Source organism: Diabrotica undecimpunctata, chromosome 1 (genome assembly GCF_040954645.1).
Source record: "Diabrotica undecimpunctata isolate CICGRU chromosome 1, icDiaUnde3, whole genome shotgun sequence".
Taxonomy (NCBI): Eukaryota; Metazoa; Arthropoda; class Insecta; order Coleoptera; family Chrysomelidae; genus Diabrotica; species Diabrotica undecimpunctata.
Window position 1 is genome coordinate 32,927,844 of NC_092803.1, and position 72,089 is coordinate 32,999,932.

The 72,089-nt window shown below is 32.7% G+C and overlaps 2 protein-coding genes across 2 annotated transcripts; one reads left to right on the forward strand and one right to left on the reverse strand.

Annotated features, from left to right (window-relative positions):
- Positions 1–15,512: 15,512 nt before the first annotated feature.
- LOC140438468 (tenecin-1-like) lies at positions 15,513–16,789 on the reverse strand. The gene is made up of 2 exons (XM_072528139.1): positions 16,570–16,789; positions 15,513–15,726 (listed from the first exon to the last, which is right to left on the reverse strand). The coding sequence occupies exons 1-2, from the start codon at positions 16,700–16,702 to the stop codon at positions 15,569–15,571; spliced, it is 291 nt and encodes a 96-aa protein (XP_072384240.1). The 5' UTR covers positions 16,703–16,789; the 3' UTR covers positions 15,513–15,568.
- Positions 16,790–24,898: 8,109 nt separating this feature from the next.
- Positions 24,899–27,268, forward strand: LOC140438483 (tenecin-1-like). Its single transcript, XM_072528145.1, has 2 exons — positions 24,899–25,113; positions 27,040–27,268. Exons 1-2 carry the CDS (start codon positions 24,978–24,980, stop codon positions 27,192–27,194), a joined length of 291 nt encoding a protein of 96 aa, XP_072384246.1. The 5' UTR covers positions 24,899–24,977; the 3' UTR covers positions 27,195–27,268.
- Positions 27,269–72,089: the final 44,821 nt, after the last annotated feature.

Sequence of the window (72,089 nt, forward strand, 5' to 3'; positions counted from 1 at the left end):
ATTGTCCTGTTCAATTGTTTCTAAAAATAGTATTGCTTTGGAAATATTCATTAAATTAATTTTTCTAATGGCTATTCTTTATTATTTTATTATTATTCTTTTTAAGTTAGAGTTAATTTCATGTTATCGAATGAACCATCCTACAAAAAAGTCGTCCCAAGAATGCAACGGTATTTTTTATAAATTTTATTTCAAATACATTGTTTTCTTTTATGTGTCGTTATTTCGTTACTGAATTAATAAACAATAATGTCAAACTGTCAGTTTCTAACAAATCAATTATGGCCAACTCACAATAATTATTGGTAAACGTTAAAATATCTACCAAATTAATACTTTGATGGAAAATAAAAATATCTAGAAAACTGATAACTTTAGGTACTTTATAAAATTTGAAGTACGCGTACTTAGTATACTTAAAATATTAGTACTTTTCGATAATGATATAAAATACAGGATGTTCTATTTAAAATTACCAAGAAAATAATGTACTTGCATGTTGACTTACCCTGTGTTTGATTTAACGAATATTAACAAAACGAATATGTTTTATAATTTTTAACAATTATTAAAAAACTATGGTTGCAATAGATCAATGTTCCTCTACTTCTTTTTAATTATACAGAGAGTTAAACGTGATAAGATTTTCAGATAATATTGGTTATAACTTTTTAAATACCTAGTATAACATAATAAAATTTTACATTGTTGTGATATGGAAGTAAAGCAGATTTCAAATTTAAAATAAAACACAGGGTGTTCTATTTAAAAAAACATAAGTTTGGTCTGCCACTATCTTATGGAACACCCTGTAAGATTGTAACTAATTTTAAAATGTGGAGTTTAAAGCTGCCTACAATTTTTGTTTGTAATTTTTTTTTGTAATTTTTACAATAACAGATCTACTAAGATATCTTAATTGTTATAAACAAAGCTGCTATGAATTAAATAAAAAAGAGGCTAACTTTGTCCCAAATTATTTTAGGACACATTTTTTTTCTTGTAAATTTGAGAAAAAACTTGGGCTTTTTAAATATAAAAAATAATATTCTTACAGGCAATGGTTAAAAAGTTATTCTAATTGTTTATAAGCAAAAAATCGACATGTTTTTGCAAAATTATTTTGCAGTATTTAAAATTAATTTTCTTAATTTTTTTTAATGTTAATAATAGAACAAGTCTTCTTCTTCCAGAAACTATCATTACAATTACTAAAACTATATAATTTTCTGACTTATATTGCTGCAAAAAAATTAATTTGCGATAAACAAATAAAATAACTTTTAAACTATTTGACCGATCACTTTGAAATTTTAAAAATATTTTAAGCACTTCAAGACACATCATTTCATAAAATATAAATGTTATAAATTTATTTTCAAAAAAGTTATTAACATTTATAAAACACCGAAATTTTTGCCGTATTTTGCAATTTCCTAAGCAACAAATAAGGATACAAACATTTAGAAAACGCCATTTTGAAGGTTTTTATATGACTTAAAAGTTTTTTCTCTTGTAAAATTTGTTTAAAATGCTTCACTTTTTGCCGATAGACGAAAAAACAAAAATTTCCGTTTTTTGACCTTAATTTGTTAATATATAATTAAGTCCAAAAAATCGACTGCAGGAAACATAGGTTTTTGTTACAGAGGTTCATACTATTCAAAACAACTGTCGTTTGCCTGGCCGGACGAGTGTCAAAAACAGGGTACTTTTTGTGCTTATTTCCCTTACCTACTTCTTTAAAGTTAAATAACTTTTGATTCCTGTAGTTAGTATTTCCAATTGCGTTTTTCTCAAATAAATCCTTTCCCTTACTTCTACTTGTTAATTTGCTTGTAGAAAGTTTTCTCTGTAGAAACAAAATACTCGAAAATACTTTGTCTATATTGTGTTTGTTACCATATTTGTCATAAAGTTTGTTTTTTATATTATTTTTTTAGTTTAGATAATTGGAATATTATTTTTTAGTTTTTCTCGTTTTTATCAGACAGTACACTTTGTGATAAATAATTTTTTTTATTTCTTTTGAATTTGTTAATTTCTGCATTAGAGTAACATTTCATTCAAAAATTTGTTTTATTTTATCTTATCCACAATTTTATGGTTTCACCATTGTGGGATATTTGTCAATATTTTTGACATAACAAAGGAGCAAAGAATAAAAAAAGTATAAAATATATTTATGACATCAGTCTGTGTCTGATACAAAAAGGTGCAATAACAAACAAACTACAAAAAAAATCTAAAAAGTTATTAATATTAAAAATATTTCATCTACTTTACAATTTTTTATTTAAAAGTTCTAAATCTCTCACATATCCGTCGGCGCTTTTGAACAAAAGGGCTGTTTAAGATAATAATAACAGCGACATATTTTTAATAAAAGTTCTAAGGGGCCCTAGCGACGAAAGTTACCAACCCAACTTTATGATCAGCATACGAAGGAATATGTGTGATGTGATAAGGGTTGCTGGGAGTCAGATCTACAAGTAGGCGGTCACAAATCTGGATCCTGTGTTGCCGTCATGGAAACTAGAAAATCCAGGAGGTAAAAATGATAAGTCTTAATTTCTTATAGCATTGTGTAAAATAGACAACAAATGATTAAAACTTTTAAAAGTAAAACCTTATAGACGCGTTTGTTTTAATATTAATTTATCCGCTAACATGTTCAATAGGTCTTAAACGCTTAGGACGAAAAGGTTCATTTAGCGAATTTTTAAATGATTTGTTATATAATTTTCTTATTTCTAAACATTTTAAATCATTTAAAATATTTCTAATTATTCAGCCCTACCAACTTTTGAGTTATTTTTCCTTCTTCGCCTTTATAAGCTATCCAAGTTATATTATGAAATCATTTTCTCACCTTCTCTAACAAGATCTTGGATTTTAGAATCAATTTTAAGCTTCCATATATGTTATTACATTTTTCCAATTAAGAACTTACGCCTTTTGTAATACGGATATCTCTATGGAAACTATAAATGTGTAAAGGGACTGACGTGTCAGAATTATAATTTCTTATATCTTATACATTCATATATCTTCTCCCATATTTATGTTTAAGGATGTTCCATTAAATTTTTGCTTCTGCTTATAATCTTTTAAAAAATCACATGGAAAAATTACTGCCTAGAAGTTTAAAGACACTTCAAAAAACCCATCAATCTCAGAACACAAGAAACATGCAAGTAGAGAATAATAATCTTAGAGGTATAAAAGGCTTTCAACCAACTGAGAAACAAAAAAATCCCAGTGATCTAAGGCATATCAGTGGGGACTCTAAAAGCAATGGGCAAGATTGGCGTAGATCTTAAACTGGATACGTGCCTTTATTGCTATCCATAACAAAGGATCACCAACTTACAGAACTTTTGCCATTATTCCTCATGCAAGTACAATCCTGCTATATATAACCAACGAACGTCCAAAGAACTTCTTACTTCCAGAGATAGCCAAAAAACAATACGGATCTCTACCAGAAAAAGAAATGAGGGAGCAGATACTGAACCCCAGACAGATAATTTTGTAGATGTTTTGTAGATTACACAAAAGCTTTCGATTTAGTAAAATGGGTTCTCCTCTGGAGTATAATGGAAAATATGGGAATACCTAATCATCAGTAAACCTAATACGAAATCTGTATGATAAAAACTCAGCCAAAGTTAAAATGCACGAAATGTGTTCAGATCCGTTCAAAACAAAGAGAGAATTTAAACATGACTACATACTATCACCATTATTATACAACATGCATTCTAAATATGTAATGAGAAAAGTTTTAGGCGAATGGGATGGAAGAATCACTATAGGAGGCAAAAAAATCAGCAACCTGCTATACGCAGATCACACACTTATAATAGCAGTGAATGGAGTCAAAGTAATTACCATCACAATACCGCACATACACCAAGTAGCAAATTTAAAAGTAATAGACAAATTTCTTCATTTGGGCTCCCAGAACTCAAGTGTAGACGAAGTTCGTGTACCCCCAGACAATAAAATTGTCAGCAGGACTCTGGTCTTCCTGGCCTTTCGGCATACTACCGTTAGCTAGCCACTAACCCCTACGAGTTCGACACCATTTGAGGGTGGCACGTTGCACGAAGCATCGCGGGCCTCCACCCTTCCCGTAGTACCTATGTTGCGGTACGCACACCCGTCCGTTATCCCCCCCCCCCCCCCCCGGGACGGAAAGGTGAACTCTTAAATCTCCCAAGGTGGGTACGTGCCGTAACTCCACGCCCTTAATGGGGAAAGAGTGTATCAGGATAGCAGTACGTTCAACCTTACCTTGGTTCTGTGGAATGAGAGTGGAGTGGTCCCATGATAGAGGAGATGGAAGGGATACGACGATATAAAACAGCGTACGCCACAAGAGAGAATTGAGTTCCGCTAGAATGCTGATCTAGCGGGAACTACACTGGGCATCTGGGTGTTGACTGAAGGTCAATCGATTAGAGTTCCGTAAGAGGGTTGGTCTTATAAAAACTTCACTGGTCCTAGGGTATTAACTGAAGGCCAACCGCTTCTGCTAAAGTGTTGATCTAGTGGCAGTTTTGCACCCGATCTTGGAGTATTAAGTATCTGAGACAAACCTATTCTTTGCCGTGGTCAAGTATTGATTAGTCACTGTCTACTCCTATCCGTCGCGTGTGTATTAACACGCCATAAGCGCCGTTTTAATGTTATGACATTAATTATATTTTATTTTCGCAGGTATTAAACAGTGAGTTGCTGAGCCGTGCGTCCATATTGTAGCCGCAGGTTTGGCAGTTTATTTTATTGGTTTGAATATATTTTTATTTTGTTCCATATATATTTTAATTTTAATTCAAACCTGCGTTTGCATGCAAAGCGTCACAAATTACCTTCAAGATCTTGCATCAGCCCTAGAATCAGTCTTAATATTTTAAGAAAAAAAATCAAATTAAAAAAAAATTAAAAAAATGTAGAAGAACAAAATGGTGTTTGTGCAGGCAATTTTTGTAAGTAGAGCATATCTCCTCTAAAGTAGATTATTGAGAAAAGATTGGCCCAAAACGTTTCAACATATACAGTCTTTCTAGATCTGGCAAAGGATAGTGTACCATTTTCAGTGCTCTTGGTTTCTTTTGACTGTGGACTTAATCCATTAGCCGAACTAAAAGTGCCCTTGGTAGCAATAAAGAAACAAACAAAATAAGAAATAAACAAAAAATATAAAAGCAACACATCAGCTTTACCCAAATAAGATGATAAACATCAAAATTGGAAACAAATTAACTAAAAAAAGTTCTACTAGTAAGGATCTAAAGGAAAGTTGCTGCATAGCACCTACAATCTGAATATATCTGAATAAAATATATCTGAATGAGGTGCTCTCAATATATATATATATATATATATATATATATATATATATATATTCTGAGATTTTCTTTCTAAATAATTAAGTAGCTTTTGATAGATTTTATCAACGTTTGTATCTTAATGACAAGCAATAAAGTGTTTATTGTCGCTTCCTGTTTAATTTAGCTTGTCTAAATATTTTCTACTATTTTTGAACTCATTTCTAATAATAATAAAGAACGACAACGTCGTTACGCAAAATTGCGACCGCCTTCCTCAAGTTTTGGGATTTTACCCCTAGCGGGCTCGCTGATTATCCAAGTTTGCAGTTCAAAGATGGTCCCCGAAGAGTGGTAATCTTCATTACAACTAAGTTGGAGGAGGAGCAGATGTGCCTTCCCAGTCTTGAATGTGAGAACACAACCGTCGACTGATATCAAGAAGGTCACGTAGGAACTCTAACTACTTCTATAAATGTTTTGTGTAAATTTTGGTACAAAATTGTCTCCGTTCTTCTAGGAGATATTCGTTCGAAAATAAAAAATATTCAACAAAATTTGCTACAAAAAGAATATTACAGCAACGTTTTGTAATTTAATGTAAGATTAATTTTAATTATTAGATTTTTGGTAATAAACCACAAATAAATTACTTATATATTTTTTATTTGTGTTTTGACTTTCAATTTAAGAAGTGCTTTTAAAATTAACTTTCAAATTTTATAAATATGCCGAGGTCCGTCCGTTAATTCTGTTAATAACATTTTATTATATACATCGTGATCATATTATCTACAGTCTTAGCAGATTGATTGTTGTGTATTTTATGATTTTCCAATTAATTTGCTCTGGAAATATAAAATTTGCTGGTTCATAAAAGCAAATAAAAACCTAAATAGTTGTAAACTTAATTACGAAAAATTATCACTTTTCCACTTTATTAGAAGAAAAAAACAATATAATAGCCACTTACCAATAATTATCTTATTTTTGTGTTAAAGCGTTTATTGATTATCCGAATATTCAATAAAAGGATTCGGATATTCAATCAATTCATTCAACAGTAAAGGTAATTGCAGGATAATGGTGGTTGCTGTACTTCTGGCGTCGTACATAACTCTGAACATAATATGGGCATTCTGGGCATTATCATTTAAGCCGGTTAAACTTTTTACGTCTTCTCGCTATATACCATTAATAAAATATGACATAAAATTTAGATTTTCATTTATAACTTTTTCAATACTCAGCTGTTAATGTTGATAAACAATGAAAATATGATTTTTAGAAGAAAGAAGTGTTATCTTCTTTCCTATTGGTCACAGAAGGTTTTGAACCTTCAAATATCGGTATACAATTTTTACGAGAAATTAATGGTTTTTTCCATATAGACTATTGTATTAAAACAAAAGTGAAATTTGAATGTATCTTTCTCACTACCAACATTTTTTTCAAGCGAGTTGGTTCAAATCGTAATGTTTTATAACACTGATCTGCTTTTTTTTTGTATACAACTATTTAAGAACCATCCAGAACAAATAAGTGGAAGCTAAAAATTGCTACACATTCAATAAATGTCATTCTTGCTACTCACACACTTACAACCCCTTATTTTAGTATTTCAATAACCTATTTGAAGCTTTAAATTTACATTGTGAATATATCTAAAATGATTAAGAATCATAAATTTAACAAAGAAATCGTAGCTGTTCCTATTTTAACATTCACACAATTTTATTTAAATTTGTATTTTAAACTTTGATATAGCCAAAAATACAACGCGGAAGAAACATAAGTTTTATTTTATTTTTTTTTTTCGTTACTGCAACTGTCGCAACACGTTCTGGCGAGTTTGCTGCACAATCCTATCGTGTTGTGCTTCCAGATCACACTTATCTTTCCCGAGCATGCCAAATTAGCTCGTTTGCAAGTTAAAATTAGTTTTTGAAAATTTACGTTCAGCTAATTTAAGAATTTTGCACAATGTTTAGCAATTTGCCATTCGCAGGTACTTTCTGTTAAATTACCAGCCAACTAGATGAGACATAATAAGTTTTGCTTGACAATAAGAGCTGAACTCGGGTTATAGAACAGGAAATATATGTAAACGGGAACTTGTGTTTCGAATACTGAAACACTAATGTCTTATCGGAATACAGTGTAAATCCCGAAGGACGAGTTCATTTTTCATATAGTAGTTATATTACTACTACATATCCTAATTTATTAATATATATATATATATATATATATATATATATATATATATATATATGTATATGTATATTTATGTATGTGTGTATATATTATATAATGATGGTTCTTTGGTGTAAGCTAAACAAAGATTTTTGTTGATTTAGAAAATAATTGCATTAATCACGCAGGTCAATAGCGGGGTAAAAAAATACAATAGGTGTAAAAACTATAAATTTAAGTACATTATATCTTGCTTGCTAAGCTACATTTGCTAAGCATGTGGGTTTCATGAAGTGAATTAATATCTTATATTAACTCTCATAGTTTGCTTGTATCTTCCATTTTTCTTTCCATGAATTTAGGGTCATCGATTTTAACAGTTGCTTTATATCTGAGGTTGGACTTGATTATTCTGCCAATGAAGGGAATTGGGCAGCTATGTAAGCCCAACGATCAGCGTTTTTATTTTATTCGATTCCAGAGTGAGAGGGAACCGATAGTAAAACTATTTTTGATTCTGTTTGACTAAGACTGTGTATAGTGATTGTGATGGTGACGGTAATAATGTTGAGTGGTTCGTTTGTGCTCTGGAAAGTTACTTTAACGCTTATAATATGGCATAAGGTTCACCATTTAATATACTATATGAACTGGGACGCTGTAATATTTGGTATCCTTGTTTATGAATACTGCTGCACCTACGCCTTGGGAAGATTTAGATGAATCAGTGAAGATGTGGGTATAATTTTTGTAATTCTAGACTATTTATTTATAATTTTAAAATACAAGATGTAGACTGGTATCACATTTATTATATTGATATGTGGGGTTTTAATAATCCACGGAGGAATGCTAAGAACAAAGCGGCTTTCGTACCGGGAGATCCTGCCTTGATAATATATTTATCCTACGACAAATAATTGAAAAGCGTGTCGAAAGAAGTAGAGAGACCCATTTGGTATTTATAGACCTTGAGAAAGCATATGATAGTGTCCCGTTAAAGAAAATGTTTGAGGTCCTCAAAAGGTCCGGATTGGATTCGACGTATATCCGAGCGATATATAAATTGTACGAAAATGCAGTTAGTTGTGTAAAAATTGGAACCAGAACCTCAAATGAATTTAAAGTCACTAAAGGCCTAAAGCAAGGATGCTGTTTGTCACCGACACTATTTAAAATATACGTCCAGGAAGCATTGAGGAATTGGAGAAATAAATGTAGATTTATGGGCATCGAAGTGGGACAAGAAACTCTGTATACATTGTTGTTTGCAGATGATCAGGTGGTGGTTGCAACCGATGAGGAAGATATAAATGATATAAATCGAAAATTATTTGAGGAATATGCCAAATGGGGGCTTGGTAAACATAAGCAAAACAGAATATTTAAAAATTGGAGGAAATACCACAGATCTGAGGCTTGAAAACGCAGTCATAAAAGGCTGCAACCAGTATAAATATCTAGGAATCATCATATCAGCAGATGGCAGAGTTAAGATAGATGTACAAAACCGAATAGCCCAAGGGAAAAAATGCATCCGAATACTGAATTCATTACTGTGGTCTAATAAAATAAAGATGCATACCAAACTTCACGTATACAGAGCAATTGTAGAATCAATTACCACATATGGTGCCGAATGTTGGACGATGACAAAGAATGAACGAGATAAAGTAGACGTTGTGGAAATGGATTATCTTAGAAGGTCATGTCGAGTATCGAGAATGGAAAGAATCAGGAACGAGGAAATACGAAACCGTACAGGAATTAGAAATACTCTTTCAGATAGAATACAAGGAAGGCAATTACAATGGTATGGTCACGTGATGAGAATGGAGGAGGAGCGGTGGCCAAAGAAAGCCTTAATTTATGTTCCGCCAGAAAGAAGGAAAAGGGGAAGACCACGAAATTCCTGGAGAAGAGAAATTACAAAAACAATGCAATCTAGAGGCTTAGAAGAGGGAGATTGAAGAGATAGGAAAAGATGGAGGCTGAAATGCGGGAAGCGGCAATCGCCGTAGGACCGCCGTTATATGATGATGATGGAATGCTATGTTCATTTACTTACTATGTTCTGAAAAAATTTCGGAGATTTAACATTGATATGTAGCGATGAATTCTAATATAAAAAGGTGGTGAGTAAGTGCTATTTTAAAAAGTTGATTTTAAAACGATCAAAAAAAGAATTTTTGTAAGAAGAAATTGATAAAAGCGATGCTACTCTTAAGGCATATGATAAACTGAGAATTTGTCTTGTGAAAGATAGTGATGGTTCATTCAGTTCGTAGTATAGTCTTTTTACAAGCGTTATTTCATAAGGTACTAGAATTATTATTCTTATGCTGTGTTGTGTATAGTATCTAGGCATTTTAATATTAAAGGACGAGCAGGTGTATGTGCAATACATCCGTAATCCGTTTTCCTAACGAATGAGACTTGTGTATATTTTTAATAGCATCAGACCATCAGATCCCCAAAACTTATTTGCTAAGCATCTTAATAAATTTAATCCTTTTTGGTATAAAAGAGTTAGACATTCGGTATAATTTTTTTATGATAGACGTTCATCGAATATCATAGCTAGAAAATTTATATGTGAGGTGTAGTTTAGTTTCTGGTTGTATAGAAATATTATTGATAATTGCAGTTCTGTTATGTTTCTTTTTGAGAATATTATGCAGTTTGTTTTGGTTGAAGAAAAACTGTATCCAGACGTTGTAGACCAACGTATAAAGGATGCATTGCTAAAGACTTTGAGCCATAGTGCTAGATATTTCCCTTTGATAAACACAATCTTGAGGCATATGATAAACTTAGAATTTACTTAGAAAAACTATAAAACTAACGTTGGGCTCAGAATGGACCCTTGTGGGGTGCCATTTATATGTATCTTGTTGAAAATATTTAACCGGAAATTCGAACCTGAAACTCTCTCTGAGATAAAAAATTGCGTATGAAATTTTTTATATTGTCTTTCAATCCGCATTGCTGTAGTTTATTTAGGATGATTTTATAACAAGTAGATAATATCAAAATAAATTGCCAAAGATATTTATCTTTGTTGCAAATGCTTCGTGAATATGACATTCTAGGCCAATAATGTTATCAAGTGTGCTTCTGTATCAGGGAAATCTGGATTGTTCGGAAATCAATAATTTATGAGTTTCCAAAAACCATATTATTCTCTTATTAATAATTTTTTCTAATAGTTTGCTCATAGAGCAGGTTAGGGAGATTTGCCTATAATATTCAGGTAAAAGAGAAGATTCGAGTAAGAGAATGAATGTTTTATTTTTTTTAATAAGGGGAAATCACTATTGTTTCACATGTGATTAAACCCTTTCTTTACCAGACCTGATCAGCGACGCAGTGCCACCGTTTCCAGGGTTTTTGAAGTGAAGTGACAGAAGTACCAGCGACGTATATATACGGTTGCTCATTAAATGCAAAGAACAACTCTCAAAATGCTCTTTAATGTTCAAAAAAATATAAAACGAAAGTATTTTTAATAACTAACTATAAACTAAATATGAAATGAATACGAAAGTAGTCATTAGAATTGTTCCTGGGTATGTTAAATGCCAAAGCAAGGATCTGATCTGCGCAGAGACTCACGTCACATTCCCGACACATGTACCTTGATTCACGCCGTTTCTTTGTTTGAGTCTTTGTTGTTGAGCAAACAGTGCATTTACGAACGTAGGACTTTAGTAAGTCCTACGTTGGGGACAATATCAGGAAAATGTCTACCTACAAGACGAAAAACGTTTCGCATAGGCACTACAGTTGTATGTTTTGGTAAATGATACCTTAAAAAATAACATCTGATTGTAACAAGATAATTTCAAGATTAGATCCGCATACATGTCTAGAAGCTGACGAATAAGATTCAAGTGAAACTGGGCCAATGGTGTTTTCTCTGGGTGTTGTGTAAAGTATATTGCATGTGCATTTAAAATAAAAAGGTCCAATATGTAAAAGAAGAGCTTTTTATACCATTTGACGATTTACCTGACGCTCTCTGTGGAACTTAGTAACATGTCAGTCCTGTCCACTGCTCCCATATTCATATTGTAGTCTATTACACAAGCTGGTTTTTTAATGAATTCGTTTGTCTTTCTGTCTTTTTAGCCAATTCTACCATTTTGTCTTGGTGCATGGTAGTAAGCATAGTGAACTCTCTTCGATCCTTACATTTTAGTGCCAACATATTGCAACTCGATATTGAGGAAGTTACACCTTTTTGTAGTTTTTCTGCTAAATTAGGCATGTGTTTTCTGTTGACCCTGACTGTTAAACGAGAGTTAGTTTTATGGTCAAATAGGTAACTTGACAAATTAGGAGACGTGTACCAGTTATCAGTAAAGCGCGAGTGACCTTTGTCCAAGTAGGGTTTCATAAGAGTGGCAACCACAGCAAAGTGTAACATTCTCAGTATAGATTGAAAGCGATTCCGGGACATTACACTAGAAAATATGGGTGTGTATAACAAATCGTTTGTTGACCAATTCTCTCTAAGTTTGGCTTTTCTATGGCATATTTGTAACCACAACTTCGGCTTGGTCCTTATCAGCACCTTTATTTTAATAGATAGCTTTATCATTCCCATATATAATATTAACAATCTCCTCTTCTGAATCATCACTATCTGGTACATAATGGCTTTCATTTTCGACAAAAGGCTCTTCATTGGAATCCAAGCATGCCAGTATATCATCGAATTCCTTTTGCGTTAGTACACACAAACCACCTCCATCGCATAAGCGCCTTGTTTTTCTCGAATCATACATTTGCTTGAAATTTCACAATACATTTGCACTGCAACGTATATTAACATCACTGGGAACAATGGCACTTTTCCCCAAACCGTATATATACGTCGCTGGTAAAGAAAGGGTTAAAAATGTCAAGCGGGGACTTGTTTTGCCGTTTCTGGAAGATTTTTTTAGAAAAATAGGGGGAATATCATCGAGGTTAGAAGAACTGTATTTAGGGATGAGAGCCATTCCTCTATTTCTTTTTTTGTCAGTGGCTTGTTTAGCGCGTCAAGGTTTTAAGTTCTTTTAATTCCGTTAGGGGAGCAACATTATGACTGACTATATTCCTTTTTATTGAAAGCTTATGAAAATAGTCTGTAAATGCTTCACCTATTTCTTTTGCTTGGTTTATTTTTTTCCCTCATAATCTATTGCATTAATGACATGGTAAGTTTTGTTTCCATAACTACCTTGTATCTTCTTTCATGCTGATAATAGTGTTGTGTTTCTGTTTATGCTTTCAATGAACCTCTTTCATGACTTTTTTTGCTTTTGTTGATAATATAGATCTTACTTTTGCTCTGTGTTTTTTGTATCAGTTATACTTGCTGTAGTTTTTTTCCTCCTAAATATCTTTAAAGCAGATTTGCTGTTTTGTATTGCTTCGGCACATTTATCATTCCAGCAAGGCACGGGTTTGACTTTTTTAATATGCCTTGTTTGAGCTATTAAAGATTCAGCGAGTTTTATTAGTTAGTATTTCATTCAGTTGTGTTACAGCTGTATGTGTATCCTACTAACTACAAAACATTTATTTTGTATATGTTATTCTGAATGATTTTTGAGAAAGAACTCCAGTCGGCTTTCTTTATTTTCCATTTGTGTTAGATATTTTCTCCGTTTAATAGTTTTTCTTTTATGCTTGAATTCATTAATTTTCTAGAAAAGTGGTCACTGCCTAGTAAGTCGTCCAGAATTGTCCTTTGTAGGATAAGGTATAATAGTTGGGCTACATAATGAAAGATCAATGGTGGTACAATCGCAAGTAGCTATATTGAATCTAGTATTACTGTTATCATTTAGTAGACTTATGTTCATAATGTGAAATATGCTTGATAGAATTCGTCCCCTTGTCTCCGTTTTCTAAGAGCCTCAAAAATAATTGTGGTCATTAAAATCTCCTAGAAGAATGAAAGGTATTGGAAGTTGATTAATTTGGGATTGCAAGTTGGTACGCCACCACTTGCAATTTGTACGTTTCTGTGGACGTTTTTGTTTCGAAAGTGAGTTTTCTTGTAAACGTAATATGTCCAGAGATTAAAGGGCAATATGATATTGTAGCATATTTAGACAGGTATAGTCCCCGAGTAATAACTCGAGTATTACCAAATGATTGAGCAAAGCTCGATATAGTTTATAATGGGTTCAGTGAGTTCTATCCCTTAATATAAAGTATTGGTTTTTTGGTGTTTTTCCGATGGATTTTTTTGGGAAGAAAAAAAGGTAAAAGTATTTGGTGGCGCTTTTTTTTGAAGCAGCTGAAGACGTATCTTCAGCTGTTTTTTTTAAGGAGAAGGCTGTTAAATTGGTTTAAAGTTTAAAAAGTTTTCTCCTTGGATGGTATATTTAGTAGAGTAGGTGTCATTAGAAGATGTTTCAGCGGGGTAAGATATTGTTGAGATCTGAGTATTTTGTGTGGGTTTTTGTAATTTTTAGATATTTGGATTAATTTTATCGGAAGAACATTGGGACGCAACATGTCCAGACAGTTTGCATGTAAAGCAACGATGATTGTCTAGGGTTAAAAAAACTGGATATGATAGATTTTCGTACGTTATTTCCAAGGATTCGGATATGATAATCGTCTAGGGAAAGAGCGATATACACCTGTCTTCTAAAGCTAAGTATGTATTGGTATTCCAGATTTGATGCACCTATTCTAAAAAAGTTTATTAAAGAGACTAATTTGAATTCAATTTTTTCTAGTAAGGTTACAAGATATTTATGTGGGATTGTTGGGTTTACAGTTGATATTACTAGTTTATCCGCTGGTGAAATTAGACGTCTGCCTTTGATGATTTCATTATTTACAACAATTTTTAGATAAGAATGCATCAACTAGTGCTTGTAGAAAATGATATACTTTTATTTTATCAAAGGTCCCAATTGGAGTAGATAATCCTGAAATCGTTGCAGGTACTTGTATTATTCAAATTGGAGTTATCAGTATTGTCTAGGTCTAGGTGAATGTTGGTGGAAGAAGATTGGTTTTTAGACGTTGGCTGTGACAATATATTTGTAACAGTAGAATTTGTTTACAATATTTTGATCCACATGAGGGACACAAAACTACTTAGTAACGTCACGTAAATATGGAAGAGACTAATTTATTGAAGAATACATGAAAAAACTGAAATATTATAAAATCAGTTTAAATTGACATAAGCCTAAGCAACAACATTCTAAAATAAAAATAGCACAACGGATAAAATAAAAATACAGTAATAAAGAGTCAAACGCTTAATTGGTATTCATGGATCTTGAGAAAGCATATAATAAAGTTCCTCGAGATGTAATAGAAGAAAATACGTACAGTAGAGTATGGGCGCGATGGATGAAGTGAAAGAATTTAAGTGATGTGTGACAAAAAGAGTCGAATGAAACTGAAACATTCTATAAAACTGACCTAAGCCCAGCTGTAATCAATGAAACTGAATATGGTGAAAATAAGATTGCTTCGATGGATGAGTAAAGTAACAAAAAAGAATAAAATTAAGAATAAGTATATGAATATGTAGGGGTTGAAAGAATTGATGTCACAATGAGAGACCATGTTAAGATGGTTTGAGGACGTTAAGACCTAATTACCAAAAATCGCTGATCTACTAGTTTCTGGAAGAAGTAAAAGAAGACGACCAAAGGCCCGAGAAGAGATGCTTAGATAGGACATGTCGGTAATGTGGATTAATATTGATATGACCTAAGATAGAAACTTATAGACTATTAAACATTTTAGTCGATTGAGTCATGACTTTCTTACAGAAAAAGATTTAATTACATCAGTTGTTGTAGTTGTCTTAGATCTGTTCTAAACTTTGTAGTCAACTATTTGCGTGTTTTATTTTACAAATTAAAAGAAAGAATAGTGGGGAATCGCATTAAGTTGTTTTATTATTTTAGGCATGAAAAAAGGTATAATATGCAAGAATAAAAACAAAGTTGCTCAATAATTAATCCGTATATTTATAGAAAAATTACAATTTTTTATAAAAACTTTTTTTATTTCCTGCAGTTGCACACTTTATGGTTGTCGCACCATCCTCCAGCTTTGCCAAGAGTGAGACAATGAATCGCGCATGCAGCATCATTTAACTTGACACCTTTCGCTTCCACGCTGAGTACGTCGCAGGTAAACCTTTTTACTCTGTAGTGTTCCTCTAAAAATAAACGCACATTGTATAAAGATCCTTTAAGTTATACTTATAAGAAAAAGTAGACGTGATACAAAGAACAAAAAATGTTTCCTCTGCAGTGGACGCCAACTAAATTATATGAAAGTTTTTACCAGAAAATAAACGATATGATGAGAACAGGACATCATAAGATCATAAGAATACAATTAAAAACATATTTAAATGTGTATTACATTAATTTAGATAATATAGGTACACAAAACTAGAAAATCTTTAAGAAAATGAGCTAGCAACAAAATAAATGAGCAATTTGCCTAATAAGAAGAGTATTACAAAAAAAATAGACAAACATATTGTAATAAACTGCAATATTTTCATAAAGCCGGAAGACACGTAGGACGTACGATTTCTCATTCGTAACCCACACTAAATGGAATCAATAAACAAGAATTTGTCGAAAAAAATGTATGTAAGATTATATATCGACAAACAATCACACAGAATTTTATCTCATAATAATATAGATGAAAAACATATTTACGAAATTGACAGTAAGTATATATTATTCTATTCTCAAGAATGTATTTCGAGAAGAAATCATTTATCTACATGTCTAACATATGAATGTCAAGGGCAATATCGAACGAGATCAGTTAATTACATATAGATCGAAGATCAAAATTGTTTCATTTAAAGCTAAAACATTGAAGGTAAACAAAATTAATATAAAAAAAAATTTAGAAAAATTTAAAATATAGAGATGATATACCAATCTAAGAGAGTTTAGATTAAGGGTAGAATAATATATATTTATAATAATATGTATTACAACAAAGAAGAAAAAATGTATATTTTATTAAAAAATACCTTTGTATTCTGGATTATAATCTTCTGGAATAAATACATCTGGTTTCTCAGCTTTTGGTTGATCGTCACCAATTGGAGAAGAATTAATACTAACAACAGTCAATACGAAAATAGCAAAAAGTACACACTTCATTATTTATATTAATATTAAAATACTTTTTAAAGTTTAAGTTAAGTCTTAGATGCTTGTCTTGAAGAATGATACGGGTGTGAACGATTTTCTTTCTTTATATACCTCTTTCGCAGATATACTCACAGAAATACAACAAATAACAAAGGGGATTTACTTTTTATCTTTACGCAGTGAATTACTATTTCCAGATGGTTATACAATAATAAATTAATTAAACAAACAGTTCTAAAATATAATCGACTTCAACCATTAAATAAAAACAAAAGTGCATTGACTTGTATTCAACTGTATTTGGAATAGTGTATGACGATAATAAACTAAAAATTTCCAATAAAAAAATTGCGACATAATAATGTAGAAGCGAACTAACTATTGGAGATTGGGATTCACCTTGTTAATTTTGGTAATAACTGTTACTATACATTTGTACAGAGTATTGTATTAAATCTAAATTAATATCAACACAAAAATATCGAATATTTTGAATTTTAAAATTATTGTTTTTTCAAAATAAATTCTGGTCAAGCAAGTCGTTTATTGTAAAATAGAGTTTATTTTAACAATGTTTAATGAACAATTTTAAGTTTTCATGCGGAGAAAATTGTGAAAAAAATAAATGTTTAATATTAGGTACCTAAATAAGGTTATTTTACTCTAAACTCAAATGATAATTTAAATTGCTTAAACAACTGCTTTAAACTGAAAGAAGTGCATGATCAGTAACGAGTATTCCCCCCTCTAGCTCTTATTACTGCTTGCATCTTTCTCAGCATGCTTGCAAGTAAATTTTTGACATATCCTTGGGAAATTGCATTCCATTCATCCTGTGCAGCAAGCCGAAACTGCTCTATCGTATTTGGAACGGGATTTCTTTGTCGTATGCTGCGTTTAAGGTGATCCCACATGTACTCTATTGGATTTAAATCCGGACTAGACGGTGGTCAATCCAATCTTCGAATTTGGACCTCATCAAGATAATTACTTACTATGGCAGCATGTGGTAGAACATTATCGTGCATTAACGTGAATCTTTCATATCCAATGTAACCAACATATGACAAAACATGATCTTGCAGGATGTTTTAAACGTAAGAATCATCAGTTATCCGTCTAATCACTTCCACAAGTGCGGTACGTACCTCTCAACTAATACCTTCCCAAAAAATTATGCCATCAACTCCAAAACTAACGGTCTGGGCAAGACTGCAGCTGGTGAATCGTTCTCCAACTCTTCTGTAGACGTAGTTTTGATCATCTGGCTTCCATAATAGGATTCTGGTCTCATCAGTGAAATGAACGTTTTTCCAGTTGTCGATATTCCACTAAATATGTGTTCTTGCAAATTCCAAACGACGAGCTTTAGGATTATGAAGAAGACGTGGAACTTTGGCGGGGCGTCTGGGCTTTAAGTTTGCTTCTTTTGATCTTCGTGTAACTGTTTGTGAACTCAAATTAACTTGTCTAACATTTAATAGCTTATTTTTAAGGTGCATTAATGTCAATGAACGATTTCGTGTAGAATAAGAACCAAAAAACGGTCATCAATTGCGGTTGTGCACCTTGGGCGTCCTTGACCAGGCTTTCGTACAAAATTTCCTGTTTCGCGGTACCTTTTTAGAGTATTTAAAACTATCGATTCAGTTCTGCTGAAACGTCGTGCGATACCTTTTTGTGCATATCCTTCCTCGTACAAAATTACAATATGTGCTACTTGGACTTCATCGCAGTGCCGAATTGGTGGGATACTTGTTTTAAACTTAGTTAAATCAAAACAATATTTAATTAAACTTAATAAATTAAACTAAAAATAACCGAATTAGTATGATTTTTCCTTTAAGTGAAGAAGAATTTTTATGATAAAATGTACGAATGACACTAACCACTGAATAAACGTCAAAATAAGCATCAAAATATTCCAAACTAGTTGATTACATCAGCCTACTATATGAGTATATCAGTAATCTATAATTATTTTGAAATAGTAGTGACTACAAAAAAAAATTGGAAAATGGCCCCAGGGGGCCATTCTATTGTTCCTCTTCGACATATCCACCGATTTCAAAAGACGTTAATTAAGTTATGCACCAAGATATAGTGTGTAGGTGCATTACCTTGCATTACCTTGCTGCAGTCATAAATCATTTCTGTGTGGAAAGAACCGGTTCAATTCTGGGAGCAGGAAGTTTTGAACACATTCTAAATATCGAGTATTTGTTAAGATTTCTTAACGTAATGGCCCAATAATCCTATCATCTATTATTACCGCCCAAACATTAACTTTCTCTGGGTATTGAGTAGTGTATTCTTGCATCCAGTGTGGATTTTCCGTAGCCCGATTGATAGGAAGTTTGGCGATTGACATGATTGGTTAGTAGAAATGTAGCTTCATCAGAGAAAAGAACGTTTTTTAAAAAATAACGGATCTCTCTTATTTTGTTCGATTAGATTATTATTTCACAAAATTCAATTCGTTTATCAAAATCATCTCCCATAAGTTCTAATAAATTTACTTTGTGGGGATGCCACTTTTCCTTTTTCATTTTTCAAAGAACTGTTGAATGGTCCATATCATTATCTAATGCTTCTTGCCGTGAACTGGTGTTAGGATTGTCTTGAAAAGCTAACATAACCTCTAGTACTGCCTATAGGGAGGTCTTTGATAGGACCTGTTTCTCTTAATTTCTTCTCAATTTTGCTTGCAGTGGATTGCGAAAAAGGTTTTCGGTTGGGGTATTTATTACTAAATAACGTACATACTTCTTTCTGCGTACGTGTTTTATCTACGTGTTGATAGATACATATACTTTTTGAATACGTCTACTACAATCTTACTGATAATCCTTAACAGAAAGTTAATTAAGTTTAAATGTCTAAGTATTGTTTTGATGTTGGTAAGGTAACTAGATTTTAAAAAAGGTAAAAAGTAGGTGTATAGGACATTTTATTACAAGTGACGACCTTTACATTGATAAAGACATGAGAAATATGAGAATACGCGCTTGGCGGAGAAAGGCGATGCATAGGGACGACTGGAAAGAAATTCTTGAGGAGGCTGGAACCCACGCTGTGTTGTAAAGCCAGAATGATGATGATGATGATGACGGCCTTTACTAAATTTATTTTTGGGTGGCACTAAGTACATCATTTAGATACCAGGGATTTAAAACTGGAACTAAGAGTTAGGTTGGCGAGGTGCTATGTTTTTTCGACTTTATTTTATGGAATGGAATCTTGGACCTTGAATGCGACATCAATGAAAAAACTGGAATCATTTGAGCTGTGGGTGTACAGAAGAATTCTGAAAATATCATGGACAGAACACGTCACAAACAAAGAGGTTCTGAGAAGGATGAACAAAGAGACTTTTTCAATACTATATTACAACACAAAAATTTCCATTTAAAAATTTTAGTAATGACGCCATTACGCTCACATAAATAACGTCAAAAATAAAAAGGTATCCTTACGAATAGCCAAAAATAAGTTAGTATAATGTATGACCTCAACGATTGTTGCTTACCGTCCTACATATGTAAGGCAAACTCATGATCAGATGGTTAATGTCTTGCTGCGGTATTCTGTTCCCCTCCATTGAAAAGCCCTCAAACAGTTGCTGTCTTCTATTGAACGCAACATTTTGTTGTAAAATGCGTCTACTTAATATGTTCTATACATGCTTGAATCATCGAGTAATGTTCCTACGCCCTGTCAGTATACGGATAGGCATTGTCGTGCAGTTATTGAAATTAGGCGCTAGCTTGTTACGCAAAGGGGACAACAATAGGTTTGAGAATAATATCGCGGTAGTCTGTTGCATTTAGAAACCGTTCCAGACAAACGAGATTTGTTTTTACACCAAGAGTGATGTCACTAGGTATCAGTATACTGCTGCCTTGCTGTCTATGAACCTCCTGCACGGTGGCCAATCGTTCAGCATTGCCAGGTCGGCTCCAAATTCTTGCCCATCTTGCATTTGGTGCAAATCCAATTTGAGACTCATCTGTGAACAAATTTGCGCGTTTTTGTGCCCACTGATGTCGATAAGCGCAATTTCCTCCGAATAACATAGGTACCCTTACAGGTCTTCAAAAATTTAAGCCTACTTCATGCAGTCTATTTCTAATAATTTGGTCACTAACAAACATCTGATAGATCTCTTTCAGCCTCATTTGTACTTGTGATGCACTTAACGTGCGATCTCGCAAAACTTGCAACCTTATAAAACGGTCTTCAATGTGATTGGTTATAGTTGTACGGCCTCTATGATATTTAGCAACATCACCAGTTTCTTGACACCTTACCCACAAACGATTAATGGCACTTCTGTTCGTGTGGATTACCTCAGCAACGTCTCTTTGGCTTCTGCCAGATTAAAGCATCCCTATAGCACGCCACTGCGTTTTGCGATTTAAATGATTTCTCTTCATTATTCTCAATCGCAAAACTAAATATAAATCCGCATAGACATTGAAAATCAAGTACCAATAAAGAAATATTACTTTTTATCCTATAGACAAAAAACGCATATTGAAGTTTTATTAAATTTTTTAAAGCCATTCTTATCAGCATCAACGTCCAAGTTGGTACAGTAATCAACAAAACACCAAAAAGGATTAAAAATATAAATTTATTTTTGTATTTGCAGCTTACATTGATTTAAAGCCGTTAAAACTAATGCCCAAAATTAACACACCACCTTAAATGTACCAAAAGTTTGAAGCTACTTTTCTTCTGAACGAATGATTAGATTTTGATGATGTTTCTTTCATATTATAGGTCTATTTCTAGTAAATCAATATATTAATGTTATTTGAAAAATATCAACGTTTTACCCGTATACGGGGTGTAAAAATAAAGTTGTGTTTTTTCATCGTTTTTTGCAACACCTTGTGGAATTTATTAGAATTAAGCGTTGGATCTTATTATTATTTTAAGATAAATTTGTTATTTCGTAAGATTTTCGTGAAAAAATTATCTCGATATCTCTATTAACAAAGATTATACAGAACTTTAAATGTAACAAGTTTTTATCAACATTTAAAGCAAAGAAAACACAAAACAAAAATATTCTTTAACAATTGCCCTTTCCCAAAAACACTTAATAACGAGTATTTCCACCTCTAAATAATTACTTCTTCACAGTGGCGAGGCATACTTAAAATCAAGCAGCGTATTTGGTCTTGATCAATTGCATCCCAAACTTCTCTCACCATAACTTCTATATTGTCAAGAGAGACAGGTGGTGGTTGTCGGCTCCTAATTTAACGATCAATAATATCCCACAAATTCTCTATGGAATTGAGATCAGGGCTGCAGGGTGGCCAGTTCATGGTTTATATTCCAACCTCGTTCTAATATTTGCGAACCACACGTGTAACATGTGGTCGAGCGTCATCTTGCATTAAAAGAAAATTATTTCCTATGTAAGGAGCAAATGGAACTACATGGTTAGACAAAATGTCTAATATACCTTTCACCTGTTAAGAAATCTCTTCGTAAAGCAACAAGGTCCGTTTGCGCTGTAAGAGATATTCCTCCCCAAACCATTAAAGATCCACCATCGAATAAAGTAATATACGACCGTTGACCGTCGATTAACTCTCACACTGAGCTACATAAGCAATACCTCGATTCATCAGTGAAGAACACGAACTTCCAGTCTTCAACATTCCAGTCTAGGTGCTCTCTGGCAAATTGTAATCTACTTCTACAATGATTTACGTTTAAAGCTCTGACTGGTATCCTTATTTGCAGATCTTGTTCAGCGAGACCCCTTTATATTATAGTGTTTCTACTAATTTGAATATTATGTGTAATAATACTTATACAAGTAACATTTGTCACTTGTATTTGTAAATGTTTCATTGTGAGAAAACGTCCTCTTCTTTATTTTTTTCTTTTTCTCTTCCTTATCTACGCCGTTTCGTATGGTCGTTTGTTTCTCGAAAACGTTGAATGACTCGTGATATTGTAGTATGAAATACCCCTAACCTCCAGCCTATTTCACGATAACTTAAGCCTACATCAGCTAAAGTAATTGCCTGAACACATTTATCTTAGGTCAGATTTCTTTAAATTGAATGTTGAATTTTTACAATTCAATAAAGTCGCTTTGAACGTACTTTTCTTTTTTGATAATAAAGATATCGATGCTTTTTTTACAAAAAAAAATGAAACATTTTTAAAGTATTAAGATTAAGATGTAATACCGTAATTACTTAGAAATAGGTCTGCAATGAGCAAAAAAATTTATTGAAATCCAATCAAGGATACACAAGAAAAATAGCTTAATAATTATGGTAGAGTTGAGGTCGGGCGTTAATTTTGGAGAGTAAAAAATCACCCAATGCTTAGAAAATTTTTTTTTGATAATAAACGTATCGTAATGATTTTTAGCCTTATTAATGAGCCTTATGAGTCATGCAGTAAAAGTCCTACTAAAAATCGTACATAATCGTATCTATAGAAAGTGCGAAACAATCATCGGAGACGATCAGTTTGGATTCAGAGCCGGCATGGGAACGAGAGAAGCCCTGTTCAGTTTACTAGTTCTCGCCTAAAAATGCTACGACCAACAGAAAGATATATTTATATGGTTTATAGACTTCGAAAGTCTATAATCATCACCTTGATGGAGTCAAGGTGAATGGCGTAAATATCAACAGTATCAGATACACTGATGATACAGTGTTAATTGTGGATTCCGACGTAGGTCTACAACGACTCATCGACAAGACCAACTCGACCTGTGAGCAATTTGGTATGAAAATAAACATTAAAAAAAACCAAAGTGATGTTAATCCGAAAAAACCAAAACGTACCTCAACCTTGCACAATAAATGGGTACATTTTAGAACAGGTCAATAGATTTAGGTACCTGGGATGTTGGGTCGATAACAGCCTAAATCCTGATCTAGAAATAAGATCAAGAATAGAACAGGCCAGAAAATCTTTCGAAAAAATAAAAAAACTGCTTTGTGATTCTCGAATAAAACTCGAAATTCGACTACGTTTATCAAAATGCTACGTCTGGTCGACTCTTCTATATGAAGTTGAAACGTGGACCATAAAAACATCAACCGTAAATCAATTGGAGGCCTTTGAAATGTGGATCTACCGGAGAATGCTCAAAATTTCATGGACATCGCATATCTCAAACGAAGAAGTGCTGCATAGAATAGTCAAGGAAAGAGAACTTTTTAACACAGTAAAAGTTAGAAAAACATCATACCTAGGCCACATACTGAGAAATAATAAGTACCAATATGCCCAACTTATAGTGAAAGGAAAAATCGAGGGAAAGAGAGGCCTAGGAAGGAAAAGACTATCGTGGCTCAGAAACATCCGACAATGGACAGGGCTAAATTTTGAACAACTAATAAGAACAGCTGAAGATAGAAAAGATTTCAAATTGTAGTAGCTAACCTCCATTGAGGAGAGGGCACTTTAAGAAGAAGAAGAATGATTTTTTACCAAAATGTGAAGAAAGAGTGAAGCGATCTTAAAATATTAATACCATGTAGCGTTAGTTTCTAATACATTTCACCGGGTGTTGCAAAATTAGATGAAAAAACACAACTTTATTTTTACACACTGTATATGAGTAAAACGTTGACATTTCTTAAAAAACATTAACATAGTCATTAACTAGAAATATACCTACAATGTGAAAAATAAATCATGGAAATCCAATTAAGGGTCCAGAAGAAATATAGTTTCAAAATCATGGTCCATTTTAGGTGGTGCGTTAATTTTGGAGAGTAGTATATATATATATATATATATATATATATATATATATATATATATATATATATATATATATATATTATATATATATATATATATATATTTATTTATATATATTTATATATATTCCTCTGTATAATAGTTCTTTTCTTGCAAAACCCGAATAAGGTAAATCCCAATCTCCAATAGCCAGTTCGATTGTATAAGATTATGTAGCCATTTAGTTCTTGGAAGTTTCTATTTTAGTATCGTAAGCCATAAACTATTCCAAATACAATTCTCTTATCAGCAGCCTTTATTTTTAGTAAGTGTTCGAGGTCGTTTTTATTTTTGAATCATTTGTTCGATTAATTAATGTATTACCATCTGGAAATGGTAATTCACTGACTAAAGATAACAAGTAAATCCCCTTTGTCTTATATTGCATTTCTGTGTTATATAAAGAGATATCTCATTGATAAATGTATCAGTCTTTAAGACAAGTTTCTACTACTGAACTAAAATCAAAACAATTTAATAAAATACAATGAAGTGTGTACTTTTTGGTATTTTCTTGTTCGCTGTTATTGCTAGTATTAATTCTTCTCCAATTGGTCACGAACAGCCAAAAGTTGATGAACCGGATGTATTGATTCCAGAAGATTATAATCCAGAACACAAAGGTACTTATTTTGTACACATAAAATATACATTTTTTATTCATTGTTAGTATTGATTATAATATATCTTATTCTACATTTAAAATTTCTCATATGCTTACGCCGTCCCAATATTGTTTCTCTTTTTATTTTAATTTTGTTTATCTTAATTGTTTTAGCTCCAAATAAAACATTTTTGATCTTTGATCTAGGTTTATATTCTTAACCGGCCTCGATCATGATTGTCCTTGACATTTATATGCTGGACGTGCAGATAAATGATTTCTTTGCTAAGTATCTACTTTGTCATACAACAAAATATTATTAACCGTGACCACCGTAACTTTCGTATACACGTGTTTCATCTATATTATATTATGTAATATTTTATTTATCATTTTCTGTTACTGTGTGTCGATATACCTCTATAATCTGACCTTTTTTTTTGTTACCCATTGGATTATTTCTTGGTTCAATTAATTTGTTATATTACTGAGAAGGCATACATTCGACATATTATCTTCCAGCATTGTGAAATTATTGCAGATTATTTCATTTAGGTTTGCCTTATTTTGTTTGTAATACCCTTCCCATTGGATAATTTTTGGCATTTACTTTTATAGCTATTTTGGTTAGTTATCACGAGAGAAAATTTGTTGCCTGGTAATTTTCAGGAATTAAATTGTGACAGTTAAATCACGGGACGTCAGTCGAGTGATTTTCCACGTGGACAGTTTTTGAACCTAGATCCATCCTTCCAGTTGGGGTAAACGGTAGTAAAGAGTCTGTCTGATAAAATCTTTCGTTCCCTTTTTTCCATTAAATTTAAAAATAATTTAACTGGGCATAAATTTTCGTTTGATGAATTTCTTACTAGCCAATTGCTGCTTTCCAATCTTTTCGAACCGTTGTGCTCCATCGGGGGTTTCCTCGTCGTAGCTTTGGATGATTTTTAATAGTTCTTCGGTGTAAAGGCATAAAGAATGGCTCGAGAATGTTTTCTAGTTCCGTTATCTTTCAGTGGTAGTACATCTTTCAAGCGTAAAATTTCTCACCCGTAGGAACTCCGAAAATTGGGTCCAAATAGAGGTTCTCGACCTCTGCGTGTTTAATGGGACATTTTCCGAAACCAATTTTTTTGATTTTTTTTACCTGACTGGTATTTAAATCTGGATTCATTATATCTGTCCAAAATTGATTACAAGTAGAATTACAAGACACCTAAATGACGGATCTGTCACAATTTTATCGCTGAGAAATCTAGGACAGGAAGGAGTTTTGTCAGTAGGAAACGTAGCGTTGCTATGACGTTTTATCAGGTGTAAAGGCATAAAGAATGGCTCGAGAATATTTTCTAGTTCCAATATGGTAGAACATCTTTCAAGCGTAAAATTTCTCACCCGTACGAACTCTTGGGTCCAAATAGAGGTTCTCGACCTCTGCTCGTTTAATGGGACATTTTCCGAAACCAATTTTTTGATTTTTTTTAAATGACTGGTATTCAAATCTGGATTCAATATATCTATCCAAAATTGATTACAAGTAGAATTACAAGACACCTAAATGACGGATCTGTCACAATCTGTCACGTCGTAGCGTTGCATGACGTTTTATCAGTTAAAAATATTCTAGTGAAATAGTCAATAAAATTTCTTAATTAATATTAGTGATTTTCCTGACTCATTTTTTTGATGAAATTCTAGTTTTATCCATATTATCGGTAATTACTAAATCGGTATAATATTATATACTCGTAAATATGTTTTTACTTTTACTATTTTTATTTTATTTTTATAATCTCGTGTCTTCAGCACATCGTCTCTTTTCTGGTAACAACTTTCATATATTTTAGTTGGCGTCCATTACACAGAAAACATTTTTCTCTTGGCGTATCCAGTTTATTTTTAGTATAACTAAAAGGATTTTTATACAATGTGCGTTTATTTTTAGAACACTACAGAGTAAAAAGATTTACCTGCGACGTACTCAGCGTGGAAGCGAAAGGTGTCAAGTTAAATGATGCTGCATGTGCTATTCATTGCCTCACCCTTGGAAAAGCAGGAGGATGGTGCGACAACCACAAAGTGTGCAACTGTAGAAAATAAATTATAAATGTTTTATGAAAAATTGTTTTTTATATATATAAAATAAATAATATTTATTATCTTTCCTAAAATAATACAGTTTTATGTGTGTTCCCACAATATTCCTTTGAATTTGTGAAAAAAAAACATGCAAATGAAGGGTACAGGTCCAAAAGGGGACGAGTCGCAATTTTTTATGAATAGATCTAGTAATATCATCTTGTAAAGTACATTGGTTTAGCAAATTCCCATCTGTAAACATGAGCACGTGTTGATATTCGCCGTCTCATTCGTCAAGAGGCTATTAAATATAATTTATTACCTTAAGCCAGACATATTCTCATGTTACAGATCCAAACTTGCCAACATTTTAAATTCAAATTGTATCGTGTTGATTTTTAAGTTAATATATTGTGTTATATTTATGTTATAGTTACTGTTAAGTTATTTACTGGTCGTGTTATTTTTTAGAGTTTAGTTTAATTGTGATATAATGATTAAATTTCAAGAAATTCTTACACTAACAGTTTCAAAAGTAAATATATAATCATAGATCAATACAGAATCATAGTAATATATATCAAGTAAATATATATTTAAAAATCATATGATACACAACAGTATGACTCTGTTTGACTTTCACGTGCTTTTATTGACAATTGGGAATTTGTAAAATGCATACGGTTTAGCAATTTTAACGTAGAGGTGGCCAGCGGCTTGTTACACGTCCTAAAAGCGCTTAGTTCCCGTGAAATGCTAATTCTAATTTAGGCATACACCGCCAATAAGGGACAAGTCCTCATCAGGCAAGTCCTAAAAGGGTAAAGTCCATATAAACAGCTGATAGACGTTGATCTATTACGTGCAGTTTAGAGTTCGTTGGTGTAGCTAGTGTTTTCATTGTTTTCCAAGTGATTTAAAAGTAAAGAACAATGAATACAGAAAACAATAGTAGTGGAAATGAGAATAAAGTAGTGACTAGACAGAATGAATCAAAAAAAAAAGAAAAAAGCACGGCAGAATGAGAGATGTCATGAAAAAAATTAGACTGCACAGTTACGAGATAGGTGCTACCTGTTATTGTCATAAACAATGTTTTCAAAATGTGCCTAAAGAAGCAAGAAAAACTGTAGTTAAGAATTTTAACACAATGACTTCTATTAACGAGCAGAACTTATATTTATGAGTATTGATTACACTTATTCCTATTCGCCGAAGAAGGCCTAGAAAAGACGAAAACGAAGCAAATTTGAGAAGTTCTGCCTATTCTTACAGGGTACGTTTTACCACTGATAATAGCTTAAAAGAAATAAATATTTGTAGACAAGCTTTTATGTCTATTATACATGTAGCTCCTGTGATGAGTTTCTTATAAAAATAAAATCTCTTTAGTCTGATGTTTTAAACAGTTTCGATCTTGCTCAAAATGAACGCTTGCAAAAGGAATTACGTCAGCTTACGATACAAAATGATGTATACAAAAGACAGGCTGAGGTATTTTACAGTGGAAAAAGGGCTGCGAAGAAAAAAAGTCAAACATCTGTGACTCACGAAGCTATTTGTCACGACTTTAGAAAAAATCTGTGTCCCAAACATAACAGCAAACGATGTTTACTATAAGAGTCAGCTGAACGTCAATGCCTTTAATATCCACATTCTATCTACAACAAAAAGTGTGTTTTACATTTACCCGGAAACATTTCGCAAAAAGGGAAGCGACGACGTATGCTCAATGCTGAATGACTTCCTATGGAATTTTCTGGATGTTCAAGATCGCTTGAAATATTCTGCGACTTGTGTGGGGGGCAAATACACGTAGACTTGATTATGTTAAAGTTACTGTCCTTATTCGTGGGCATTCCTACATGGAACCGGATAAAAATATCGGCTTAATAAACCCCAAACAACGAACTGAGATTCCTTTAGATTTGGTTGAAATTTTTAGAAGTATTCATGCAAAACCATCGCCATTTGACATTGTGGAAATAGATCAATCCTACTTTCGAGCATGGAAGAATTCTTTTAATACTAAAACAAATTATTTGAAGAAATGTCCTTTTAATTTCCTTCCAATTCGAGAATTAGAAATACATCAAGAACATGGTAGACTAATATATCACCGGAAGTATTTTAATGAAGCACGGGAGTCAGCAATAGTGAAGGAAAAAAAAAGTAATCAAAAGGGACCTGTGCTACTACAAAATGAATTTGAACTTCCTCCGTATTCTTATTCAGGTATAAAAAAATATTAATATCTTGGAATACTAGTATTAAACAACATTATTTTTAGATTTGATACCAATCTCGGCTAAAATATTTAAATGCTTACAAGATTTAAAACGATTCTGTGGTGACGAAGCAGAACAATTTTTTGATAATCTGCCCAAGAATTATTTTATATTAATAGCTTTTGTTTACTTGACATTTTAACTTGTTTTTTTGGACTTGGTCCTTTTAGGCCAATAATGTTTGGTGGTTTGACCAATTAAAGCTTTTGTTTTATTTTGCGTAATATCAATATAAGTTTAATTTTTTGTGTGTGTCTCATTAATTATCCAAGTAACTAATCTAATCAATAGAGTTCATGATAACAATTAATAATTTATCAATACTTTATAGTTTTCAACTTTAAACTTCGTTTTGTACGAAATAAACATTTGGTGACTTAGCCTTAGAAGGACCTGTACCCTTCAAATGGTTCTATGTGAACGCACCTGATACTATACCTAATATAATCAGATTCTTTTCTATAAGAAAATCATCACTCAGTCGAGTAAAGGTCTTTGGCTATATATAATGTGTTCAATCAGTAATGTTTTTTCGAAATGAAGTTAAGCTCACAAAAGTAAACTAGATAGGGCTAAACAGATATAAAGATATTTCGTACTTATAACTATATTACCAACTTACACTACTTACTCAAAGTGTAGTGTGTCTCAATGAAGTGTGGCAAAAGGATGCAAATAAATCTGAATCTGTGTGCCACTCTGAAACTGACAACACTTACTTTTCTTAATCAAATTATACAGTAACAATTGTACTTTTTGTTTGTATGGAAAGCGTGTTAGTCTAAAGTCTACTATTTAGATGCAGAACTCATCAGATGAAGAATCAGGTAAGCAATTTAGGAGAAATATTATTATTTCCACAACTAGACTGAACATTGAGGATTAAGACGAAAAATTAAAATATCTGTAAATTTTACTTCGTTCCAAAGATAAATCGTAATTTTTAAAGTGTGTACGTTGTGACGGGTAGCTGTTTCGAGGCGACAGACTCAGTAAAACACAGGTTGAAATAAAATTAAATCTATTAGTTCTAAGGTATGTACAAAAATAAAAATAAAATATATTCTATATCCCCGCCTGGATCCCGCGAGAGTGAATTCCCCGGCGGACGTCTGTAAAAGAAAAATTATTACTAACACAAAATGAAATACGCAAATTCGATCGCACGCAGACTTATACTCGCTTCCACCTCAGTCAAGCGGAAGCGCCAAACGCTCTCGCAATCAAAATATTCGATTGTGCAGATCCTCGTTATACTCTGAGTCAGAGTTGACGGTAACGTTCAATCCACTATACCCACGAGTTCTGCTTGATTAAGGACAGAGCATAATCCTCATTGTGGAAGTCTTTCTGTCCGGGTTGGCTCGCAGATTCCATGCAGTAGCGAGCCAGGGAGCCTAGAGCGTCAGCCATAAGACTCCTTTAACTCCGCCAGTCGCTCGCTTTAAATAGACGCTCCGAATCCCACCTCATCGTCTTGTCGTGGAAATGGATGCGTGATTATCGACACTCCCACGGTTCGAACTGTTGAACGTTGTTGCTGTAGGACGTTCAGCACATCGTTACAATGTATGTAATAATTATACAGAGTACTAATTTCTTTTTTTTAGAAATGTGAACAATTCAGAGATAGATAGAGACTATATTTCTAATAATGATGATACTAAGGATAGTTCAAAAGTAATTCAAGTGGATCAAACACACCAAAAAAAGCTTAAAATAAATCAAAGATTTGCGTGAGAAATATTAAGAAGTGGAAAAGAAATGTAGCTCAAATTCGAAAAAGTAGTGGTAAAGAGTACCAGTCGAGGAGAGGTTCATTGTCAAAAATCAGTGAAACTTTATGAACACACTTGCAGATATAAGTGTCCAGCAAACTTACAGGAAAAAGAACGGCACGCAATGTTTACTGATTTCTGAAACGTTGAAAGAAAGAACAATTAATGGAATCTTCAAACTGCGTTCTTTGCTGCAAGTGTTCAAAAATCATAAAATACATAGGGGCAATTCCTTGACATAAAAAAACCATTAGTATCTCTGTAATGGTTTAAAACAAGGGAGTTTGTAAATAATTGTTTCTATGCTCTCTAGATATTAGTAACAAGAGATTTTATAATGCCATTGTGCAAGTTAAAATTAAGTAACAATGTTTAACCTAGACTTATAATTTTATAGAGAACCAAAGAAACACCGGTAAAAATCAGTATATACCGCAATGGCTTAATAAACAGTTTAACTTAAGTATTCATAAACCTTACTCCGATACTTGCGTAAGGCGAAACAGTCTAGAAACCCCTGGAAAGAAATTACCAGCCGTATTCACCAACAATTTTCAAAATTTAAGCATTTCCTAAGAGAGGATATTATCCTCTCTTATTACCTAATACAAATTTGGTATTCACCAACCCTTAAGAAACTCTTATATCGTTAAGAACTTCCTAACATTTAGGCAACCGATATTTCGCTTCCTAACAGTTTAGGCGTTTCTTTACCAACTATTTGACAGTTATTCATATAGATAGCGTGCTATGATTCATATAACCTAAAAGTTTGTTGTGTAGTGTATAATCTTGTTTTTTATTTTATTATGGAAGCAATTGAATTGTTAGAAATGTTGGACAATTTAGATGATAATTCTGAGGATGAAAGACGTCCGCGAATTCTAAAACGCCGAAAAAATTTATTCGAAGAATACGATAATTTCGATTTTTTTCGACGTTTTAGGATTAAAAAAACCACAGCATTGTTGATTTTACAACAAATTGAAAATCAGCTGGAATTTCATGATGACAGGTAAATATATTTCACATATTTTTGCATTTGAGTAATAATTATATATATTTTTTTTAGAAATGCTTCAGTATCACCCATGAACCAGTTGTTGTTGACCCTACGTTTCTTGGCTACAGGTAGTCATCAAATTGAAATGGGTGACTATCTTGGAGTAAGTCAAAGCACAGTTTCAAGAATATTGAAACGAGTATTAAGTGCGGTAATAGATTTGTCTCCACATTATATCAAATTTCCAGAAAGAAATGAAGAAAGAGATACAATCAAACAACAATTTTATGAAATAGGTGGATTTCCCAATGTTGTGGGCACAATTGATTGTACTCATGTGAAAATACAATCTCCAGGTAAATTTTTAACTTATACATTTGTTAAATAATTCATGTAGGATGTATGTACCAATTACTAAAAAGTACCATAGGTGTAGAAACACTCAATAAAATTAATCTGTTGCATCCTGTATATACACAAAAATATTAAATGTAACATTCTAAAGAAAAATCAAACAATATAATATACCTTTATAGTTTTAATGGAACATTTTGTTTTATTTTTTAGGAGGAAATGATGCTGAATTATTCCGTAATAGAAAAGGATATTTTTCAATTAATGTGCAAACTGTAGCAGGCCCTGATCTAAAAATAATGAATATTGTTGCACGTTGGCCTGGATCCACACATGATTCTGCTATATTTCAGAATAGTCAGATATCATTGAATTTTGAAATGGGAAGATATCCAAACTGTCTTTTGTTAGGAGATAGTGGATACCGTTTAACGGTAAGAAATTAAACAAAATATTTAATTTGACTTAAAGTTTATTTTTTCCAAAATTCACCTCCACTCTTAACAGAAAGAAATGAAACAAAATATTTAATTGGAATTAAAGTTTATTTTTTTCAAAATTTCCTTCCATTCTGCACTAAGTTCATCACCACCTGTAAAAAGAATAAATATTTATAAAAAAATTATTTTTTCAGGATTATTTGATGACACCGTTTTTAAATCCAAGAACAAATGGTCAAATACAATATAATATAGCACATATTAGAACCAGGAATACTGTTGAAAGACAATATGGTGTTCTAAAAAGAAGATTTCCAGTTCTAGCATTAGGAATAAGGCTTAAATTGGAAACTCCCATTGAGGTAATATTAGCCTGTGCTGTGTTACATAATATTTGTATCATTAAGAAAGAAGAGCAACCACCTCAGGATTTACCTAATGTTGATGAATACATAGATAATGGGCAGATACCTGAAGTAAACAATCAAAATGTACATGGAGTTGTGAGAGACGTTTTAGTGAATACTTATTTTGATTGATTTATTAAATGTATCATTACAAATAAAGTTAAATATAAAATTGTAGTAGTTAAGCTATTTATAGTGTTTTTGTTGGTAATTTGTATAACAGTTAAATATAGTATAAATATAGTAGAGCTCACTTTTTAATTTTAAAATAAGTCATTGTTTGTTTGTTTGAGAAGTTTTAGTTAATAATTATGTTAATCTATTTTGTAATATATTAAGATTCAATTATTGTAATTTGTATAACTACAATAACATTAGAGCTTATTTTTTTTTAAATAAGTTCTTGTTTTGTTTTATTATAAGGTGTATAAGTTTTAGTTATTGTTTTAATGGATTTGTAGTATATTAGGAGAAAGAAACTATAAAACTATTGTTATTTAGTTAAATTTTTTGTTTACATGTTTTAGTCATTAAAATTTGTATAACTACAATAAACATAGCAGAGCTTACTTTTTAATTTTGAGATAAGTATTTGTTTTATTTGCAAATTTTCTTCCATGTCCTTCTTTTTCAGAACATGAATTTCCTCCGCCCTCCTATTATCTTCTTTAGTTTTTCTAATATTTTCTTCAAGAAGTTTACTTTTTTTTTCTTCAGTTATTATTTTTAAGTCATTTAATGATGCAGTTCCCCCTTTAGGTCTTCTTCTCATTGTGTATGGTGTATCCACGATAGTAGTCACCTCTTCTGATGTTGATGGCACTTCTGCTAATACTACAACATCTGGGACACCTTCAATGTTTAGATCATTGTCCTCCACCATCCACTCCATATTTACAGGTGCCTCATCCTCATCTTCATTAATTTCTGTAATTATTAAAAATATTTATTGCTGCTTGAATTTACTGAAGCAAAGAACTATATATTAAGTTCGATGACAATTTTTTTGTAATTCAATGAAATTTACTTGTTGGTCACAATCCCTAACATTTAGAATGCCTGTGGCACCCCTACCCATCATGTTGATGACCTCCTCCAGAATGGGATCTTCCTTTACATCTGGTGGACCTCCACCTGTAGCTAATACTGATTTCTGCTTACTTCGGTAAACTTTAGCCTCAGTTTTTAATTTGGCAAATACTTTTTTTAAGCTATCCACATTCCTAGAATTTTTTTGTTTAAATATTTAACATTACAAATACAAGTAAAAGTACTTACCGGTTATTTGTGCCAGTAGCATTAAAAGTACAAGTTACTTTTTGCCACGCATTGTCTTTCATTTTATTACTTGCACCATCAGTTTTCTTTGACATTATTATATCAAATTTCTTTACCAATTCAAAAAATTTCATCTTCTCCTCTTTGGTAAAATTGGTACTTCTGTCCCTTTTTTTATCTTCCATGATAATTATATTATTACACTAAACTAATTTATAACTAGATTTAATTCCTACAACTACTGTGAATCTATAATAATCTACAACTACTGTGATAATGACTATCCTAAAATTATAATTAAAGTTTAATAATATAAAACAACAATCTACTGCTACTACACTAAATTAATTTATAACTAGATTCAATTTCTACAACTACTGTGATAATCTATAATAATAATAATCTAATAATATCACATAATAATCTACAGCTACTGTGATAATGACTATCCTAAAATTTTAATTATATAAAACAACAATCTACTATTAGAGGATCAACCAGAGAATACTACCTAACGAACAATTTTTGAATTTTTTATTTGCGTATTTGTGGTTAAAAACTACAAATAATTTCTTCTTTTCCTACAAGGAATAAGGTATTTGTCCACTTTTTACCATCATTAAGTTAGGTTTTTCGTTATTCTTCTCGATTCTGTTGGCATTACGCACGAAATATATAATGTTGCCAGATTTACTACTTCCTAACAAAGTGTTTTCTAGTTAAGCGATGCTTTTGTTGGTGAATATCAATATATGTACTAGGTATTGCCTAACGTTAAGCAATACCTAGTTAGGTGATGGTTTAGGAACGTTCGGTGAATACGGCTGCACATGATACAAATTCTCCCGACAGTATTTATTTTCTACAAGAATATAATATGCACTTGATGAAAGCACAAGCAGCAAAATCATTAAAAGATGCAGTCAAAAATTTTGCACACCAACAAAAAACTTTACGCACACCCTATTTCACTTGAAGTAAGGTTTTTTTATTTACGCCAACTATGGACATACAATTTGGGAAATTATGATTTGGTATCTGGTACGCATATCATGTACATGTGGCACGAAAACGAAGGTTCGAGAGGTTCTCAGGATGTACTGTCGTGCCTTTTTAAATGCATATTCGGTTTTGTTTTGAAAAATGTGAATCCTTTAAACTTTGTTATCAAACGGTTTAGAGTATATCATTTCCTTCTGAGACCTGTACCGTTTAGCGTCTTTGTTAGATTTCTGCAGCTATTTTCGTCGTTTACAATCATTTTTATATTTCCACTTGAAAGCATCCGAGTTTAATAAAATATTTGCGTACCTGTTAGGTGTCTCACTAGGGTGTCGTCTTATTTCGCTTGAGTCTCTTCTCGTTTACTTCTCTGTTGGTGGGGGTAGGGCTGTACTTCCTTTCGGAAGTCGCTTGCCTTCCTTTTTTTTGCACTTCTAACTTGAATCCAGTCGTTTTCTTTACTTAGTCCTTCGTTGTCAGTGTGACACTCTATTCTATTTATTTTGCTGTTGTTTTTCTTCATCAGTTTTCCTTAGTTTCTTATCTTTTTGGATTTTCATTTATTATATGATCATACGTGGATGTTCTATTTTTTGTTTTTCCTGTAACCAGACGTTTTATAACAACTGTTCATCTTGACTTAATTAGGTAAAGGGCACTTGATTTTGTTAAACAAGTAATGCCCCACTTGATGTTGTCGGTTGCGAAAACATACAGTGTACTTCCGATTATCTGAGCTATTTGCTTAAAATAAACGAAAATTCAAAAGGTATGACGTATGTAATTATTTTTTTATGTACAACTGAAGTATGTAAACCTGCATACAAAGTATATAGTTAAAATCTATAAATAGGAAAACATTTACGCACTAGATCATCTTCATGCTTTATAAAAGGCTTTGATAGATTTCTGCGTCAACTTCTGGCTTCGTTTTGACGCTAAGATGTTTTGCCGACGCCCTTTAATTAATATTTTCCTCTACGTTGTTTCCAGGTAGAATAAAGCCTGTGCAGTATAAATCACCCTGTAGTTTTTTTTGTTGTTTAACGTTTTATTCTAATTTTCTATTTTAATTAAATTACAAAGTCAATTATACTTTTTAATATTTACAGAAGCGCGAACAGAAAATAAAATATTTAATCTTTCGTTTCGACGTTTAAACAAGAAACATTTTCTCGTTAATTTTTTCTTCTCGGCGACCGAACAAACTATTAATACTTTTTCTTTAAAACAATTACTTCTCGAACCGTAGAAACCCTGTTAAACTTTATATTTCCTGTCAATTAAAGCCCGAATTGGATACTGGAGTGCTCGCCTTCTTCCCGATACAACTCTCAATACAATCAAAACGGAGTTCATTTCCGTTTAACATCCACTGCAGGAAGATATCTCTCGATTGGATGGTTTCATTTATGAGAAATATTTTTTCCTTCGTCAAATATATATTATATCAGATATGGGCTCTTTTGCTGTTGCTCGAACAGATCTTGTGCTGATGCGTCGATATGTATTTTCGTCGTGTATACCTTTTTCAGGGGATCGTTGCAGAGTTTTGAATTTTTAAATAGTCTTAGAGCAGTTAAAGAGGGTTCGGATTTAACGTATAACCACTCAATTTGTATCTGCTGTTTTTTAAAAACAAACTTCTATTCTCATTTTCTTAAAAATAGTGTTTAAGAGATATATGAGAGAGTAGTCTAAAAAAAACTAGCAGTTTTAGAAAAATTAATAATAATAATGGTTTTTATTTACGACGAGCAGCAGACGAGCTTTGGAATAAACAGATTGAAATTGGATGGCTGAAAATTCGAAGGAGTAAAGTTTAATGAAGACGATAAGATAAACATGCTAATATTAATAGCAGTGTTACTCCAAAGGGAACTTAAATTTTAAACTTAAACTCAAATTAAAAAAGTAGTTAGGCACGATTTGTTACAAAATAATATAGATTATGTATTTACAAAGATCGTTTTGGGATCCTAGCTCTAACGTTTGAACTGTTAACAAGTATTGAAGAGCTCCTTATCAAAAAGTAATTAATATAAATATATAGTCAATAAATAAATATAAATAGAAAGTTTTACATGATCCAAGTGACAAAAACATTTTACATCATATGTACATCATAATATGTAGTAAAGTATGCAATTTTCATTTATTATTATCAACGAATTGCAATCTTCATACGGAATAAATAAATTCTGCCTCTAATAGTTGCTGGGTGAAATAAGTAGCTCTGTATCTATTAGTGCCTGGATAAAGGAAAAGGGATTTGCGTCAGGAAAGGCATCCAGCAGTAAAAACCTTGCTAAAACCATGGAAAGAAGGAATATGGAAAATAGTTTAGAACCTAGGGTATTCCCCGTTAGCGACGCGTAGCTGCGGCCTCGCTTGACCCCTGCAAAATGTGAGCTGGGGGTCCCTTAAAGCTGCCCTTAGAGCACAGAAGGAGCCAAAGTAGGGTAAGAGCACCAGTTATTGGCCTCTTAAGGAGAGCACGTCGATATATCTATGAAATGTTTTGTCACTGTGGCCTATTGTAACTATTTTTATCACCATGGAATTTTATTATTATTTCTACATATTGCAAAATTTTATTACGTTAATATTTCATGGGTGAAAATATTTTATATGTGTTCTTTTGTAAACGTGCAAATGAACCAGTTATTGGCCACCCTGTTCCAGTTATTGACACCATATGTGTTAGTGATTGGCCATCATTTTTTAAAGAGATATTTTATCAAATAATTCGTAAGTTAAAATAGATAGATAGGTAGGTGTTTGGGTAAGCAAGGATTTTGTGATGAGTGTGGACACAAAAAAAACACATGTCAAAGTAAACTTTTATTTTTTATTTTGGCAAGATTCGCAAACATATACTTGATCTGTGCCGCCATAGAATCTTGTTATGCAAGTTACATGATATGTTCTAAGACACATTTGGCATCTGATGCCTTCTTGACACTCTGTAATGTTTAGTACACATAGATAATACGCAACTTTAGTAACTTTTTGCTTTTTAAAATGTGATGGAATGTTTGATACCAAGTTTTTATTTTTAAAACGCGAAAGAACGTTTGATACCAAGTTTCGATTTTCAAAGTGTGAAGGAATATTTGATAATAAATTATCAGATAGAATTGTAATTTTTGTTGAGGACTGATCTATATTATCATCAAATAATTTCCGTTTGGGTACAATTTTTTTCTCAGGGCTTGGAGATTTAGTGTGGGCGAGAAATATTTGCGGGGATAATCTCAAATTCACTTCTGGTGTAGGTGAATGCTTGAAAATGTCAATATTATTTATTTATTATTTATTTATATACGGCATCCATTTACCTATATTATCTTGGTTATTTACAGAGCTTAATGATTTTGTGTGAGAATGAGATTCTGGTATAGGAACTTTGACAAATTCAGGTAGTGGTGGCTCAAAAACCGCAATATCGCTACTTCTACTTTCCTGGTTTAGAGGAGAAAACACTTTCAATGCTTTTTTTATCTTTTTTTGATATTTTTTAATAGGAATGTGAACTTTTACACCTTTTTTTAATTTTGTTGAGGTCATTTCTATGGGTTGTCTACTTTTCTCTTCAGACTTAAAAGTTTTAGCTAATTTTTTGGGATTTTTATTATTCGAGCTTTTTATTTTCTTTTGATTTTCCTTAATACTCTGTTTTTCTTTTCTTTTAAGTTTCCTCTGTTCCTTTTTACGCTCCTCTTCTAATTTTTTTTTCCATTTTTTCTTTCTCTATTTTTCTTCTATCTGATGAAGTTAAAACAAATGGAAGCTTTTGAGTTTCCTTCTTTCCTTTTCGTGCTGGAGTATCTGGCCATATTAAGTAAGTCGCAATAGATTTATTTGTAGCATTTACAGATATATTTTCTAAAATATTTTCTTGTTCGTCGTTTGTAGAAATTTCTACCGATGATTTTTCAGTAAATGCTGAAAAGATTTGTTTCAATATTTGGTAATCATCAGATTGAGTTTTACAATTATTTCGACATAGCTCTTTAATTTTCTCATTGCCAACTATTTCATAAAATTGTTAATAAGAAATTGTTGTATTTGGATCAATAAGTGTTGGTAAATCATTGTGCTCATCCAGATTATCTTCAATTTCAAATTCTTTCCCAAGATATTTTGAATAGTCAATAGTCAATAGTGAATAGTCAGGAGCAGAAGAATTCCAAGGAAATATACCGCATGCCCTAAACCCACTTCTGATAACATCTGGATTTAACCTATCTATAGCAGATTTTAAAACAGGGGCAAACTGTAATTTCGTTAACACTTTTTGGGGGTTGTCTCTCCTAAACTGAAGCACAGCTTTGTTCCAAAAAGTTTTTAGAGGCTTAAATGCAGCCACATCCGCTGGTTGCAATAATCTCGTGGCATTAGGATATAAAGCTACTAAAATAATTTTTAAATCTGTACAAAGTTGACTTGTCTGTATGCTTATTTCGATCTAAATAAGGGTTAAATATATTTCCAATATATTCATAAAAGTTTTTGTTGTCCATCCAACCATTTTCAGTTAAACCAATACCCCACGAATTCGGCACAGCACTTAGTATATCATTTGGCAATCTTTTATGGGGATAAATTACCATAGAAGGTAAAATATTGCCTATTGCAGAAAATGTGAACATAACTGTTAAGTTAACCTTTGGGTTATGTTCAATTTCATAGACGTTTCTGGAACTCTTCATAGCCAAAACCTTTTTATTTTTGGGGCATAGATAAAAACATATCTCGTCACAATTGAAGAATCTTGTTGGGTCTTGAAGAACGTCTGAAAGTCCTTTTTTATTTAGATAAGATTTTATGTTGTCAAACCATTTGGTAATATCCCTTTGGTTAATGTTTGAACTTGCTGATGTCACTCCCTCTGAAGTCCTTAGCGAAATGTTGGGATTGCGCTTTAGAAATGCTGATAGCCATGTTCTACCTGGTCTATTTTCAACAAATGAATTAACTCTAGGGTTACTCTCTATAAATGATTTAACGGAGTCCTTAATGTCGTCAACACGAACAGGAAATCCTCTATTTTGACAATGAAAAATCCAGAGTTTTAGTTGTTCCTCTTCATCCTTCGAAAGAAATGGATCTGGTCCATGGGTTATCTTGTAATGAAATTTTTCACTTTTCTGGTAACTTATAGTGGCTCTGGGAATATTAAAAATTTTTGAGGCTTCTCGCTCACTCATACCATTTTTAATTAACTCTAACGCTTTTTTAACATCGTCTTCGGAATACTTTTTTTTTATAATTGTTTTCAGTTTTAGATCGTTTTGGCATATTTTCTAAAACAATTTATAATAATTAGTTATTGGCCACATATAAAACACTAGTTATTAACAGATGTCAATCACTAGATTCTTACAAAATCTAATGTTTCAGTTATTGGCCATCTAGGCCAATAACTGATACATTGATAATTTCATGCATTAGTAGTTGGCCACCTTAAAATTTACGTTATTTGTATAAATAACGTTATATTCGTTATGCAGTTTGAAATAGGACATACACTATATTCTCTCAAAAACATAAAATATAAAGTAAAAAGTAAATTACAGTATATAGTACTTACCGACCAACACAAGTTTCTATAGGTAAATAACAAAATTTCTGTTGCAAACTAGCGGCACAGAACAGTGTCTCATTCAACATCGAATACTGACTAAAATTTAATGGTTACCTTGAAACTAGATATGTCATACTCTAGGAGACATGTGGCCAAACTTAAAAAAGTAGTTAGAATTAACAAAATACCAACATTTTCCTAATTCTAATCAAAACATATTAGTAGGCCAATAACTAGCACATGGCCAACAACTGGTGCATTTACCCTATATAGTCCTTAGAGTTGAAACTCTCAACGTCACAATCAGCAGAACTGGTAAATGTCATGCAAAGCACAAGGATTTGTGTACTTTGTGTGCAGGAAGCTCATTGGGAAGGTAATAAACCAAAAGATTTTAAAGATGGATGCAAGTTAATGTATATAAGTTCGAACGGTCACGATAGAAATTAAGTAAGTATTATTTTAAACAACGAATAAAATAAAAACCTTGTAAGGGTTAAATCATATGTGCCTACGCCCCACAGGTAGGGTGTGAGGAACAGGAAAAGGAAGAATTTTGAGGGTTCCTTGATTGAGAGATACTTGAGATTCCTCTAGATGATAAGTGTTTTATTGGAGATGATTTAAATGGACATATTGATAAAGAAAAAGTGGGAATAGAAAGAGTTTATAGAGGTTTGTGTATGGGATGAGGAAAATATGAAGGAAATAGTGTGATTGCAGTGGCATGGGATTTGTCATTATTACGTTCTTTATGAATACTAAATACCAGTGTGTTACCTATAGTAGCCGAGAAAGGAAAAGTCAAATAGATTTTGTGCTGTGTAGAGAAAGTGAACTAGAGGTTACCAACCGCAAAGTAGTCAAAGGTGAGTGTGTAGCTAATCAACACTGACCGGTGGTAGTGGATACGGAGATAAAGGTGCGACGGAAAGGAAAGCATGTAGGACACCAGAAAGTAAAGTGGTGGAATATAAAGGATAAGGATTTGGCAATAGTGTGTCAGAGTAGGATGCTGGAAGAGCTCGAAGAAAAAGATACGATAACTGACTAGTGGGAAGCCAACAGTAAAATTTTGGTTCGAGTGGGAGAGGAAGTCCTAGAAAAAACATCTGATAAAGGGCCTCCTAGAGATAAAGAAACTTGGTGGTGAAACGAAGTGCAACAGAAGGTTAAAGAGAAGAAAGAGGCTAGAGAGAGGTATAACAGAAGGATAGAGATAAGTATAAAGCGATAAAGTTAATGTAACACACAACAAAAATTTGGAAGAGAGCTAAATAGCGAAGAATAAGGAAAGAGACATCGATAGGAGAATCAAAGTTTGGGTTTATGCCAGGAAAGAGGACAACGGATGCCTTGTTTACTTTGAGACAGATGGCAAAGAAATATGGATCTAAAGAAGTCGCACGATACAGTTCCTAAACAAGAGCTATAGAGATGTATAAGATAGAAATTGGTTCCTAAGAATTACGTAAGGCTCGTGAAGTATATGTATTAGGAGGCGTATACCAAAGTAAGGACTGTTCGAAAGTTTTCCAGTGACAATTGTTGTATATCAAGGATCTTTACTGTACTTACCTGTTTAATCTTGTTATGGATGTACTCATAGAGAAAATAAACGAGGGGGCTCCTTGGTCAATGCTCTTTGTTGATGATATGGTGTTAGTAAAGTTCTATGTATCTGAAGTTGTGAACTTGTTCTATGCAACAATTTAGGTCAATGCGACTGTTCCAGAAATAAACATATTGTTTTTAAAATATAAATTAAAAATGTAATTTTTTAGACTTTTCTTAGTGTAGAATAAGTAAAATAGTCACTTTATCTACTTTGCTCGGTACACCCGACTCATTGGCGCCTTAACCTCTTAAATAGTTTTCACACCTAAATAAAAGAGGAGTAATCTTAACTTTTACGCATTAAGTAGTATTATCAGTTCAGTTCATTCTCACACATCGCCCTTGAGGCATGTGCATTTTTAAAACACTCTCAATTCATGTATAAAATATTTCTCTACGCCGAAATCGGTTTTTTATACATACGGTTTTCTCTTTCACGTGTTATAAAGAAAGAATTTTTTGACATTGTATAGTACACTACGGCCGTGTTGGGCCTCTCTACTTTAAAAATATTTAATTATAAGTCGATAAACTTAAAGTGATTTTATTTCTCTGGAGCTATATTTGCTCACATTAACAATCCTTATCCTTCAACGGTCACTGAAGAACCAAACCTATAGAGATACATCCATACAAAAGTCCTTTGAAGTAAGGCTTCGATCAAAAGATTTCCAACCCATAAGTGTGGGTAGCCAGCTATAAGGCTCCCCCTCAGCAACAATTTTCATCGGCTTTGCTGATCACCGTTACTTTAGCTTTTTGAAGATTTATTGTCAATGTCTCATTTTTCTGCTATCAAAACGGGATCGTCTACATAATATTGCGAATTTATTTATCGTTTATTCTTATGCAAATTTATGAGTATGCATTCAGATTAGAAGTCCAAGAGCAATGGACACATGACACAGGCTTGTTGGACACCTCTTTGTATACAGACGCTGTTAGTAGTGTGGTTGAAATAATAATTTATGGGTTGCTTCTTGGTTCCAATAAAGGTTTTAAATTATGCGAGATCGTTCCCCACTTATTTTTTTTTCTGTAATTTACACAATTGTTTTTCACGCTGGACTTTATCAAAAGTCTTCTGGTAGTCTTTGAAACAGAGTACTTTCTTCTAGTAATTGAGGCATTTTTAAATGAGTGTTTAAGTCGCAAACAGTGCCTCTCTTATTCTCAAGTCCTTTTTAAATCCGAACTGAGGGTCACTTATGTCTATTTTACTTTTTTTATAAACTCGATTCTGTTTAACCTTTAAGAGTATTTTTAGGAAGTGACTCATTGAACTAATTAGCCTAAATTTGTCTCATTTGCGGAAACTAGATTTATTTGATATGGCGATTAGTGCTAGGTTTAAGTTATTCCTTTGGTATTTCGCGACTTTCATATATGCTTTTAAAAAATGTGTTAGTAGTTTTTTATTGTTATTATCTATTAATTTTATACTTCTATTTCTATTTCGTAAAGAAATAAGACGATCAAAATAACAGATGTAATCTAGAAGATTGTAATAATAAAATAAACCTGGGCAGGGCACATAAGAAGAATAGAAGACAACCGTTGGACGAAGCGAAGTAATAAATGGCGACTGGGAGCAAATACAAAAAGTAGAGGTAGACCTCAAACCATATGGACTGACATTAAGCGACTGACTCCAAACTCCAGTGCTGAACATAGGCCTTTTTCTCATGTTTCCAGTTTTTATTTTTTTCCCTTAAATCGTCAGCTCATCGTGTAGGCGGTCGACTGATGCTTCTCTTGTCTCCATTCCAATAACGTCTTTGTCCATCGCTCATTCGTCATTCTAGCTCTTAAGAGACTGACTGGTCAAGAAGAGACGCAAAAGCCAACGAACAGAAATGAATGAACACACCTAAAGGAGCCTTACGTACGAGGATGAATAGAATAGCTGTTTATGATGATTATAATAAAACATTATTTTCATTTTTATTTTAAGCTTGTGTCAATATATGTAATAAAATATTAACTTTAATGTGCTTTAACAAAGAACGATGAAAAATCTTCTTATTGATGTTACATTACGTATTTAATAATTATAACTATTAAGTTACTCTATCGACCGTAATAATAAATTTTTGCTAAATAAGCAAAACTGTGTTCCAACAATTCACTAAATACAGCTCGTCGATACTTCTTTTATAATTTCGTCGGTGCATCAGCATTTTTGAACAAGATTAATCTTTAGCTGACACCGCCGGTCATAGTGATATTTTCCGGGTAATTTCTTAACGAGAATAGTCAAAAGAAACGGGAGCAAAAAGACCCCAAAGGAGATCACAAGAAATTTATTGTTAAACCTTGGTAGTGATTAATGAAATGTCTGCGAACAGCATTTTCGGTTCAGAATTTTAAAGAAAATAAGGGCAGTTTTCAGCGTTTCGTCGCCACTTGTGTAATTATTGCTCCGTCACAGTTTATGTTTCAAAAATATTTCCTAAAACCCGTTTAAAAGAAAAGGAAGTTAATATCTGCCAGTTACATTTTAAAAATAAGTGAGAAAAATTTTTATATAAATTTAGAAAAATTTACAGTTAAAAAATGGTTATACATGATATGTATGACTATTTTGGTTTAACTCCAACATGTAGCGGAGAAAAACTTATCTTTACTGAGAATTTAATAAAAGAAAAAAATAAACAGTGCAAACTCAACGAAGCTAAAAATAGAAACATCCTTGATAAGAATTTCATTAAACAATTCATCTGTCTTAAGATAATTAGGGACCATTGGAAGCATCTTGAACAAAATTTAAACAAATGAAAAAGTAATTAAAGAATGCCACCACAACAAGCAAAACGAATATAATGGAAATAAAATTAAATTTTTACTAATCTAGAGAACAGGCAAGATTTAGGAAAAATTCTGGCACCAACGACCACCTTCACTGCATAAAATTGATTATAGAAAAACGCATCGAATACAACCAACCATTGGTGCTAGCTTTCGTAGACTTTTTTAAAGCATTCTATACGATGGAAATTAACAGCGTAATAAGAGCGTTGGGCAAAGTATATGAAAAGAAGACGATCGACCAATGTGTGCTTCCAGTCATAACTTAACCCAGGCTACAGCAAATATAAACTCAAACTAGCCCAAAGACGAATGGAACGCTCGCTACTTGGATTGACTCTAAGAAATAGAGTTAAAAACGAAAAAATAAGAAGAACAGGCGTCACATATGTCATAGAAAGCATGGCTAATGTGGAACTGGACTTATCATGTGACCAGAATGAATGACAGGTGGTGAACCCAAAAAAATACAGTTTGGAGACCAGATCACTTGAGAAAGGCACTCTGCCGAAACAGCTGTAGTGATAAGATTTTATAATACCTTTTGTGGAAGTTTTGAACACAAAGTTTTCATTGTTTTACTGTTATATAAAATGAATTTTCATCAAATCACTTACATAAACGTCAGTTTAAATAAGGGCAGTGAATCTAGCCCTGACAGTGAATTGTGCAACTATAATTATTAGATTTTAAGGTAAACTATTAGAGAATATCTAGAACAGTAAAGTAGCAGATTAGGTTAAATTTAAAATGCTGATTAGTCTTTGGATTAGGTATATTATTAATAAAAAAAAATGTTTTAAAAAAGTCACAAAATTTTTAGAATGTACAATGTTCTTCCGGATAAATCTTTAGGATTTAAAGGCACAGGTATATTTCCACTTGACCAAAATGCTATACCTGATCATTTCTTCGCAAGTTTAGATGCATCAACATTAAATAGCCAAGATAATACAGAAAATAGCCCTTTGGCAGAAAAAAATGAGCAGTTAGGAATTACAAAAACAAATGATCAACTGGACCAGAAAACCTATTGAAAATTTGTGAATACTGAGCAGAGATAATACCATACAACCTCTGCCCAGTACTTCGAAAGATTGTTTAGATGACAATGATATAACACCAAGTAAATTTTCACAAGAAATTAGGCCTGTTCCAAAAAATCCTATTTCACAACATACAAGAAAACGGTCAGCTACTTACCTAATTCTCCCGAGAACATACTGGCGAAAAGAGAAAAAAAGGAAAAAGACACTGCAAACAAGAAAACCAAGAATAGTATAGATTTAAATATTCAGAGTAAGAAACAAATAATAACTAAGGCACTGCTAACAAACTCCGCAGTAAAAGAAATAAAAAACATATAGTATTGAGGATGAAATGTTTTGAAGAGTACAGCCGTACGTCTAAAACTGTTGACTGGTTGCATGAAAACTGTATCAGAAAATTAAACACGTGTAACCCATGTAAAAAAGAAGAAATAAAAAAAATGAATTTTTAAATCACAAGAGCATCTTTTCACTTATAGAAAACTTATGGAGGCATTTCTCCGTACAACCTTGGGCAACTATCCCTATCCTGTAGGAGAGACGCCGCAAAAGCACAATATTTTTAATATTTCTTTTTTAGTATAAACAAAAGCTTTTTAATTTAAATGTTTATTTTTAATTTCCCAATACTTTGTACAGTATATTATTTTTACTAAAATGTTTACCCCCAAACACGACTGCGTTAGTTCAACCTATGGATCAAGACGTGATTTCGTCTACAGAAAGAGAAACTACAGAACAAAGTTATTTAGCTCAAAAATTAAAAAAGCGTATGACATAAATAAGTTTTGGAAGTCATTCACTTTTGCTCTATTTACGAAATCTGTAAAATCTTTATCAATTGTGAAATTAGGAAGAAAACGAAAAAGAAGAAGACGAAAATGAATTACTTGTCCGTACATGTAATATCCAATGTCCGTTTATTCGATAATGAACGCCGTTCCTGAGAAAAAGAACGTGGATGCAGCAAATCTGCAAGAGTGGTTGGACTGTGACGCTATCTAATCAGGATTTGAGCATTAAACGGATAAAGACGTCCTAAGAAAATGTCAAGGAGAAGATGAGGAAAGTAAAGAGAAATAGGAGCTTGTACCTTATAGACGGGTGACCCCCCTCTGCTTCTTAGTAGTCCACTACTTCTCCACACGAACATCTCTCAACACGTTTCTCTCCACCACTACTCCTTAAAAAAAAGAGGAGCACCCTCCCTTGAAGAAGCAAAAGCTTAACAAGGTAAAAACTCCGGGTCCTTATAGACGGGTGACTCACGAAGCGGCCTTGTGTCACGCGAATGAACTTCTAGAATACCTAGGGCACCAGGACGATGCCTAAAAAACTGATGCTGCGTAGAGTGCAATGTAAAATAAAAAAATACGTTTTCCACTTAAAGAAGCAGAAACAAGTGACAGACTACTTTTAAAAATTGGAAAAATGAAACAATTGAATTTATAAATAATTTTTGTGACCATTATGTCAATACCCAAGTACCTGATACGGGAGTCTATACCCGTGCTACCCAGGTACACGGCATTGTTTCGGTAAACTTCGCTTGTACATTCCGAAAATAACAGACAATTGGGATTTTTCTTTGTTTGCTATCAGTGTTTATTTAACTGTGCTTACAAGTTGTTAATATTTTTGTGACTATATGCGTGTTTTATGTTGTAATTACTTGTAATAATGGCAAGAAGAGAAGTGAGTGCTAGCGAATTTAGAAGGTAAGTTATTACTGTTTATTTTTACAATGTTTTATACATAGATCATTCAATTTTAGAATGACGTATGAAAAGCAACAGAAGTACTTGCAACAATTTATAGACGATATAGATGAGGAAGTAGACAAAAATATCGAAAACCAGGAATTAGATGAGGACTATGTTTCGCAAAGCAAACCGGATGAAGATGAAGCTTCTGACGTAGAGGACGTTTTTACTGATATCAATAATAAGATTGAAATCGATACCGACGGCGACGATAGTAGTGATGAAGATTTTGACGATTTTCAAGAAAGTTCTTCCCAAAATGATGTTCTGGTTGCAAAAGATAAAACGATTTAGCAACGAAAACCGTTTTCTGCAAGTCGAACACTGAAACGTAACCTTTTGCGTGAAAATACGGGCCCAGTACGTTTTACTAAAACCCTTTGGATTAGAGATACATTCAAATGTGTTTTCAGTGACGTAATGTGTGACATAATTATACGCGAAACCAATCGACAAGCTAATAGCGTTTGTGAAAAGTATAATGTTAAAAACCCCGACAAACCTCGAAATGTTTGGAAGTCACTCACAACAGAAGAATTTGATGCATACTTAGGTATTCTTATTACAGCAGGAGTACGGCATTCAAATTCAGAGCACTCGAAAGATTTATGAAAAACAGACTCTCATCCTTTGTACCGAGCAAGTATGGGCATAAATCGCTTTTGGAGCATCAGCAGATTCTTACGGTTTGACAATGACAAAACACGTGCAGAACGTTTGCAAAATGATAAAGCTGCAGCTATTACAGATATATTCCATCTTCTCAATGATAATTTACGTCGTAACTATGTTCCGTTGGATTCTCTTACTGTGGATGAACAGTTATTTCCTTTTAGAGGTAGGACACGTTTCACGCAATATATGCCAGCAAAACCTGCCAAGTATGGCATCAAGGTTTGGTGGGTTTGTGACGCCAATAATTCGTATCCACTTACTGGACAAATTTATACTGGAAAAAATTCGACTGGACGTGAAACTAATCAAAGTGAACGTGTAGTAAAAGATTTGTGTTACCGATACAAAAATTCTGGACGAAACATAACAATGGATAATTTTTTCACAACTCTTTCACTAGCCCGTCTCCTGTTGTCTTGGAATTTATCATTAGTTGGTACTTTGAAAAGAAACAAACCATATATTCCACAAGAAATGCTGCCTTCGCCAGAGCGTGAGCCTGAATCGTCATTACACGGATTCAGTGCAGATCGTGTTACTATTTGTTCATATGTACCAAAAAAGAAAAAAAGCGTTATCTTGCTGTCAACAATGCATGACAACGATAATGTAAGTTGCCCAAAAAATAAACCTGAAATAATTCAGTTCTATAATACAACTAAAGGAGGCGTAGACAACATGGACAAAATGGTTTCTCATTATTCCACTAAACGCAGAACTTTGCGTTGGCCAGTAGCCTTCTTTTACAATATCCTAGACGTAGCTTGCCTAGCAACCTATATAATTTATACAGAGAATAATCCACAGAGTTCTACTGAAACCAGTAAGCGTAGAATTTTTCTACGAGACTTAGGGAAACAACTAGTGATGCCTGCAATTTCTGCTAGATCTAAAGTACCAAATGTATACCGAAATTTTTCATCAAGGTCAGGAATTGAGTGGATGTTAGGAAAACCTCTACCTACAGATTCAAGTAATACTGCAGAGTCATTACCACTTCAAGATTCCACTGGACGCCTCAAAATTGTTGGAAACTGCTACATTTGTATGTCTTTAGCGAAAAAGCGGCTAAGAAAGACACGAAAATCATGTAATGTTTGTAATCGTCCACTATGTAACGAACACTCAGTAAATATAAGTAAGTATGGACAATGTGTTTAAAATGTAACTTTTATTTACGTTTCCATATCACTTTTATTATAAAAAAAAACTAGACAGAGTTTCATAATTTACTAAACATTAGTGTTACCCGGGTGCCACGGGTGTGGACGTAATGGTGTAAAAACTTTGACAGGTAATTTTAATATATTATATGCATTTTTTTCTTTGGTTTTTTATTATAAATCTCTTCGTTCTAAATAATTTTAGGAATAACTAGAAGCTCGAATAAAAATATTTATACTATCGTCAATGATTCAGATAAAACAATTACCAAGGATACCCAGGTACCTGGGTATAGACACAAAGGTTAAGAAAATGTTTTCAAAATTATATTAAAATTTCAGAGAAGCATTTATTAGATAAGGACATTTTTGTATTAATTCTTTTTGAGATGTATTTGCAGCAATTTTATTAACCAAACTAATTTTATTTGGTGAGTTAACAAAAAATTTTTTTCTTTCTAGTTCAACTTTGTAAGATATTTTGAGAGATAAGCTCGAGATAATAAATAGTTAACCAATAGCCCCTTTTATTTACTTCAACCCATCCAAAACATTTATATATTTTTTCCAAACAAGTCACAAGTACTTCTTTTTTCTTACTCTTGTACCTTACTACTGACGTACCAGTATCGTGTTGTGTATAAAGAACTGTCAAACGGCACTGAGGTCTCAATTTGCCTACTCCTTAGTGCTGAGTGACCTAAAGAAAGCAGAATATTGTGACCAAGTTACGTTGTGTTTTAAATTATTGGTGTGGGAGTGACCAATTATCCAAAATAAGAAAGGCATATTGCCCTCGTTCCGATAATATGGTGACTTCCGATAATTAACTTGCTCCTAATTTCCCAGATTTATACTACGGACATTTTTAACCGGTTTAGTTGAAACAATATTTTAAAATAATTGGAATTTTAAACTTACGTAAATAATAATTTCCTTACATGAACAAGCGCTGTTCGCGTTTATGATTTATTATCCATTTGCATTTTTCACCCATTATTGTGCTGTCACATATTAAGAAATACGATGCAGTTTAACCAAATGATATATTTTTTACTTTTCATTATATTGGTATTATATTAATATTTTAGCAAGAATTCCCTATATAATTAAACAAAGGAATCGTAGCTGACATAATCCTTTTCATCCTTTTGTCTATATCTTATTCACACAAACGTTCGATCCTGGAATTTGCAGGAACAAGACAATAGTATCAACTTTGCCGCACACAAGTAGATATACCTTCTAATTATTTTGCAAACCAGCCAATCGGCGTAATGTGACTAATTGCGAACATCTATAATTAATGCTTTGGTAGTTGGAGATCAATTTATACTGGTTATTTCCATCGTCGGACTTTTAATTAAAAATAGTTAGCGGACGTTTGATGTTTATTGGCACGTTTTTCGTTTGTTTTTAAATGTAATGTAACAGACAATTATTATCTACCTTTGTAACTTCCGAACAATTAGATCCATTTTTAAAACGAACACTATAAATTTTTATACCGCTACTAGGATATAATAAATTTTTAGCTAATTACTTTAGAGTAATTTTTAGTAAATTTAGTATGGGTATTAACACTAAAATCACAAGGAAAATCTATCATTAGAAACTCGACTGCCACTATGTTATTGTGTCATTTAACCCTTAACTAGATAATTGTAAGTATGTCATAGCTTTAAATCATAGATAAATCAATATCTTACAAAGTTTAACCTGCTGTCTCCAAACCAATTTGATTTTAAGAAGGTATGTTTCACTTCAGATGCTATAACTTCTGCTACTGATTATTTATATAAGATGCTGGATAATGGCTCTCCTACTTTAGCGATTTTTTTGGATCTATCTAAGGCATTTGACACTGTTAGTCATCAGCAGTTGTTAAGTGCTTTGGATGATTTTGGAATAAGAGGCATACCGTACTTACTATTTTAAAGTTATTTAAAAAATAGATCGCAGATTGTCAAAATTAATAACAAAGTAAGTGCTGAAAAAATCATTGAGTATGGTGTGCTCTACTGTACTGTTCCAGGTCCTTTACTGTTTTTAATATATACACACACTCAAAAATGTTTTGCATATTATCTGTAACGCCACTGAACGTTTTTCATTTGAAATTTTTTGCACTGATTTTTTTTTCTACTAAAATAATATATTTCATTGCTTTCATTGATTTCATACTTTGATTGAGGAAGGCCACACACAAATCGACGTTGCTGTCCGGGTTGGAGTTAATCAAAGCTCCTAATATTGTAATTTGCGATCAGATTATTAGAAACAGGTTACATTCGGCGAATGTATTTACAAGAAGACCATTGTTTGTACCAAAGCTTTCGTTATAGCAGAATAGGACTCGACATAAATGGGCCAATGAACATTTACAATAGGTAGGGTACAACAGATAGGGAAACGTGTTATTTTCTGATTAAACCAAAATTAGCCCTTTGTGGGATAATCGCCGAATTAGGATTTGGAGGAACCCAAATCGACAGGATAGACTTAACCAAGCTGTCTAAAGAGTCCCATATCAAGGTGGATCCATAATGTTTTGTGGTGGCATCAAGCTAAATAATAAAATTCTTTTAATTCCTATAGTTGGTAACATGAATGAACAAATTTATATTGATACCATTCTTAGGCCTGTTGTACGCTTGTGTCGAGGAGCTGTTGGTCCAGAATTTATTTTTATGGACGACAATGCGCCTTCCCATCGTACGAGACATGTGACAGATTTTTTAGAGACAGAAGATATCATCAAATTACAATGACCATCTTGATCACCAGACCTCAATCCCATTAAGAACGGATGGAATATGCTCAAAAGTAAAAGTCAGTCCCGGCTGCCACCCCCAAGGACACTACAAGACCTTAGAATAGCAGCGATTGAAGAATGGGGCATCATGGACCAGAACTACATTAATACACTTGTAAGAAGCATGGGACATCGCATTCAGTTTTGCATTGATGCAAGAGGTGCAAATAGAGGTTAAAACAATATATTTATAATAAATATTATAAATAATAATATTAAATTGTTAATTCTTTAAATTTTGTTTTTTTTTTCAAAACATACAATTTTATATATAATAAAGTATTTTGTTAAAAAAAAAATAGATTTCACCAGATTTGGTGGATAATTTTGAAAATATTACATTATACAAAATATAATTCGAGTGTAATATATATATATATATATATATATATATATATATATATATATATATATATATATATATATAAATATTATATAAATATACATATAAAACTCTAAGAATATTACTCTACATATCTCAGCCATATTCTTAATTTGTTTTATTTAAAGATAGTATACTATTCTTTGATAAAGACACGTCTAAGATATTCCATTTTAGCATGGGGTGAAACATATGCTTGTTATTTGAATAAACTCGAAATACTACAAAGGAGGTTTTTGAAAATAATGCTAAAAAATCTCGCTCATATTCATCAGAACTTCTTTATCAGCAAGCAGGTATTTTTAATGAAACATAATTTTGCTTACATACAAAAATAAACATATTAAAATCAATAGATCATACTTACAGCACTAAAAGAAAAATTTACGACTACATATGTCCAAATTACTGGTAATTTTAAATGAATTAAAAAACATAATTTCACATACCTCATTCCTAGAATATTTAACTATTCACCCGAATCTATAAAACCTACATAAGGAAAACCAAGTCATTAAACATGATTAAATCCATTTTTATAAAATGTTTTTTAAGAACCCTGGGCCAGGAATTTTGGATGCCATCTTCTCTAATTAAATTCATCCTAACTAATATTATACCAAATACTTTATAAAAATATTTTACATTATCAACCTGTACTGTACTGTAAACCAAATATTTGAATAGTGTAAATGAGTGTAATCCCTGAGCACAACCTCTGGTTCATCAGGGAATTTCTTCTTTGTTTATTTGCTAAAAACTATTTGTTTGTACAAATTATTTAACTTAAAATTAATTTGTAATTATAATATATTAAACTATTATATTGTAACATTGTTTTATATTGTATAATGGGAAGTAAATAAACATTAATATTATAAAGACAAAACCTTGTCGCTAGTCTTTTTCGGCACCCTCTATATTTCTTTATATCAAAATACTGGTGACCTCCTAATGTTACCGTATATTTTTATCAACGGTAGAGATTCAAATTCAACTCTCAGTTCCACTCAGGTTATTCGTATGTTTATATTAATTACAAATTAATTAGTAAGATTTTTATGTTTAATGAGTAAGGGTGAATTACCTTTATACGTTATTACAGCAATTCTATGTATATTTAAATTTCCAATTTTTAAAAATAACTAGCAAAAATCCATCAAACGGATAGTGGCCTCACAAGGGCTGACGTACCCTGATTAAATTTGCACGGATTACAGTTGGAGCTACATCTATTATCTGTCAGACTCACCCTAATTTTGCAATTAATCATTTAATATATTCGCTCACCGTTCAGTCTAAAAAATCGGAGCTAATTGATTTTCATGGTTTGATTTTAATTCGGGACACATTCAATGATTTGATTTAATATAATAATTAAGTTGGATTATAGCGAATTTAATATTGTTACGTGAATATGTTGAAGTACGCATTATATTTATTAAAATTTAGCTGCATCAAAATATTTGATAATGGACAACATAAATGTCCAAACTAAATAGAATTACGTAACGTACCTATTTGTTGTTGAAGTCGTAAGTAACCATGAACAAACCGGAATGACACAAAATTTGAACGGACTGCCATACAAAAATGCATTGCACTTTCATAACCAGACAAATCAATTTTTAGCACTTTCTCCAGATAAAACCGTATTACCCACAGTAGATAAGCGCAATCCATTAGATCACCATAATTAATTTGATATCATAATGGCAGTAAAACATGATTTATAATAAATTAAAACAGTTCATGGTATTATAAATCGGTGGTTACAAAAAGTTCCTTAACAGTTTCTGAATCTCAATATATCTGTATTGATGATATATTGATATATGTAAGTCATCACCTAAAAATGCAGGTCTTACTTTGCGGCAAGCATCCACCTTTCAGTCATCTGTCGGGGGAAAGTTTCTAAAAGTGCAACTGTAAAGCACCAAAAGTCTAACGCCAAACCAATAGTTGTGCATTATTAAAAGAGAAATTCAAGTGTAATTCTAGATTTCATGCAAGTTCTACTTATGCAAATAAATACTGAAAACGAAAATTAACGGAAAATTGCTAAATAACGTATAAATTAGCGCGACGTAAGCAACAAACTTTACATTGACGTGTGCGCTCAATTTTCCTGATCTATAGTAAAATTCATTAACCGATGCAGGAAGATGTAAACATTACCACGTGTAGGCCTGCAACAGGGCCGCATTTGGGATTATCTTTTTGTTTAGTCAGAATATATATTATCTTATAAAATACGAAATTTATATTTTTATTTTGCAAAAGTGCTCGACAAAGAACCTGATTGTTTTAGTTGATATGCGATAATAGGAACCATTTATATAGGGCGAAAAACCCAAGAATTTATTTTTTTTGCCAACAATTTTATGTACAGAGTGCCTGCAAAAAATATAAGTTTTATTTCTAATTTTTACTATACTTAGTTGTTTGTACAATTCTACAAAATTTCATAATAATAATAACAAAAAAATACTCATTACTCAATTATGTTGAAATAATATATACATATATATATATATATATAAATATATATATATATATATATATATATATATATATATATATATATATATATATATATATATAATTATATATAACTATATAATTATTAATATGTCGTGACTCATCATTGTTAAATTATCTAAATCTGAAAATTTTGGGGAATGCATATGTAGGTACTATAAATATGTCATCAGAACAAAACGTAAAGTCTATAAGCTCTCATCTTTTGAAGATATTCTCTTCGCCACATTACAATGTCGTCTCTATCTAGTAAATGAGCGTTTCTTCCCCTACGTTTGTATTGAAAATTAAGTTTTTCAATATTCGGTAAAATGTGGTTTTCGAAAAATTTGGCAAATCAGGGTCATAGTTCACCTTCTTTAAAACCTTATAAACGGTGGGTATTTCGTTGCTCATAAAAAAATTATGAACCAGTCTTCTAATTTTGGCATTTTTGTCAAAATTGTCAATTTTGTCAAACTTCTTTTTTCGGGTCAGATATACTTTTGGTCCAGCGAATTGATGATTCGTTTTGTATTCCTTTATCACCGTAAACACACTTCTATCACAAACTCCAACTTTATAAGCCACTTTTTTCACAATATCTTCAACCACTAACCCGGAATTTTCTTGTCTTTCACATTTAAAAACATTTAAAATGATTTCTTTAACTTCAACGCTAAGAGGGCTTCTTTTACTTCGTTTTCGAGGAGGACTCCATGTATTTTCAACCAATTCATCAGCAGAATCAGTGGATGACATTTTTGGTTTCAATATCAGTTATTGAAATACGTGGTTATTGTTACAGTAATCACAATCACGTATAGATAGGGTCGTTATACAAATAAAAATATATACTTAAATAGTTTTAAATCGCACAACAAATAATTGCTAATTCAACATTAACAGCATAAATATAATTGATTGTCCTTTGACCATCAAGATGACTAAAAATATACTCACAAATCGATTCAAATTACAAAATTTCAATACCGAAATATAATACCTACTTAAATCGTGTCCGAACCTGTATGAGTTCCGACGACGTCGGCAGTAACGAAATAAAGATGGACATTTCGGTTAGTTTTTAAATATTTTAAATAAAGTGTCATAATTATACTGTTACTTATCGGAACGAGTAGACTCATTTGGAACATCTTTAACAATCATCTGTTAAATTTATCTTTGTTTATATGCCCTGCATCGCTTAATGAAAGTAGGTATAATAAGTAAATAAATAGACAAATTTATGAAATAATTTTTTAACTGAATATGTTTTAAATATGATTCTCAGGTCCTATTACACGTATCAAAAATGTCCTAAGGAACACCATTATTATTCCACTTTTTTAGGTACGCATATAATTCGTTTTGAAAAGTTGTCCTCGGCACTCTATGATTAACCCTGCACTGGTGGCGCTCCAAATCTGAACACCAGTAGTGGCGCCAAGTCTGACAGATCCAAAATTCATTAATTTATTAATTAGAAAATCAAAACAATACTATGTATTATCTAGATTTACTTCTTGATGCATATCATTTAAACAATAAAATATAATTTGGTCCCAATAAATAATATAACCTTCCAAAATAATTAATAAATGATGGATATTCATAAATTGTCAAAAATAAATCAAGGGTTCAAATTTGGTGCCAGTATAGTTCTGAGATAATTCGCAAGTCTTGTTCGTCAACTCCAGTTGTTCTCAGAATTTCGATCATCTTTTGATGGTTAACGCAGTCAAATGCTTTTCGATAGTCAATAAAACATGCGTATGCATCTACATTTATCTCTTTGCATCGTTGCGTCAACACATTATTAAGGGTACAAAACATTAAAATATAAGATTTATTTTTCAAACTTGATCCTATGAGTTGTACATTTAAACCTTTTGTGGGTGCAATATACAATCAAGGTACTGAAACAGGGCATGTGTTAAACAAATAAATTTTTTGCACATTTGACAAAAATAACGAGTCTTACTGTCTTTAACGCAAAAACTACATCGTTTTTTAATATTTAAATATTCTGGAAGTTCGCTTGAAGTTCCAGCCACATCTTGGCGTCGGTTGAGAATAGCTGATTTTCCACCATGGAGCGATGCTTTAGATGCTGGTCGATTAGCTCTGCGGCCTAACATTTTATGTATATTCTACGAAGCAAATTATCATTTTGATTATTGGCCAGATTTATAATTTGGAAGTTTATTTCAGCCACATTCATAAGTGAATAAAAAATCACCATTGGCCATCTCCGGGTATTTCGACCTACACTATATACGTGGCACAAAGTTCGTCAGTGGTGTCGATCCCAGTTTTAGTTGAGTTATAAAACGTGTTTATCTCTGGCTTCTGTTGATCATATGTTGATTAGTCTATTTGATCGTTATTGTGCATACTGGAGTCTAGTATGACATTTTGCTCTTCTTGAGTACATAGGATAATATTGTAGTATTTTCTTGGAATCCAAACATACTTAAATAAACAGGTCGACGTTTGGTGTTTATTACCTTCAACGGTAATTGTCTTTGGTTTTTCTCACTGTACCGACGTATATCAGACTGTGATCACGACGAGGCTTTGTAATAAGCTCAAAGCTAGTAAACCAATAATCACAAGTAAGGTTTTTTCCAGTACCCAATATTGGACCAATTAATCTCTCGACAATACTAACTGGATCATTTTTTAAATGAAAGGGTCCCTCTGGTTGTAAACCAACATATGGTTCTAGATTTAATGTATATCCAGTTTTTGCATCAACTAAGGCAAATATTTTTAATCCATATTTGTTCGGTTTGGAAGGAATATACTGTTTAAAACCGCATCTTCCTCGAAAGGCCTTAAGTTTTTTTTTCTATAGTGCCATACTCGCAAATTGTGCACGAATTTTTGCAATTTTTTACAAAAACTTGTAAACGATTGTCTTATAGGCGCTAGCTTATCAGACAAGTTTTTTTCGTCTCGAGTTTCTAAATTATCAAATCTAAGATGTCTTAACAAAAATAAAAAAACATTGCTGCGACATGGTTAACCGAAATATTTCAACACAGCTGCCATTTTACTCCCACAACTCTTCTGTTCTTAACCCATTACTTTTCAAATATCCAGCTAAATATTCTAGTAAAGCTTTGCACTGGGCAGTGTTTTTTCCAGACTGCTCCATCTTTGTCTATAAAAGTAGGAATCCGTAAAACTTTTGCTGGTATTACATCCACTTCGCAATCATCGCCATCACCCTCTTGTTCAGCATCTGAATCTGAAAGACGTTCCACTATGTTATCTATTTTATCGTCTAATTCAATGTCATTAAAATGTTGTTCTGTGTCAGTTTCTACTTCCTCAAGCAATTGAAATAGACGACTTTGCTCCTTCTCAGATCTCATTGTGCTAAAAATAATAAATTTGACTAAGAAAAATATGAAATAATACATGTTTACATAATATAATATATAATATATATATATTATATTATGATAATTTGGAAAATTAGCAGTCATTACTTGATAGGGTGAATAGCATAGGTAAAAAATAATATGGCCTTAAAATCAACATTTTGAAAACGAAATATATGGTCATTAGCAGAAACCCTCCAGAAAACCCGATAATATGCCTAGGTGACGATCGCATAAAACGCGTGAAAACTTTTAAATACCTTGGCACCACAATCAATGACCAATCGGATCCACAACAAGAAATAAAAACCCGAATACAAATGGCAAGACAAGCTTTTGTGAAATTCAGACCGCTCCTATGTAATCAAAACCTAAATTGCGAAATACGCTACAGAATGGTCAAGTGCTACATATGGTCCATCTTGCTTTATGGCATGGAAACGTGGACTTTCAGAAAACATCTATCAACAAACTTGAAGCATTTGAAATGTGGTCATTGAGAAGAATAATGCGCATACCTTGGGTGGATAGAGTTCGAAACGATGACGTCCTTAAGAGAGCCGGCGTGGAAAGAGAACTCTTTGAATTAATTAAAAAACGCAAGATTGGTTACCTTGGGCACATATTGAGAGGAGCAAAATATGAAATACCACAGTTAATCCTACAAGGGAAGATCGAAGGTAGGAGAGGAGCCGGCCGCAAACAATTATCCTGGTTAAGGAATATTAAAGAATGTACAGAAATACACAATACAGGCGAGCTGTGTCACGCCGCCAAGAACAGAATTCTTGTAATGAGATAATCGCCTACGCACTTTGGTGTATGGCATGTTAAGAATAAGAACATAATATAATACATAATATCAGCAAAATTACTCACCACTTGCAAAATAAATTTCTTATTCTTCTTCTTTTTTAGGTGCCGTCCTCTTAGCGAAGGTTGGCGATGACCTCTGCAAAGTCTTCCCTATTTTGGGCTTTCCTTATTAAACATTGAAAGTCTAATCCTATCCAATCTTTGATGTTGCGCAGCCAGGTCATTTGTCGTCTACCCGGGCCGCGTCTGCCTTCTATTTTCCCTTCTATAATAAGCTGAAGGAAGTTATACCTGTCGTGTCTAAATACGTGTCCAAGATAAGACGTTTAACGCTTCTTGATAATTTCTGTGAGTTCACGTTCTCTATTCATACGCCTTAAAACTTCTTCATTTCTAACGCGATCGGTCCATGGAATTTTCAGCATACGACGTAATACCCACATCTCAAAGCTCTCTAAACGTTGTAACGAGCTGACTCGAAATAAATTCCAAGAAACGAAAATAAAACAATAGTTACTTGAGTTACTTAAGTGGTGGCGCCAAGTTTAATGAATCCACATAGGCTATAACAATAAAGACAAAAATCTGGCAAAAGTTCTCGGCTCGACGGTCGATGCAATAATAAGTATTAATAAGGTATCAAGAGCACGAAGTCCATAGTTTAAACCCCACTCTTTTTATACCGTCTAGTACGACGCTTGGGTCTGAGAAACTTATCGCCACCGCTGTAAGATTAATTCATAATTGTATATATAATTCATTGATACACAGTGAGCTAGGAACGTTGGAATAAATTCGTTAAACGCTTTATTTAGCTATTGGGAAAAAAAAACTCAAAGAATTCGATTTAATTCTTGAGTTGCGCATTTTTTGTTCAACTTATATTTTTCATGACATCATCTCGGCATTTTAGGTAAATGTTTGCCAAAACTGTTACAAAACTGCTTGGGTTTCAGCTTTACAGAAAAGAGACGAATCAATTATTCTATGAAGCTAGTCTAAGAAACTTAAGATTTTGTTTTTATAGACTAAAACGTTAAAAATTGTCTATATTGCTGGATTTTTTAGCTTTATAGAAAAGAGGGCGGACACACTATATTTTATTAGTCTAAGAAGCGCCACTTAGCTAGATAACCGATTTCTTAGCTAAAAAGTTGATTGTGTAAGAAACTACGATATATACAATGATCTTTAAATTGGAATTATCTTTAAATTATAGACGTTACTCAAAAATCTTTGAATAGGAACATAGACTCGCAAAAACTAAAGCAAGAAACAGAATAATATAGCGCTGAAAATATGAGATCGATGCCATCTAAGCCTATAGTATCGTAGAATCAGGTGAAATTGATCAAAAGGGGGAAATTGATAATTGCGGATGATTCTGAATATTTTTTAATTTTCCTGAAATCTGCGAAGTTTAACATACGGTTGACAACGTCGTTATAGTTAGTAAATACTAGCGTGAAACCTGTGATTGTTTAATTGAAGTAAGTATATGTTTTTATGGAAAATAGCTTGTTTTAATTCTGGCTATACTTTTTGATATGTTTCTTTACCTTCCTAGCTTTCCGGTGCCTGAGAAAAACTACAAAAAAATTGTTGATCTCCACCGGAAACGAATTTGATACCTAACATTTTTTCTAAAGAAATCTTAAATTATTGCCTTCGTTTCAGAAAAGATGGTTCGAAATTATATAAAAAAACTTGGTGCTCGTCCATGTAACGACTATGATGAAGTAATTGTGGAAAATACTCTCCAGAAAGTTCTTGACAGAGGATGGTTCTTACCTCGCGCTGCCGAAGGATATAAAATTCCCTATGTATCCCTTAATAACCGCTATAATGGCCGCCATGGAAAAAAAATTTTGGACATATTGTATTTTCTGCGAACAAAGAAAAAATTATTATACAGCGTGCTGCAATATGCGGCGAGTGGGGATTTCCCCTGGACTTACAAGATATAAAATATTCAGCCAAAAGTGTTTTGGATGCCCCAGGTCGACAGGTGCCTCCTTTCAAAAACAATGTACCTGGAACTGACTGGGTAGGAACTTCATTACTGAGACGTCATGAAGGAGAAATTACTTCAAAGTGGCGACTAATATTAAAAGACCTAGAGCTAATATTCTAAAAGAAACTTAATTTACCTACTCCGAGAATCTGCGTAGAGAATTAGAAAATATTCCACCTAATAATATATTCAATTACGAGACACCAATGTACAAGATAAACCCGGAAATAAAAAAAAATTATTTTAACGCGGCACCAAATATACCGAACAGGTTTTTAATTTTACTAAAGCAGCAACGACTATAATAAGGTGTGCTTCGGCTTCAGGATTGCTGTTACCACCATATATATTAAAGCAAAAAAATGTGGTTACAATCACATCACATCACAAGGGGATCAGCTATCTGTACTGACAGATGCTGCTCTGTACGTTCTCGATATAATCTCAACCATCATGATTGGATATATTCACAGACATTTACGGATTGGTTTACTTTGACCTTTTTACCACATGCAAAATGTCCTGAAAAGCGAAAAATCATCATGGGAGATAACCTTTCCTCACATTTTACCGATGAGGTGATATCTTTATGACAACAAAACAATACTACATGCGAACTTTATGCGATACTTTATGCGAAAAAATTAACTACGATTATAGATCAGATCTTTACTCTACGACAGCTGCTTAAAAAAGGATGAGAATTCAGTAGAACATAATCTCTTCATAGATTTCCGGCAAGCGTACGACAGCATTAAAAGGAATCAGATGTGGAATGCAATGGCAGAACTTTCATTTCCAAAAAAACTTATCCAACTTGTTAAGATATGTGTGAATAGCTGTAGATCCAGAATACGGATAGGTTACAAACTCTCAGAATCTTTCGAAATAAGCAGTGGCCTGAAACAAGGAGATACGCTGTCACCTCTCTTCTTTAATATCATCCTGGAAAAAGTAGTAAGAGCAGCACAACTTAAAACAGAAATACTGACAGTAAATCGATCAAAATTACTAGTAGCGTACGCACCATAGTCACCAATGTGAAGGAGACTTTCAATAAATGGGAGGTAGAGGCAAAGGAAACTGGTCTAACGGTTAACGAAGAGAAAACCAAATACATGTGCATCAACAGACAAAAGGGACGAGATAGAATAGGGCAAAATGTTACGATAGACCCACACAACTTTGAAAGAGTGGAAAGTTTTAAATATCTCGGAGCAACAATCACTACAGATAACGATATCGCGGAAGAGATTAAAGAAAGAATTCAGGCAGCAAACAGATGTATGTACAGCCTTTACAATATTATTAAATCTAAAAGCCTAACACAAACAACAAAAATTAGAATATATAAAACGGTGATTAGACCGGTGCTCATGTATAGGTGTGAGACATGGACCCTGACCAAATAAACTGAAAGAAAACTTAAATGTTTTGAAAGGAAAATCCTCAGAAGAATCTTTGGGCCTTATCACGACATTATTAGCAACCAACACCGAATGATAACAAATGCTGAAGTCAAGCAGATGTATAGAGCGAGCGATATAGTCCAAGAGATTAAATCCCAACGTCTAAGATGGGCTGGCTATGTCCATAGACTCCCTAATAACCGCTTTGTCAAGCTAATATGGGAGAAAGCCCCCATAGAAAGAAGGCCGTTAGGGCGTCCACGAATGCAATGGAGAGATAATATATGGTCAGATCTAAGAACAATGGGGCTACCCACTGACCCAACTATTATGGACGACCATTCAAGGTGGAAGCAAGTTGTGCAATCAGCCAAAACCCAGAACAAAACAATGTGAGCTTTATTTGTTTGGTCAAAAATTCAACACATTTGACCTAACCACTTGATGTCGGCTTTTTCCATACCTTTCAGATGACTTGGAAAACTCTTAGTAATTGGAAAAACTGTCACCCCACATTAACTGCAATAAATAAGAAAAATTTTTTAACTTGTTCAACACAACCCTTCAGCAAATGGACAGAACAACGAAACAACGGAGGAAAATAGTGCTAAGTATAAAACAAATTATTGTTTCCTTCTTTGCAGCAACGGAAATTTCCACTTTCTCCGGCGAGAAAATTTTAAATGAGTTACCTATAGTAGATTAAGAAATAGAGGGCCAAATCGACAACCTTTTGGTACATTATCTAAAGAAGAAACCTGCTGAAACTGAAAGCGACAGTGAAGAAGTACCACCAAGTAATAACGAAGCAAAAAGTGAAACGTCTAACTTGGATGAGTCTGACAATAATAATGGAGTTGGAAATTTTGTCTATAACAAGGATGTCATCAAAGAAGGAGTCTTTCTATTAGTAAAGGTATTTCGAGAAAGAAGAAGTAAGCAATACTATCGCTATGTTGCTAAAATTCAAAAAGCCAATGAAAAGAACCTAGACGTTGTAGGAAATATATCTACGGATGAAGTAAAACAGGCATTCAAACTGGTCGAACATGATAAATTTTTGGTTGAAGTGGGTTATATTTTTGCCATTTTAAACTATCCTGAATTACTACAGTCCCTGCTCAATTTATTAGACTCGGTTAGCAAATTCAAGTTTTCTGTGTTTTATAATCAATTATAATTATAACTATGTTAGTTATAAGTAAGAAACATAACACAAATGATAGTAGTAACCTTTTTGCATGTTTATTGAACAAAAATAAAGTAAATTATTACAATATTGTACTATAACATTAATATTTTGTTAAGCTACCCTTGGCATTAATAAGTGCAGCCACTCTCCTAGGCATGCTGTTTATGCATTTTTCTGCGATTTCTTTTAAATTTTCGGTATGATTCCAATGGAAAATGATTCTTTCTATCAACTGAATCTTGTTGGTAATTATTTCCTTGGCTAATTCTGTTTTTAGTCACTCCCAGACATTTTCAATGGGGTTCATGTCTGGTGAGTTGCCGGGCCATGGTAAGAGCGGAATTTCTTGTTCTAACAAAATTTTTTAAATACTTTTAGCCGTATGGCAAGGTGCTCCATCCTGCATAAATATCTTATGGCTGTTACCAAACTATTCGTTCACTTGTGGAACCAATCTTGTCTGCAAAACACTTTTATATTGGTCTTGTTGCATGGTTCCTTCTACGACATACAAACGTCCCATACCTTTGCCACTAATCACCGACCATATCATTACTGAGGTGGGATGTTTAATTGTATTAATTACACACCCCTTTTCATATTTTTCCCCTGGACGTCTTCGGACAAACTGGGCGTTGTCATCCATTATTTAAAACGTGGCTTCATCACTGAAGCAAACCAGGAAATGTGAATAAAATTATAAAGAACGAAAATAAAATGATTTGTAATAATTTACCTTACGCCAATCATCAATAGACCAGTCTTTATGGATCTTGGCCCAAGCTAAGCGTTTTTTGAGCATTTGTGGTGTTAGTTTTGGCTTCTTAACAGGCCTGCGACATTTAAAGCCCATGCTATACAAATTTCGGCATACAGTGGCCACCGATATTGAGCACCCTGCTTCTTTCAACTTATTTCTTAAATCTCTATGGGTGGCCCTTCTGTGTGTTACAGCTAAATTTTTTAAAATTCGTTGCGCCCTGGGGGCGACTGAAGGTTTTTTGCCACATCGGCCCTTCCGAACTGACGTCACAGGTCGTTTCTCTTTGAGTTTTTGACTTAATCTTCTCACTGACGACTGGGATACACCACATTTTCGTGCTATCTCTCTCTGACTAAGTGCTGTATTTTGTAGTAGAGCAGTAATGGAAGAGATTTGCTCAACACAAAGATCTTTAGATTTACCCATCTGAAAAATTCCAATCCTAGATTAATCGTTTTGTATAATAACTAAGAATTAACCAATATTATGTAATAATGTCAATACTTACTGGTGCAAATTTTAAATAAACTGATCACAAATCTACATTTTAAGTAAAAAAAATCAAAATGTACTCCACACTTTGAGCACATTCTACTGTCATCTGTAAATTTTTGACAATTCTAAGAAAAAGTATACCATTTTCTACTTAACTATGTTCCCAATAGTTATGCAACCCATTCAGTACCTCAGTATCCAAGTGAACATACTTTCAATACGATTAAAATTAAAAAAACTGAAATTTTTATGGTGAGTCTAATAAATTGAGCAGGGACTGTATATTCAACAGAAATATATTATATTTTTAAATAACAGGTTGATTAATGGAGATGTAGAATATCACTTTAAACATAATATCCATATGTTCAAAGATGTTTTAGCGCAACTTTCTCATTCTTTGGTTTAAGCATGTTAAAGTTTACTTTTCATGACCTGTCTCATACGATTAAAATTTTTAGAAAATATTAGTTTCTAATGAATATGGCTCTTTGGTTTAGCTTTTTTTAATATCATTGATAACTTTTGTTTGTGAAATCTAATCTAGGGCGTATTTGCATATTTTTGTTTTTTTGTGTGAATAAAATCAATCTGTAAAAAAGCAAATTGTGGTTTAAATTGCAATGATCAATTGAAAAATATTTAAAATGTGAGGTGAATAGGATCGGCCAGTATTACATATTATGCTATTTTAATTATTCGCTTAAAAATGGGCGATCAATTTCGCCCTATTAATGATATGAAATTGTTTGTGCAGTTGTTTGCATTTTTTAGTCAGAATCTTAATAAAAAAAATATTTTTTATGGAGAAATATTTAATATAGATCTTGTTGAATCCTTTTAGTAAAAAATATGTAGTCCATTTTTCAATTTACTTTTTGACGTGACAACGTCTTAAATTAGGTTGTGGCTCGGAGTCATTCATGAAAAAGTGTAACTTGTGTAAAAGTGTAACGCTCACGTCTGTTACAGTGAGTCACCGAACGAAAGAGAGGCCCACCGGACCGGCGAATGCCTTGCGTCTCTCTCCCACTCAAACATGATCGGTCCGCTGCGCGCGCAGCACTAGAGAATTAGGCGCGTTGAATCGGTGCGTGCTTCCGTGCTTGTGTCTCTGTCTTTCTCGAGCGTTCTTGGCGTTCAAGACACATTACAGCAGAAACACTTCCTTTCATTTCATATTTCTCCTATCATCGTCCTATCCTCAACAAAATCACTCAAATAGAAATTAGTTAAGTTTAAGTTTACAAGTACAATATTTTAGTAAACAAAATATATTTCTATAGTTAAAATTTGTGCAATTCTTATTTTCATTCAATTCCTTGTTCCTATTGTGCAATTTAATAATATTCATATCAATAAATAATCTACCGAGAAAAAGACGTTGTCACGTAAAATCTTCGCCCGTAAAACCGACTTTACAGGCAACCGATTTTTTTTGAACGAATAATTTTAGAGTGATCAATTTCACCCCATTTTACGGTACCACTAATAATAACGAATCAGTTTATTGAATATGGTATTCTAGCGTTTCAATTGTCGTCCACCAAAGACTACGATGAATAAACAAGTTCATAAGTATCAAGTTCGAAATATATTGTAAAGGGTGATTCATTTAGAGATACTCTTTTCAACAAGAAAAATCAATGAAACAAATAAATTTTATTTGAAAATATTTATTATCATACAAAAGAACCATTCTTTACAATTATTTCTTAAAGATAATTTCTTTTAAATGTTGGTCATGACTACGATTAAGTTGGTTCATTCTGAAGTTCCAATTGTCGATGACTCGTTCCAGCAATGCATAAATCGTATCTAGTTTATTCATGTAAACTTTGGACTTTAGGTAGCCCCAAAACACCAAAGTCTAGATATGAGATGTTATAGGATCTAGGCGGCCAATTCATATTTTTCAGGGTGTAATGGCAACTCTTGAACCTCTTTGGGTTGTTCATCACCCCAAATACGGGCATTTTGTTTATTAACGTACCTATTAAGCTAAAAATAGGTCTCATCTGAAAACAAAATTTTTCTGGAAAACAGTGGATCTTCTAAAAGCTTATCAAGAGGACTGAAACGGTGACGACTCGGAAAGTCGGTCGGCTTCAGCTCTTGAATTAATTGAATTTTGTATGATTCTAAACCAAGATGTTTACGTAAAATAGGCCAAGTTGTTGCATATGTCAAGCCAATCTGTTGAGAACGGAGCCGAATCGATTCTTCATTATTTTCGAGTACACTATTCATTACCGCTGCTATACTTTCTTTAGTACGTGCTAAATGTGGTCTATTTGCTTGCGTGATATCCACTAATGAAAACTGAGTTTCAAACTTACTAATCGTAAAGCGAATTGTATGTTCGGTAGGCCGATTATGTGGACCATAAATTGCTCTAAGCGCACGTAGCACATTCCTCACAGTACTCCCATTTTCAAAATACAACTTAATAATTTCTAGACACTGTGCCGGGCGTCTTTCCATCATAAAATGTCAAACAATACTGAACAAAAGCGAAATGTCAGTTTGACAGTATTCACCAATCAAATCCCCACCGAAAAAAAGTACCTATAAATGAATCATCCTTTACATATATTTTCTAGTTTCAAAATTTTCCGTTTCTTGTACATATTTATATGCATTTTATTTATAATTTTATTTTCAGTTAACTGTAAAAAAGTTTAATGTTAACACACATTTTATATTGTTTGAGCCTTCTAAACGCGTTTCAGCAAATTTGCCTCAATGAGTGTATTTATTTTAAACTGTTCTCTGGAAAACAAAAAGCTTTTCATCATCGTTTGTTTGTTAAAAAATCAATTTCTATTATTGTTTAAAACTAAAGGTTGACTGTTTGTGTTTTCCTTTTAATACAGTATTTTCGCTATTTCAGTTCAAATAAAATTATTCGGTATTTATTTAAAATAAACATCTATGTCGTGTTAATTATATAAATTTTGTCGTTTTTTTTTATTTTATACATAAAATTTAATTGGGTGTATAGAGATAGCGATAAAATAAAGCTATCGAAATGTATAGCATTGATTTTGTACAATTTGTTTACACCTCTCGGGATGAAAAATGATCTCGTTAAAAATGCCTTATCTTTTTATTTTCTTTTCTATTTCTTATTTAAATTTCACCAACAGATAATTTTATCTGTTAGAACAAGTTAAAACTAGTTTTAATTAAGAAATGTCCTCTAAATTGAACAAATAATAATAATATTAATAAGTTCCAGTCGAACAGAACATTTCTAACCAAGAGCCTGTTGTACATTAACTCTCTAATTAAATACGTGAGCATATTCCTAGTCTTGCTATACTAAAAACTCAATCTGAAACTATACAGCAGGTAAGCAACGAGTAACGAGATCGCACGTATACAGGGTGTCCCATAATTAATTGGACATTAGCTAATGGGTGATAGCTGACATCAAAATAAAGCGTTTGAGCTCAAATTGCTTAGGCAAAATGTTGCTAGTTTTCGTTCTACAGGGTGATTCATTGTTATTTTTATATATTATTTTTAGGGATATATTGAAAACTATTTAACCGATTTAAGTAAAATTTGGTATCTTGCTATTATTTAGTATGCTTAATATGAAAATGATATTAGTTTTACCGATGACACTAGGTGGCGCCACCTACTATAACATTGGTTCAATAATGGGGCCATATTTTTTTTCCCGCCCTGTATAAACATTCTAGGAAAAAAGCATGAAATAACATTCAATTCTACACAAAAAAGGTATTCTTGTTTCAAATCAAAAAAGTACACCGTTTTCGAAATAAACGTGTTTTTTAGAGACGTGCATAAAATAAAAAAATTTTACAAAAACTTATGTAAATTCAAACATTATTCAAAAGGTCTTAAATAAAAGTGAATATTAAATGTATTAGTAGTAGATAATTTTTGCAAACAAAATGAATATGATTGAAACAATTATTTTTATTAAACCTTTGACTCAGTAACAAATTTTAAAAAAATCAGAAATTAAATTAAACAATGAAGTGAATATAAAACAATTAACAAAGTGAATTCAAAACGAAACGAAAAAAAATTACAATAAGTGTTCAAAATGTGCTGTGCACCATTAGATAAGCTACATAATCTAAATCTTTTGTGTAAGTTTTTTCTTATTTTAAATAATGAGTTTCTTTGGGCCCTAATTACGTTAACTCCCTCTACAATATTTTGCCATAACTCTTGACGGTTATTTTTTTTATAAACAAGTGACTTTAGGTAGCCCCACAAGTGAAAGTCTAGGGGATTTAGTTCGGGACTGCGTACTGGCCATGGGTATACACTACCTCTGCCAATCCACCTTTGAGGATAAATTTCATCTAGATAATTTCTAACTTCTAGGCTATAATGTGGTGGTGCACCGTCATGCATGTACCAAGAGTTCCGTCTCAAATTTAGAGGTATGTCTTCTAAAAGAGTTGGTAAATCTTTTCTCAAAAAATTTAGATACGTTACTCCGTCAAGCCTAGTTGGTAAATCGAATGGTCCTACAATAGAATCCCCAAATATGCCACACTAGATATTTATGGAAAACTCGTGTTGAAAATGATGTTCTTGAAATGCATGAGGATTTTCTGTCGCGTAGGTATGGCTATTGCGCCAGTTAAATACACCCTTTCTAGTAAATGTGGCTTCATCGGTAAATAAAATTTTATTATAAAACATTGGATGGTCTAAATGCCGCCCCATCATAAACTGACTAAATCGGGGCCTTGCTGGAAAATCCTGTGGTAAAAGATTCTGTACTGGAGTAAAACGATACGGATACAGATTTTCTGTCCGTATTATTTTTGACACCGTAGATTTGCTTATACCAGTGGCCTCAGAAACAAGCCTTTTACTGGTTTCTGGATCTTCTACAACACGCACAACAATTTCATCCTCCATATCCGCATCAATTACTCTCGGTCGTCCAGCATTCCTGTTTTTGGGATGAAATGACCCTGTCTTGCCTAATCTGTCGAACAATGATCGAATAGTTTTATGGTTTGGTCCTTCTATTGGGATAAAGTTCGAAATAGAGTTCAGCTGCTTTACGAGAACAAAAATTTTCCTGGGCACACAAACAGATCATATCGCGCATTTCTACATTAGAAAATTCACTATGACGTGGCATTTTTCCTTTATCTTAAGTGGTTTATAAAAAACTTAATAGCACTTTGACAAATAATGACTCGCACTGCACTTTGACAACTAATAATAAATAAATTCGTAGTTACCTTTGACAACTAATAATAAATAAATTCGTAGTTACGTCTTGACGTTGTCATTAAGTTCAAAGCATACTTGTTTTGCAAAAAATTAAATAGAGACATGCATCATTAACAAAATACGTTTATTTCGAAAACGGTGTACTTTTTTTATGTTAAAGAAGACTAGGTACCTTTTTTGTGTAGAATTGAATGTTAGTTTATGTTTTTTAAGTTATACTTCTTTAGGTCATCATCATCATCATTGGTGCTATAGCCCTATAAAAGAGCCTCGACCTTCCCAAGTATATTACGCCAGTCAGTTCTATCCATTGCCAACTGTTGCCAGTTTGCTGCGCCTATTTGTCTACCATCCTCATCTACACCATCCCTCCATCTGAGTTTTGGTCTACCCCTACTTCTACTTCCCACAGGTTGTGACATAAGTATTCTTCTAGGAGGGTTGTTCTGCTGTGATCTTGCCAGATGTCCTGCCCATCTTAGTCTTCCTATTTTTTCTTCTTCAATTGGGAAAAATGTTGAGAGTGAATTTTTATAAAAATGTGCTAGTTGCTAAATCTTTGAATTTACGTATGTATCAGTGCAAATAAAGTGTGAAAAAAATATATTTTATAATTTTTGTGTCTTTGATTCTCTTTATACCATTCAAAATAAAGTTCTACTTTT

Excerpts from the sequence above, each read along its gene's own strand:
- LOC140438468 (XM_072528139.1), bottom strand. The coding sequence starts at position 16,702 with ATGAAGTGTGTACTTTTTGCTATTTTCGTATTGACTGTTGTTAGTATT. Across the intron at positions 15,727-16,569 it reads TTATAATCCAGAATACAAAG|AGGAACACTACAGAGTAAAA; the intron begins GTATTTTTTAAT and ends GTTTATTTTTAG.
- LOC140438483 (XM_072528145.1), top strand. The coding sequence starts at position 24,978 with ATGAAGTGTGTACTTTTTGGTATTTTCTTGTTCGCTGTTATTGCTAGT. Across the intron at positions 25,114-27,039 it reads TTATAATCCAGAACACAAAG|AACACTACAGAGTAAAAAGA; the intron begins GTACTTATTTTG and ends GTTTATTTTTAG.